Here is a 69,671-nt window from a genome sequence, read left to right as displayed (position 1 = left end):
AGATGTTATTTATACATACTGTGTAGAAGCCAACTGCAGGGCAGAGACCGTCCTGGAGAACAAAGTAAAGCCTATGGGGAAATTTCCATGAATAAATATAAAAATAAAGCAACTGTATCTGTAAAACTAACGTTTGCCCCAAGAGGAGAAAAGTAGCAAGAAAAGTTAGCTGGCCCGTACGGGGATCGAACCCGCGACCTTGGCGTTATTAGCACCACGCTCTAACCAACTGAGCTAACCGGCCGCAGCTGAAAGAGCCGCTTAGATTTTGCCCCTTGCATAAATTCAATGCTAGTGTGAAGTTTCGTTTTTTTCAAGATCAGACTACTTTACTGTATATGCAGCACTTTGAATTTCCCCTGATGCCCGCACTCTGAAAACACGCATATTTTTCTCATTGCCAAGGGAAATTGGGGCGGTCGCCTGCCCGATCTCATGCACAGGGAGCGGCGGAGAAAAGCAGAAACCCAGGGGAATGATCGCTGCTTGTTTTTCTGCAAAGAATGAATGGCGAGCTCCCTCCGCCTCTCGGCAGCTCACTGCCGCTTCTGCAAGCGAGGGGACCTTCAGCTGGAAGGATCAGAGGTGACAAGTGGAATGCACACGAAGAGGGAAGCGAGTTTTACAATTTTATCCTCTCCTCTTAGCTATATTATTCCTTCTGCAAGACCTGAAGCAAAATTAGGAGCCACCCGCTTATTCGGAAGGATCCCGGATTGGGTTCTGGGGTGTATTTTCCTTGAAATCTCCTAAATCTCATATTGTGGAAGAGGAAAATTGGGTTGCAATTCATCGAGCCTTACCTGGATCGACTCCTATATATGTTCCCCACAAAGGGGAGGGAGGGTCTAGCATATATCATGCTCATAGCTGTCAACTTTCCCCTTTTCTTGCGAGGAATCCTATTCGGAATAAGGGAATTTCCCTTAAAAAAAGGAAAAAGTTGACAGCTGTGAATTCATGCTAAATAAAGCAAGATGTTGTTGTTATTGATTTGGCTCGTTGTGGGGTATTTGTAAAATAAAAATAAAACAAAAAACCACATTTATTAAGCACATGTGTTTTTTTTACTAACGTCTGCTAAGTGACAGATAAGGCAGTCTCTGCCCACACACTCAGAATCTAATAGTCATCCTAGCATTTAGACATTCCTGCATTGTGAAATGCAGTAGTTGAATTATTCTTTAGGGGAGACCTCAATAAAGGTATGATGTAACAATAGGCGCCGTGGCTTAGCTGGTTAAAGCGCCTGTCTAGTAAACAGGAGATCCTGGGTTCGAATCCCAGCGGTGCCTTGAGAGTTCCTTTCATTCTTCTAGTTTAAGCTTTTCCCCCACCTAAAGAGCTATAGGGGCTGCATCATCTTATGATTATTCTATCTATGGTTTTTGCTCTGTGGCATCTCAGCTTGAGCAAAGCGTTCCTGTCCCGAGGAAAGGGAAAGCACAAAGCTCAAGCCGGCCGTTGATGTGCAACAAAGAAAGCAGCACGCTGTCAATCAATCAATCAATCAATCAAACAAGCGGGCTGCCCCGTCCAGCCTAAGTCAGCTCGTCCTGTCAGGGGTCGTTCCCAGCCCAAGGCCAGAACGTGCAGAAAGTGATGGTACAGCCCATCAACCTCATCTTCAGATACCTACAGAATAGGTCCAGAATTCAGGTGTGGCTGTATGAACAGGTGAGCATGAGGATAGAAGGCTGTATTATTGGATTTGATGAATATATGAACTTGGTTTTGGATGATGCTGAGGAGATTCACTCCAAGACAAAATCAAGGACACAGCTGGGTCGAATCATGTTAAAAGGAGACAATATTACTCTTCTACAGTATTTCTAACTAGAAATAGCTATTGAGTCTGTTTTGCTTATTATTTTAATTTTTAAACCTATAGAAGAAAACATGCGGTGGTTTAATGGTACCACTCCCAATTCTACCGTTGGTGTCTGAAGAGTGAAGAATGAAGCCAGTTACTTAATTTGTGCTTGAATAATTTTCAATAACTTTTCTAAAATTGGTGTTGAATGGTAGTTCTTCATAAATAAAACTTTTATTAGTAAACAAACAAACAAACAAGCTACTCCTCTCAACTGCCTCACTCAAAGCTCGCTTACTCACACCTAAGTGGCAGGGCTCAACACCAAGGGGGCGCTGCAAAGCTTGTGCATCTGAGCATGTGCAAAGTGCCTGCATTTCACCGGGGCCATCAAACATGCCTCCACCTCGTCCTCATATCAAACATGAGGGGGCATGGAAGCCTTGGTTTCCATGCAATGGGGGATGATCTGAAAGGGCTCGTGTTCCTTTAAGAAGAATCCCAGGCTCGTTTCGGCTGCAGACCGTCTCTCCAGATCGCTTTGCTTCTCACCTCTGCTAGCAGCTTCTGCAGCAACTAGGCATTGCTCCCGCAATCTCTTACTGAAATGGGGTGGGGGCACCTCTTTAGTCCCCGCTCTGTGCTTCTGACCCTCTGCCCGCCGCCTTGGCAATATATCGTTCAGAAAAGTTTAATAGAAATATTTATTTCCTCCAACCTCTGAACGCTACATTAAAGAATGGCAATACAGGAATAATGATACAGGAGGGCAACATTGTTTCGAATATGTAATATTTCTTTAGTCGCAAAACACATCGCAGATTTAAAAAGAAACTACGCGGGGAACTACAGTGCTGGCTGTTATTAGCACTGAAACAAAGAAAATGTGTTTGTCAGAAGTGGGATTCGAACCCACGCCTCCAGGGGAGACTGCGACCTGAACGCAGCGCCTTAGACCGCTCGGCCATCCTGACACCTACAAGATCAGCCTCTCAAACACGTCCTAGTAATCCAATATTATGGTGAGACTATTTTTCTATCCATAAATTTTAAACATGTATGGCATATAAAACAAAGGATTTGCTAACACTCAGTTTACTCTTTGACAAGCTATTCACGTGTCCTGGGCTTTCTTCTTACACATCTCCTTAGAATACACCCATCAGTCTAGTATTTTTGTTGAACCAGGTAGAGAATCTCTATGCAGAGGTTCCAAGACCATTGCGGGCTACAAAACTTGCTCTATATACACAAGGTTACTGAATAGTCTTTTTGCAGTATATAGCAAGTCCTATTTTCAATTATTGCAAGCTTGCAATTTATGCAGTGCAAGCTTAAAGGTCTGATCACCATATGAAACAAAAATTACAAGACAGCACTCTTTTGAGAATCAGATTAATAATTCTCTCACAGCTAATATACTTCCTTTTCCAGAGGAAGCATGATTTAGTGAAATACATTTACAGACACACAACCTGAAGGAAGCTTTGGTGTGTAAATTATTAGGAAACAGATTGAGATAACAAAATGCAGCAGCAAATTTAGGAATTCATTCTGATCTGAGGCTCCAGTATCCCTTTTGGAACCATTTAACATGAAGGCTGCTGGCCAGAGGTTTAAAGACTGTCTCAAGGCAAATCTTAAAAAATGTAGTATAAACACTGACAACTGGGAAACACTGTCCTGCGAGCGCTCCAGTCGGAGAACAGCCTTTACCAAAGGTGTCATGGGCTTTGAAGACACTTGAACTCAGGACGCAAGGGAGAAACGTGCTAGGAGGAAGGCACGCTTGGCAAATCCACACCATGATCAACTCCTGCCCGGAAACCAATGTCCCCACTGTGGAAGGACATGTGGATCCAGAATTGGCCTTCGTCACTTACGGACTCATTGTTAAAACCGTGTTTATAGAAGACAATCTTATTCAGCTACGAGTGATCGCCAAAGAAAAAAGCTCTGCCTCCAGTCAGAGGCAGTGTCCTCCTGAATACCAGTTGGCAGAAACCACAGGAGTGGGGTGGTATAAGAGTGCTTTTGTGCTTGAATCCTGCTCACTGCTTTCCCCCAGAGATCTGGCTAACCACTAGAAGGATCTGGCTCTCTTTGGGGATTTCCTGTTAGTGCTCCCAGTTGTACCATCTAACTCCTAACATGCTTGCCCATCCTTCTGCAGTATATGGCATGATCTGAACCAATCCAAACTGCAGTATTTGCTTGTTGTTTTAGATCTTGTTGGCAAGTTGTGACCTTCAATATTTCAACTGCTGTTTGAACCACTTTGTCTCTAAAGTTCTTGCAGATGAGCAGGGATGGCTTTGCATACCAGGTTTCTAAGTGGCCTCAGTTGGTGTTCATTGGGACAGCAGTTCAAAGGAAAGGATCCTGGACATTTCTGGCCATGTGATATGGAGAGAAGTATTTATCTTGCAATAGAGCATACTAGGTGGGTGGAAAAACACAAGACAATAGTCTGGCTAGCTAGCAATGATTCAATATCAGACATAGGCGGATCATTCTTCCCAAATTTCAAAGGATCACAAGTAGGGTATGTCCTCCTATATAAAGGTTTAATTATGAAGAATGGGGTAAGGCAACACTTAACCACTTTTATTCATTAATATAGTGAATTTTCAAAAGGTGCGCACACACGTGGCAACCACATATTTAAAACAGAAACAGAAACTGTGTTTAAATGCCAAAAAGGAGCTTGAGATCTGCCAGGGTGAGCTTTGTCGAAGAATCTACTCTTCCTGACAACACTTTCTGGGCCAGCTCTTTTTTCTTGCTTTGTAGCTCCGAGATCTTTTCTTCTACTGTCCCTTCACAGACAAACCTAAAATTAAGCACACAGCATTATGAGTACATCCTCATTGGTCAAGCTTTCAAAATAAATAAAGCACAGTGCAAAAGAACTGAATCAGGCCAGAGGGTTGGATCCTTACATCCTCCACCTTGTTGGCCAACTTTGACAGGGCGATGAGACAGTTCACCTAACAATCACTGTGTGTCAATATGATGTAAGGCGATGATTTCAAAGGGACTCCCTGCAGCACTCATCAGCTGATCAGTGCTGAAAGCAGACTCTTCAAAGGAGAAGGCTGTTGGTGCCAATCAGCTGACAAATTACTTTCTGAGCAGATTTTCTCAGCACCAATAATCTGTGGAGCACTGAATGTGAGCCCCTTTGAAGAAGCACCACCAACCGATTGGCACTGAGAGGAGCTCCTTTGATGACAGTGAAGCTTCAACAAGGAACGTCAGGTGTTGGCCAAGTGGGTGTAGTTTGGGGAAATGGGCTTCAAGGCCCTAATCAAGCTTGCATGCTAGAGGCTCCCCACTGCTGCTTTAGAAGAACTGAGCTGTGATCACTTACAAAGCTCATGAAAAGAGATCAGGAGAGCAGATCAGAATATCCCCCCCCCAAACTTCAGCCCCTTCCATATAGCACCTGAAGAAATCTCACGACCTCTAGAAATTATGCAAACAGAGATGGTGCAAAAAGCAAAGCAGGACCTGTGGATCGTGACATCGTTTTGCTGTCCCACGCGGTAAATGCGGTCACAGGCTTGGTCCTCCAGTGCTGGATTCCTGAAATTTAAAAAACTGTTCAGTCATTTCCCTCTTTATAACTATAGGTTAATCTAGCTGAAAGATATTTTAGCTCAGACAATTACATCTAGTACACAGGATTGCCAAAAACCAAGTCAGAGCTATCCCCTAACACTTTAAATCTATCTCAGCCTTGGAAGAAGTAGTGACAACATCTCCCTCAATTTCCTCCCAGCTTCTTGTCATCCTCCTCCCCCTGTTCTGTGGCACACCTGGAATCCTGTTCCTTGAACTGAAGGTGCTTGTGGGTAAAATGAGTCCCTGCTTCTTCATCTTCTCAAAGACCAACTAAGAACTAATCTGGAAGGCGATTTGCTAATGCAAGGTGATTTACTGACAACAGATTTAACAGTGAATATTTTTTATTTATTTAACAAAATTTATATGCCACTTCATTTTAGCAAAACCTCTTAGTAGTTCACAAGAAAACAAAACCCTCTTATGCGGTTTACAGAAATGTGCACTATATTTTCCAGTTGCAACGATCTGTAGGAACCAAATATATAATTTGGAGTCTTCCCGAATGATCCTATCCTTCTGGTCAACTCAGATCTGATTCTTGCAGCTGCAAACACACACACACACACACACAGAAGAAACACCACAAGAAGGTTTCTGTTAAGTGGCAAAAGCTGCCGCATCTTTACCAATGCATGTCAAGGAGAAAGAGATGGTTTCCTCCAACTAGATTGAGGCCAACACCTCCAGCCAGGAGAGAGATCATCATCACCTGTAACAAGAGAAAGCTGTGAGGTGTTGCACAATACATTTATACACCGTTTCTCCTCGGCACAACCTGCATACATTTTGCCAGTTACACTGCTTCTTGGTTTGTTTCCAGAATCAGTTAGAGTGCTGGATTTAGCCTATAAAACCCTAGACAGCTTGGACCCAGGTTATCTGAAGTATCACCTCCTCCCACAGACCCCTACCTAGACCTTTGCTGTTTTGGTATAGTTTCAAAATAAACCTTACGCTCCTTCTCTTGCAGCGCAATCCTAACCATGCCTACTTATAAGTAAGTCCTACTGAATTCACTGGGGCTTGTTCCCAGGTAAGTGAGGCTAGGGTTTTAGTCAAGAGTGTGGTTTTACAAGTTTTATTTTGTCTCTACTAGGGAAAGGTTTATGTTGTTGTTTTTGCTGACTTTTTGTTTTAATTGTATTTTATATATATATATATATATATATATATATATATATATATATATATATATAATCTCATCTATCTACTATATCTATCTATATATATATCATATCTATCTATATATCTTTTATATATAAAATTTGTAAGCTACCTAGAAAATGTTATGGGCCAGTGACTATATAACTATCAACATCATGAGCTAGAAACCTAGACTGGTGTTCTATAAAGCAGAAATTCTTAAATGCAGAATTGTGTGCCCTGCAATGCTTGTTTTTACAGTATATGGTATGTTAAACCTAGAATGTTTACTCAGAAGTAAATCCCATTGAGTGCAATAGGGCTTACTCCTAGGCAAATGGGTATAGGACTGTCACAGATTTTTGGCTAAAATGGCTACTGGTTAACCCTGCCTAGCAATTAAGGATCAGATCTTGCACCGATCTGACAACAAGCTACAAAACTCAGCAGCTTCTCTGATCTTTTCCCATACCTCAGGTCCTTCAGGATTATTGTTGAATTCCTCAACCACATCCATCCTCTGCTTAGGATTCACAGAGCCATCCACTGTGGCATATTTCATGCTCAGCTTCTCAAGGTGTACTGCCACAATCTTCAGCATACTAGTCCACTGAGAAACAATGACACTAGGAGGGGGGGAGAGAAACCAATCAATCAATCAATCAATCAAGTCCCTGGTGCAAAACTCACATTAACTACAAACCCACTAGAAGTGGCTTTAGACAAGTTATAGCTTCTCAGCCTTCACCTCACCCCTACTTTCTGTTATATGCAGGTTTATGGAGAAATGTTAAACATTTTGTTATGATCTTATGCCATGTTGGGAAAGCTTTATGTTTTGAAAAGGAGGCCTTGAAACTGTAAAAATAAAATTAAACAACAGCCCATCTTTTCTGGTTGGTGTAAAGTGTACTGAGATATGTGTATATGAAGTACTTAAAAACATTTGAGGTGGTACTATATAAAGTGATAAGTATTAATATTCTAAAATGGCTGGAATGCGATACATAAGCATACAAACGCCAAGCAAGTATCATTGTGAATGTTAAAATTACTGGAAACTATTCTTCTTGAATTGGATCTCGTACATTTTAATCTCTTTCCACCATTCATTTAATAAATCTACCAAGTCATTAGCGATGGCTTTCTCTCTGTGGTTAAGTATTGAAAACATAAAGACAAGCTACAAGCTTTATTCCAGGAATGAAGACCTGCAGCCCTCCAGATGTTGTTGGACGACAACTCCCATTACCCCTGACTATTAACTGGGCTGGTTGAGGCTGGTGTGAATTGGAGCCCCACGACGTGTCAACAGCAGAGTCCTCCCCATACCTGCTTTACCAGTTTACTTGGGGATCTACATTTCTCTTTCGCCCTCTTTGAATACTCCCAGATTTCAATGTATTTGGAATCCTGAGGTTGGCACTGCAAGAGTGTTCAGAAACTGCACCGGGAAATGGAAGCCCCTTCTTAATTTTTCTATTTGCGTGCAGTAGACCCTCTGGATACGAACTTAATTCATTCCAGGGGTCCGTTCGCACACCAAAAATTACGTAAATAGAGGTGCGCTTCTGTGCATGTGGTGAAACCCGGAAATATACACTTCCAGGTTTGCCATGGCTGTAACCCAAAGATTCAATATCCAGAGGGATACGTAAGTAGAGGTACGACTGTATTGTTCTTCCTCTAAGGTATACATCGTATACATCGTTATACATTGTATGAACTAAGATTTATGGAATAAACCTATTGAAACCAGCAGGCGTATCTTCACCATGTTCTTTAGTTCCAGTTGGTTTACTCTGAGTAAAACTCAGCTGAATAAAACCCTGTGTTTCTGAGTGATCACCTATCTAGATAGACAACTCTACCTGCCTTTGCTTCTGGAGAGGCAACTGCAGGTCCTTCTCACCATTACCTACACACCAACATTAAGTAGCATCCAAACCCACCCTTTGATGTTCCTCGAAAGTCATATGGTATGCCCGTACTTACGCTTTCTGGGAACGCCCTTTGATGGCCTTCAGCTCTTCCAAGAGATGCGACAGCTAGAAGGAGGGGGAGGAAAATGCACTTATAGCTCTAAGCAGGTTTACTCAGAAGTCCAACTGAGTTGAGTGGGGTTGACTTTCAAGTAACTCTGCTTGAGATTGAAGCCTCATTTATTTAAATCATTTTTATTCCACTCCAGCTGAAAAGGCTCTCAGAGTTGTTTGTGTAAGAGATCAATAACAAGCGAGTCATGCCTTTGGGCTTGCAATCTAAAATAGTGGTGGGCAAATACAAGGGTTGCCAGAACTTTGTTTTTCACTAGAACCCTAAGAGCTGCCCTCCAGAGCCAGGTGCAAAGGGCACAAAGCCAGACTTAAAGAATTAGAAGTCTGTGAGCTCATTCTAAGCCTAGGATTTTGTTTTCAGTACTAGAAATGACCTAAGCCCACGTTCCTTTCACACGAAAGTCCACACTTGGGTAGCTTTCTTCATTCCAGCAGTCTAATTTAGATGGAAAATACATTTTGTTGTTATCATTGTTCAACAATGGGAGTCAGAAACCCTTGCTGATCTACTGCAAATAATCCTGAGATCTGCCAAAGGATCCTGATCAAACTACTAGTAAGCCCTGATAAGACACAACACAAAAGGAAAAGTGGATGGGGAGGGAAGAGGAAAAAATAACCAACTCAGATACCACTTCTTAAAGCTACTGAACTGATCTCAGTTGAGGAGGGGCCAAATGGAGATGATTCCCATTTCTCTCTACACAACACGATAGGTTGACTCCAGATGTACTAATGCTAACGTTAGCCGTACAAATTTTAGGAACCCATATCTAAGATGGGATTTCCCATCTTGCTATATGAAATCACTACAAAGTTGAAACAGGTGGTTAGCCCACTTTGTATTGCGTAGGTACACAAATAAATCCCACAACAGAAGACTTGGTTCTTTGTCACTGTGTGTTTGACTGCACACTGTTAAGAAAGGAAATACATTTTGTACTGAGTTATAGCTTTTGTTTGTTAAAATGGTTACTTAGGCTGCGATCCTGCCCCTTACCTGGGAGTAAGCTCCGCTGAATTCAACAGGGCTTTCTTTTGAGTAGACATGGTTAGGATTGCATTGTTAAATCAGGGATGGGAAATGTGTGCCCTGCCAGAAGTTGTTCATGCCGGACTACTGACCATGGTGGTTGGGGAGAGTCATTGTCCTAGAGGGTCAAAGGTTCCCATTCCTGAGCTAAAGAAATTAACTGTACAGTGGTGCCTCGCAAGACGAAATTAATTCGTTCCACGAGTCTTTTCGTCTTGCGATGTTTTTCGTCTTGTGAAGCACGGTCTGTCGCAAGTGCGCCTCTTCAAGCGGCTTTAAGAAAAAAGTGAACAAACTCGCAAGACGTTTTCGTCTTGCGAAGCAAGTCCATAGGGAAAATCGTCTTGCGAAGCAACGCAAAAACCGAAAAACCCTTTCGTCTTGCGCGTTTTTCGTCTTGCGAGGCATTCGTCTTGCGAGGCACCACTGTATTGAGGTTCTTAAAAAAAATAAAAGTAGAGGGAAGGAAAACCCTGATCCTTAGAGCTTACTAGAAAAGATTGTCATAGCTCTGTTACCTTAAAGAGCGCCACACCTAATAGACATCAGGTGCCCTTTTAAATGTGTTGTGGAATGGGGGATTATTGGGTTGCTTCTGTTTCTGTTTTTATTACGTATTTTGTGGGGTTTTTTGTATTATGTACCACCCTGAGATCTACGGGTATAGGGCAGTGTACAAATTCAGTAAATAATAATAAAATAATAGATGGGCCCACCAAAATTGTCAGGAGCTGAGCTTTTTGGTGGTGCTTCATGCCCTAGAAATTAGTTCTCACTATACTCAGAAGAGAAAATTCAGCACAGTAGCCTCAGTGTTACAGAAAACCCTCCCAGGGGAGACACAGATGTCAACACTGTACAAATTGGGACATGCAGTGAAGACATATTTATTTCAGCAAGCATTTTAGGAATGCTAATGTTGTTCTTTGTGTTCTGTTTTATCTACAGATGTTTGATTCCTGCATTTCTTTTTGCTGCAAATCCATCACAAGATCTAGGATTCTAGGTGATTCATACGCATGCTAAATAAGTAATAACAACGATACCTTGGTGCTCTGTTTGGTTGCTTCGAAGAGATCCACGCTAAAAGCTGTACCAAAGAGGTACACCATAGGGTCACTGGTATCATTGGGTTCAGACAAGGTCAAAGCACTGAGCTGCTCCTCCAAGGAGAGGGAGATGCCTTCACTATTCAGGTTAGTCGGGTCCAGAGCCTTCAATGTAAAGAATACATATGGGGGATGGCAACTTTCTTACTGCAATTACATTTTTATCCCACCTTTCCTCCAAGGATCTCAAGGTGGCCTACACGGTTCCTCCCCCTCTCCATTTTATCCTCACAACAGCCAGGTGTGGTAGGCTAGGCTGAGAGATTGTGACTGGCCACCCAGGGAGCTTCAGGACCCAAACCCCCAACTCTCTAACCACTGCACACCACAGTTCTGAATCGGCTGCCTCCAAGCCTGTTCACATAGTTACCACTTTCAGCAAGGACAGGTGGCAGCAGCACTGGCGGAGCCTCAGAAGAAGGGACAAGATGTGAATGGTGGTGGAGACGGGAGGAGCATCCTGGCTATGCTTTTCCAGGGTGCCTTGTGGGTGGCATCTAAACTGCTGTGCTCCTGTCAGAAGATGAAATGGCACAGGTGTCAGAGCAACGGATTCCTGGAGCTACCATTCAGTTTCTTTAAGAAGAATCTGAAAACCAACCAGTGAATATTTTGAACAATTTTTTTTTGTATATAACTGTCAGGGAACTGCCATCGGAGGAGCAGGAGGTGAAAGGGCTCACAGAGGCTGAGAGAGAGTATTCAGCTGAGGAGGGAACCAGCAGGGGGAGAAGTGGAGTTCCAAGGGAAAGTGAGTCGGAGGGAGGGCTCAGAGACACTTCAAGCGAGAACAGTGGGGAGGTTTCAGGACCTCCCATAGGGACACCTACTCCTCGCCGGAAACTGTCACGCCGAGAGTCCAGAAGACGCGTTTCCGTTAAGGAGCTTTTATGCTGGAAGAAGTTCCGTAAACGCCCACTGTCCGATTCTACGAGCGACTGATGGAGCCATGCTTAAGGAGCTCCGTCACAGACAGAGGTTTGTGGACTTAGCCAAACTCTGAGGGACTAGGATTTTACGCACAAGCAGCTCACCATCCCATCACAATAACTGACAGATAGAAATGGGAAGTCCTTTTTATCTAGTTTTCTTTCTTTTTTTCTCTTCTGTTCCTCTCCCTCCCTCCCTCCTTCCTTCCTTCCTTCCTTCCTTTTTTGTTTTCTTTGGTGTCCTCTGCTCTTGGGTCTTTACTGGGATTATTCACATAAGAAGTTCAGGAAGGACCCTGACTGAGAAGCAGGGAAGGGAAGGTTTCTCAAGGTGAAAGGATGGGAGCAGAAAGGACATCTCCCAGGTGAGAGCTCCCACTTTGTGCGAGTCGAGGGTTAAGAGCTACCTTTGAGACAGGACTCTGCATTTTCTTTTCTTTTTCTGTTTTTATTGAGATTGGTTTGTTTTCAATAGTATTGTATTATGAAAAAACCTAAATATTACTATTCTTTTGGGGGGCAGAAAACCAACCAGGAAATGTAGGCCTGCAGATCTTTTGCAAATTTTTCAAGACGAAGTATAGCAGGTGGCACTAAAACAGGGATGGGGAACCGTTTTTAGACTGAGGGCCACACCCCAATCTGGGCAATCTTCCAGGGACCACAGGCTGGTAGTGGATGGGGCAACAAATGAAAATTTTCCTCATAGTGGGCTCGATTTTTACACCCCCCCCCACTCTCAATCCTCCATCTAGGAAAACAAGAGGCATTTTCAGAGTTCAAGGATACCTTTTAGTAGACAAAAACACTTGGGGAGGGTGCAAAGAAGAGCTGGCGAGGGGCACAGCTGGAAGAGGGGGATTTGTAGCTGTGGAGGGAGCGCAACTTGGAAAAAGCCTTGAGGGCCAGATTGGGGGAGCTGGAGGGCCTCACCCGGCCCCTGGAGTTCCCCACCCCTGCACTGTATTCTGGAGATTGCTGAAATATATACTGTAGAATAGCTACAGAACAGGGCAAAATGAGCTGCGGGGGTGAGGCCACCCTCATCACATCCCTCTCAACACTTTTTCTGCAGTTGCTAGGGGGAGGGGCAAAGAGATTAAATTCCAACCTTTGTCAAATGGGTTCTCCCCAGGCTGCTGTCCTGTAGACTGCATCTCCTGCCGTTTGATGTAGGACTGCAGGGTTGACCTGGTTGAAGAAACCACCGTTAAATTTAGGCAGTTTTGCAACCCGTTTCCAAGGTATAAGCACGATAAATGTAGATGGATGGGGACAACGTTGAACACAAAAGGAGAGAAAACTTGGGGGAAAAGAGGCAGCATAATTGACTCCTGCCCCCCAAAGAACAGTTCTGTTCTCTTTTCAAAAACGACTCTCTGCTGAGACAGAACACATTCTGTTCCTAGTATCATCTTGCTAACAACATGAAAATGGCAGCGGCATCAACATGCCAGAAAATAAAAGTCCTCATTTAAACTATCAGGAGACTAACAAGAATCTAGGTCAATGAGGAACAAAATGCTTAGCATGTGAAAGCACTAAAGGGGGTGAAAGAGTACTATTCTCCCTTATTTGGCAGGAGGTGAGGACACTGAAATACTTTGCAGAGATATTATTATTACTAGAACTGCTTCTAAATTAATTAAGATACTACACTAGTGATATTACTTTCATTAATAAATTCATTTATTGTGCTCTGCCTTTTTATAAACCACTTTGAAGTTTCTTCTAACATCAAAGTGGTATATAAAATGAATAACTAGTATGCCACCCTACTGCTAAATGAATTAATACACCGCACTACCACCACTAATGAACTAATCAATGTACCACTTCATGTCCAAATTGGCTTCTAAGTGGTATGTGACCAAGATGGTGATTCCTATTGCATAGAGCACTGAATTATCAGGACATCTAGGGAAGGGATGTGAGCAGAGCAGGTTTGCATCAGGAGGGCTTCAGAAAGTGAGGTCATTGTGTACACTGTCCTTTACAGGCTGAAATGTACTCATTCTTAATGCCTTCTCAGGTCTCTATCATACCTTGATCTTCTGAAAAGCACATCATACACCGATTGCTCATCTTCAGAGAGTTTTAGTCTGTGCAGTCGAGTGCAACGTTGAGGCAGCAATACCTAGAGAGAGAGAAAAGAAACAGACAGAAAAGTGTGTCAGTATAATTTGCACTAATATGGCTTTTCAAAGAGACATTTCTCCTATGAAGGGTCCAGGTGGCACATTTTGCTTTCTGGCCACCAGCAGGTCTAAGGATTCTATGCAGATTGAGCACTGGCTCCTTTTACACTTCTGTATTTTAATGAAATGAACTTCTGTGATAATACCTAAACTAATCATAAAATGAGCTTTTCAGGCAGCCAAAACACAGCCTCAGTAAGTCCAAAGAAGCAAATTTTGACAGATGCTTAAAATCCCACTGTTTAGAGTCCCTTTGTTAAGAAAAAAATAAGCAATGTACAGAACAGGGGTGGGTGGGTGGAAAACTAGTAGCTCACCAAGCCATTTTCAGTGGCCTGCCAGCCCCTGACCCAGTTTACTGATGGCATCAGGACTGAATGAAGTGCCTGTCGTCTAGCAGCTGCCAATGAGAGCAAATCAAGAGCCAGAAAGGGGAAGGAGCTCTCTAGTCCAATGTTTCCAGAGTGCTGATGATGAGCTCTGGAAACAACGGAGATCAGGGCACTCCTTCCTGTTTCTGGAGTGCTCTGATCTCTTTTCAGCATCAAGAGCCAGAACACTTCATTTGCTGGTAAATGAAACCTGCAGATGGAAGGAAAATGGCACATTTGGCTGCATGTGCAGAACTGCCCTAACTGGCCATCAGTGAAGAGAACATAAATCCCAGAGACAGACAAAAGGAGATGGGCCATCAATTACCAAAGGCTTGCCAGATGAGTCCAGCTGGTCCTTAGTCCTTCGCAATAAGAGGCTCCTGGTTAAGAGCGTCAACCTCTCTCCTCCTTTTCTTGTATTGTTATCCACCTGATTCTTCCACACCTTGAATTCATCGAAAGGAGAGCAGCGAAGGAATCTAGGAGGGCAAATGGCAGCAAGAGGAAGGCAGGAGTGACAGGTGAAGTAAAACCACTAGGCTCCATGGAATTGGGGTGGCCAGGAAATATTTTCCATCTAAAGGTGTTGGGACAAAAGTTAACCCCCCTTTTTAATGTGTGCACTTTTCCTAAGGTGTTTTTAAATGTGCACGTATTTTCTGAAGGTGTGCGTCTTATGAAAACAGGAATTTGCTTTCTTTGCAGCATGTGTGACAGACAGTGAGAGAAAAACTTGTAAGCTGAAGGCCGATTAAAGAAGAGACTTGCAAATCAGAGTTAATCTACAAGGTATGATCATGGGTGTGTTCAACTCACCTTAGCAGGGCGTACATATCCAAGAGGTTGTTCTGAATGGGTGTCCCAGTGACGGCCCACCTGGCGGTAGCTCGCAATTTACAGGCTGCTATTGAGGCCTGGACTTTGGGGTTTTTGATGTTATGGGCCTCATCCAGTACAATTCGAGCCCAGTGTATCCAGAGCAGGGGAGAGAAGGGAGCGGACTTATCCTAGAGCAGAAAGTAGACCTGGTTTTAAAATGCAAGACTTGGAAGGAAAGGGGGCAGAGTTTAGCTGAAAAATAGTTTAATTTGGTCAGGGTCCGAGTCTATGACATTAGATTACAACTACTACTCCTGTAATAAGGATTTAATATTTCAAACAAATAAAAACACTTAAATTTGAAAAAAAAACATATTTCAACTTGAGACTTAATTATTTTTATTTTTGGCTAAATTCTCCTCTTCTCTGCAATTACACAACTCAGATGTGATGCATGATATCCTTGTTGCTAACTTGGCACAAACCAATCTGATGGCAAGGCTACCCACCATACGCATTTTAAGACTAAAATGCAGCTTTTATCTCAGCATCTCCTAAAAGCAAGTCTGGCATGTTTTCAGTCACCTGCACAACGTGGTCGTCAGCAGCAACTTCTGCTTCTTCCTTCTGTGTAGGGATTTCCTTGGCAAGAATACTGTAAGTAGTGACAACAATGTCGTATTCAGAAAGCCTGTGAAGAAGAGGAGAGGGAGAGCTGGTAAGCAATATGACCACTTTAGGATTTTAATCTTGATGCAGAATCAGTGTGGCTGCTTCCAAAAGGTCACACTCAAGCTCACAAGCACCAATCGTACGTATGCTTGTTCAGAAGTAAAGTCCATTGTGACCAACGGGCTTACTCTCCAATAAGAGTGCTTGGAACCACAGCCTGTGAATAACTCAGCACGGAGTCTTCTTAGGAACAGAAAAGAAGGAACCAATGGCAAACTTGTCACCTGAGGTCCTTCTCCATGTCCCCACCCATTCCCCAGGAGGTCTGGAGGGTGGCAACTCAAGAGTGGGCCTTTTCTGTGGTGGCCCCGTCTATGGAATGCTCTCCCCAGAGAGGCTTGCCTGGCACCATTATTACAAGACATTCCTCTTTACCCAGGCTTTTGGCCATTATGTGTTCTATGGCCTGTTAATACTGGGGGGCGGGCTCTTAGTATTAGTTTATTAATTTGCTGTCTCTCATTATGCTTTTATTATAGTGCTCTGTGAAATGTGTTCTTAATGTTGTACACTGGCCAGGGATCTTTTGATAAAGGGAGGTATATAAATTGAATATTGTAACAATAAACTTGACTTCTATCAATTGTGTGTATATTTTCTTGGCAGAGATGGGGAAAGGAAGAGACAAAGTAGAACACGTGGTGCCACAGAACTTGTATGTCGACACCAGAAGAGAAAACACACCCTGTAGAATCACCTCAGCCCAATAACTGAGGAAGTACTTCTCATTTGCTTTGAAAGGACGTGCAGCAATGGCCTCCAGCAACAAGATACACAAAGCAGGACACAGCTGCAGTATGCCCATTGCCCACATCTTTTGCGCATTTAGCTTGCAGTTTCAAGTATACACATGGAAGGTGGGGGTGCTCTTGCGAGATCTCACAGGTCAGATTGTCCCGCGAGGTCTCGTGAGAGAATCCCTACCAGTTCCAGTGCTAGCAAGGCTGAGAGCTTAAAAGCAGTCTTTGCACCAGGGTTGCTTTTTCCACAAGTGTCAGAAAGATGGGAGGGTGGTTCTTGCTGAACCTCTACTGGTAGGGAGTTCCAAAGGGCAGTACCTGCCGCACTAAAGGCTCGGTGTCTACTGAAGGCCAGCTGAAGCATGGGAAACCATCAAGTGTCCCAAGAGAGGATCTCAGAGGTGGAGCATAAGGAATCGTATGGTCCTTAAGGCACTTTGGGAGCAAGTTGGGCTCAAACAACAAAAAAGGTGTTCTTTAGCTTAACTCAGGTGACTATGTTGCATCAGCTCTCTATCCCTGTGCTGCTGCAATTCAGGATACCTAAGCATTGGACCAGGCTAAGGCTCTTTAACTTCCAATGAGCTGGAAGCTGTGCACTTACACAGTCGTGTTCTTAACCCGGCTGGATCCATGGTACAGGCAGACTCTCAGCCTGCCGCTTCTGACGTGTCTTTCTACCTCTTTTTTCCAGTGATGGATCAAAGATGCGGGGCAGACAATCAGCGTGCCGTGGGAATTGATTACAGAGGTATCTTGAAATGCAAACATTAACAGGTAAAGATGTTTCATGGTAATGTCTCAGTGATGCAGAAAAGATAATAATACTGCAGGCAGTCTTTGCCACATTTGCTTTCCAACCAGTAAGTGAATCTCATTTTATTAAATGGTGAAAAACAAGTGCAGACAGTGCTGCTAAAATTGGCGGTATCTTGTTATTTCTGTACCTTGCCTTGACACTGAAAGCTCGAGTTTCTTCTCTTTCCCTTTGTCCTTCTGTAAACACTTCTGAACCAGAACAAGAGCAATCATTGTCAGAGTCTTCCCTAAGCCCATATCATCCGCTGGGAAGAGAAAGCAGCATAGAACAAAATAGAAATCAGGGAGTGATAGGCATGTTTGGTGCTGGATATCTTAACTTGCTGACTCAACTGTCTGGCAGGTAAAACTATTTGCTAAGTGTCTCGCTGTGGTGCCCCATCCTTCAGGGAACAGAAGGAATTGGATCTGACATGTAGAAAATGTTCCTTCATCCAAGCATGGGCAACTTGTGGTCATCCAAATGTTGTTGGACACCACCTCCCATCAGGTCTAAGGCAGCATGACCAATTGCCAGGGATTATGGGAGTTGTAGTCAAACAATACCTGGAGGTTCAGAAGCTAGTCAACAGGTTTATCCAAGAGAAGCTCTAGTTGAACATTAAGATGAAGTAAGGATTGCATTGTAAGGACCTGTCCATTCTCACTAACAGCCTTCCATCATCCAAGACAGGATGTTTGTAAATCCTTCAAGGGCCATAGGACAGATTTGTGATAAGCCTAAGGCCCTTTCCCAGAGCTCAGATTAATATTTTAGGGTGGAAGGGCCACACAACCTTCCTATTCACCCCCTTGTTCAACACAAAACCTAAAAGCAAAGCTACTTTCATTACAATCTATCTGACAGCAAACACCAGAATCACATAATGTCTAATAGTTCCTTACCCAAAATTCCTCCACACGGTTTCTGACTCTCCCTCCAGAGAAGCCAAGCAAGCGCCTGCTTCTGATGCAGGAGCAAGGAGACCTGAGAAAGCCAGCCATAAGGTGCAGAATTAATGGCTTTTTCATGTATTTACGGTACAGATCAATTGCGCAGAGTTTACAGCTAGGATGGGGAAACTGAAGCCTTCTAGATGTTGCAAGACTCGAACTTCCATCATCCTGAACCACTGGTCATGCTGGCTGGCACCGACAGGTACCACAGACTCCCTATCCCTGAACTCCAAGGTAACCAGAATGGCATACATGTCAGGTAATGAATTGCTTTTTGAAGAAAGGTACACTCAGACCTCTGTCTCAATAAAGTATAAAGTTTAGCTTAAAACAAGACACGTTGTTTATTTATAAAAATAATTTTATCCCATGCTTCCTTGAGCAGCTTACGTGGGATTCTTCATAGTCAGCCAGCTACCATCCAGATCCACAACCACTTTGTTTTAGCAATAATACAGCACTGGGCACTCCCAGGCCATTAAAACTGGGGTTATGCAATCAGCCTACAACTCTATGATCCCACAAACTAAGATGGTTGGGTGGGACTAATCTGCCCTTTATTAATCTTCATCACATTTTTCTTAAGCAGATGAGTAACACGGCAACTGTACAATTTAGTAAGATTCATTGCTCCCTATTGCTAGGCGGCAGCAAACATTTGTAGCTATTCGTTTCAAATGGAAGACGAGCCTCGAAGGGTTTTACTGAAAGCAGAAGATCACAGATGAAACTATTTCAACCCCTTTCCATGATCTCTTTCTTGCCTGCACAAAAATCGCTCAACATTTGTAGGCGCACTGCTAACACACTTTTTAACTTGGCGACATATTGGGGAGAAAAGATTATAGGGAAAGCAAGCTGCGCAATGCTTTTAATTTGTCCCAGCTCACCTTTAACCCAGGTGGATCTTCAGCCACTGCCTCCTCCTTCGGGCAGGACTTAAGGGAACTGTGAAGCTGGTTGATTGCATCACTGGTGGCATCATACACGGCTCGGAGGCGGTCTTCAGTCATTCGGCCTCCATAAAGGGCCTGCATACGGGAATCCTCTAAAATACAGTAGCAGGAAAATTAGAACAATGAGAAATCACAGTGCTGATTCTGAAGGATGTGTGATGTAGCAGTTAAGGCAGAACATAGTTAAGCGGTTAAGTGTCATCAAGCAAGATAGGTTAAACATTTGCATGGGGAAGTGTCTTCACTTAACAGCACAGCTAAATATGCATTAATTTATTATTTATTATTATTACTATTACTATTATTATTATTATTTGAATTTATATACCGCCCTACACCCAGGGGTCTCAGAGCAGTTCACAGAATAAAATCAAGATATAAAACCACAAAATACATAATCAAAATAAAAATACATTTTAAAAGGGCACAGGATGTAAATTGGATCAACCAAAGGCCTGGTTAAAAAGAAACGTTTTTGCCTGGCACCTAAAGGTGTATAATGAAGGTGCCAGGTGAACTTCCCTGGAGAGAGCATTCCACAGATGGGGAGTCACTGCTGAGAAGGCCCGTTTATGGAATCCTTCCCACTCGTAAATGAATGTGCTGGGGGCGGGGGGAGCCCAATCTTTATATGATACAGTGGTACCTCAGGTTAAGAACTTAATTCGTTCTGAAGGTCTGTTCTTAACCTGAAACTGTTCTTAACCTGAGGTACCACTTTAGCTAATGGGCCTCCCGCTGCCGCCGCACGATTTCTGTTCTCATCCTGAAGCAAAGTTCTTAACCCGAGATACTATTTCTGGGTTAGCAGAGTCTGTAAGCTGAAGCATCTGTAATCCAAGGTACCACTGTACTTGTAACAAAACCATACTGGATTTCATCATGGCTGCCCCCTCTCCCACTTACCTCTATAAGTGCTACTGGAACACTGACTAGATCCCAAAGGAGGGTGGAGCTCTAAGGAGCTGGCTACATGGGGCTCCCAGAATGGCTTTGGTCCTCGCCCTGTAACAGTATTTGGCTGTTCTATGGTGGTCTTGGAGAACGGATTGTGCAGTTTCTCTTCACGCTTACTGCTGTTCACGTCTACTGCTGTGTAAAAACCGATTGAAATATGCAGAAAATTGTAAGTGGTACAGTCTTTCCTGGACAGTACCAATTAAGGCTGCAAACGCTCCTCCGTATTTTGTTTTGATAAACCAGGGGTGGAGAACCTGCGGCCTTCCACTGACGGGAGAGGTAAACTCTTGGCGCTGACCTGCTGTGGGACGCAGGCAGCTTATCTGACTTCCCTGCCTGTCAGGGCTGACTCCAGGTTTGGGAGGACACTTCCGGACCTTCTCTGTGAGTCTATCTCCTTGCCACCATTAATCATCAGCTGCTCCTTTGTCCTTGCCACTTCTTGCTTGCCAGGCAGAGAGCCAATGAGCAAGCAGGCAGTGGCATCTACTGCCCCTCCTCTTCCTCACCACCACTGTCTGGGCCAGAGAGAGACAAGAGAGGGAAATGAGCAGGTTGCAGTGGTGAAAAGGAGGAGCAAGTCAGGATGGGGGGGTTATTATCAGTGAGCCCTTTGCTGGGGCTCTTGGCAGAGGCATGATGATACCAGTACTGCTGCTTCTGGAAGATCAAGAATGCAACTATGTACTCAATGATAAAGGAAAAGGTTTCTTCCTTAGGCATATGAAACGTGATGTTCCTAATTCTGAATGAATAAGCTTACCTTCCTTTACACTTTCTTCTGCCTCCAAGTTCAGAGAACTCAGTGCTGCTTCCAGGTCCTGCACCTGCTTTAGTAACCGCTCGCCTTTATCGGGTAGTGCCTGAACATTCACGATTTTCAAAGTGTTCTAGAGAGAAGAGGGGGGGGAAACAAGGGAGAGAAATGTGTTATTGACTACCTGAATGCTCAACTTCCCCACCTTTACCTTACGTTTTCTCCGCAACAGCTTTGAAATATTTAAGAGTTACATAGAAATCAACCAGCAAGCAGGAATTTGGATGACTCTCATATAATAAATGCCGCATGTACTCCATTGCATGCACAAGCCTACATATCCCCACTGACTTCCCTTTGCTATGAACAGGTCAGTCACTGAGAGAACAGTGCTTGGTCCAACCAAGCAGACTACTTATGCTCTTATCAGTGGAACACCGGATTAGGGAATTGTTTCCTGTGAACTTCCAAGAAGGAAGAGTGCCACATGTCAACGAGAATGAAGGAAGCACACATAACTGGAACCAGCAAATAACTGAGTATTGGGGAAGTTGAAGAGAAGTTACTGCTCTGTTCCACTTTGCTGCTGCCCCTATTCATCCTCCCTTTCTCTTTGACCCACCTTGTGCAATATTGCTGCCATCAATCAGCCCCAGATATTTGGCTGCCTAAAGCAGAAGAGCAAATGATGCCCCAAATACACTTAAATCAAGGTGTTTAGTACACAGGGTGGCCAAGTTATTGTGGCAGCTCAGGCAGAGAAGCCCGTAAGCTCCTCTCCCACACTGGCAGTAAAAGCATGATAAATCAAATAGCTAACAATTTGCTGCCCGTTAACATCACTCAAGCTTCACTGTGTCTAATGGGAGGGCTGGCTTCAGGTGGCATTTTATTTTATAGTCTTCAGAATAGTTTAAATGGTTAAAATTGCCCAAGAAGTAAATTTACTATAGTAACATTTTCACACAGGGATCTGTGATGTGGGGTAGAAAATTTTCAAGTGCTTTAGGTTTCCCTTTTCCATTTAATAAGTGCATTAGCAACAATGAATGGATGCCAATTGCAGATACAGTATTAGGCAATATTTTTTATCTTTGATAAATATGACTAAAATAAATCACTGTAGCATCAGAAAATTTTCCAACGCAACTGACAATTTCTGGATGCAAATTAGCCTAAGTAGCAATTCAAAAATTTCCAGAACACCCACATCACTGATTTGGATATATGTATTTAAATGCTTTATTATTAACTGCTTCTTTCAAATATTTCCTGGGGGGGAGGGATGACGACTATGTGTTGGCTAAACTGCATATTCATTACAAGCTTGTGGGCTTCAGACAAAATGTATGCAATACACTTCGTGTGACACTGGCCTAAGGCAAAGTCTGATTGCCTTCATTATAATTTTTATAGAACTAGCCCAGTTTTACCAAGGCTCAAGGAGTTGCTATTTTGATATGGGAAGCCTTTGGCGATCAGGTACAGAAAGAATAAGCAAGCAAGTGTATGATCAAAAGAGAGACCTTTTTCTGCTTCAGCTGAGCTGAAAGTTGGCTATGAAGAGCTTTGGAATCCAGACTTTCTGCCATTTGCAAAGAGGCCTTTTTGTGTGATGTGGAAGACAAATTCTTTTGACTGCGATCCTTCTGCTGTTGGGAATCCAATTCCTGCCCAACAGGCAATTTGGAAGATACAAATCTGTCACGTTCATCACTGCTGGCATTTTTACCAGAACTGCTTTTATCTTCTGGAGCAGTTTTCAATTGTAATAGTTTCTCTGGGTTTTCTTTAGGGTGCACCGCTGGCAAGCCTGTTAATTCCTGAACAGTCACAACTTGCCTGGGCATCAGTGTTGTCTCTTCAGTTCCCCAGTTGTTACTTGTCTTCATTTTTACTGCTTTGTCCCTGCAGGTTTCTGATCCTCTCCTTCCAAGTTGCGCCTCATTAATAGGCTTTACATCTAATGTTTGGCCACTGAACCTGGGCCATGACTGCTTTGGACCTTCCTCTTCTTGCAATCCATATTCAGCAGCTCTCAGAGCTGAATCCTGCCTTGTGTGTCCAGAAGTTGTCTCAAACTTTTTGCTTGAACTACATTTGTGTGTACCCAAAAATACTGGCTTTTTAATTTCAGTTGTGGACTCGCTTGCTTTTGTTTCTGTTTCTATTCCTTCCTTGGGTGATCCTTCACATTTTTCTCCCAACTTTTTGTTCTTGATCACCTCTGGTGCTGGATGTTCTTTCTTAACAGATTCAGATGGCAACTTCAGCTGATCCTTGTTATCCAGAACCTGTATTTTATCCTCATTTCTTGATAAGTTTTTGTCCTCACTGTAGTTTGTTTGTTTGAAAGATTCATGATTCTTGCTTGGTACTTTGAATGGATTTCTTTGATCTCTATGATTATGGAGCAGACTTGCTTCCGAGACTTGCTGAGATTGTGGCTTATTTGGAAATATGGTGGCTTTAGAATCCTATAAGACACACAGGTGGAATGTTAAGTTTACCATATAAATCAGACATCTTGGAAGCTAGAGCTAAGTGCTCTCTATGCTTCTGCAGAATAGTTGCACAGAAACTCATACATAGGATAAAAAAATGACATTCAGGGGATCTTTATTTTCATGTCTTTTTAAAAGTTATAATAATATTTTTTTTGAAGATTTGGAAACTACACAGGTATTGAGTTTAAAAGGCTGTCCCGTACAGTTCCCCATTCTTCATAACAAATGGTATGACTGCTAATGTTCATTACATCCAAACCCAATACACTTCCTCCAGTCTCTGTTCTTTCTACCTGCCATGGGATACTTCCACACCATCTCTTCCCTTCCAGTTTAGCTTTACTGCAGCGATAGAACAGCCTGTTAAAGGAAACAAAACATGGAGAATGAAGCTAGTTTTCAATACTAATGCCCCATATCCCTGCCATTAGAAATATCAAGGGTTCTTCAGAAAATATACTTGTATGTGTCTGTCTCCTGTTGCTGCATCAAAAACTGGAGGTCCACCACATGTTTCTCATGCACCAAGCAGTGAGAAGGGCAAAGCCTGTAGAAAGGAACAAGGGATATTCATATAAGCAGGAAAATTTAAGGAATCATAAAACAGCTTCAGCACAGGAGAATTTTCTGTTAGATTTTTGCCCAAGATGACCATCCAATCTAACACTCTAGCCACATGCCAGGGCCACATTCCCACCACCTCAACAGGCATATACACAATTAGCACCATAGCAGGTAAATTTGCATCACATAATGGGGCCACACTCAGTATTAATGCAATAAATAAGCCGAGCCATCTACTACAAAGGCAAGCAATCCCTTCCAAGGCTACTCACTCGCCAATCGAAACATTATCACCTGATCCCAAATTTGAAACCTATTCTAATCCCACAAATATGTTACTACAGAACAAATCTATTTTCCAATGACACCAAACAGCTCTCCTTTAAAGAGTAACCTGGACTAAATGTAAACCATCTTCCATGGTTTGTCTGGTGTGGTGTTTGTTTTTTAAAAAATTCCTTTGCAATTAAAAGTGGCAGAAACAGAAAGGTATTTAACCTACTTTGTGAGCAGCACAAATTCACATGGCTGCTGGCCTTGGACACCACACACATAAAAGCTTCTGCCTTTGTTTGGGCCATCCCGGATACCAGTCTTCAAAAGGCAGGGATGACCTAGACAGGAACAAAGTGAAAGATAAATATGAGGAAAATAGAAGCATGACAGAGGCTCTGTGTCATCAGTCAAAATTTCATCTCACTTCAAGAACCTGTATGTCTTTATTACATTTTCATCTCACTCTTTGCCTGCCCTCCCCAAGAAGCTTACAAGGTTCTTTATCTCTCTCAGCCATATTTTATCCTCAAAACAGGCCTGTGAGGTAGGCTAGGTTGAGACATATTGACTTGCTAAAGACTAGCCTTCCTAGTGCTGTAGTTAGCCACTTCTGTACCCTGTACAGACATTCACACCTGTGATTCCCTCACTCACACTGCATTTGGGTTCTACTGCTTAAGAAAAAGTTAAAATCCATATTTCAACCAGTAAGAATTCCTTTTGTCAGTATTGCAAACAATCTCATCAGGATTAGCTACTGAGCCTCTAGTCATTCCAAGAGGTCTGCAGCCTTGTGAGGAAAGGGACAGAGTGTGCAACTCTAGCCTATATAGGTGTACTCAAATGACCCACTGAGCTCAAGTGTGTATAGTCAAACCATGCCATTATTATATGAATCCAGTTCTTCCCCGGTCCTGCGTTTTAGCATAGGCCCATCAGTCAGAGCAACTGCCCGTTTTGGGTGGTAGGCAAAGGAAGCAAATTGTTAATGTATTATTGCTGCTGCTGTATTTTTACTGCCACGGAGGGAGAGAGAAGCTTATGGACTTTTTTTGCTTAAAGCCATAACTACTGAACTGGCTATGTACCTCGGCAGTAGCAGCCGACAGTCTACCCTGCAGAAGTTGCAGGATTCCAACTCCCACCAGCCAGTATGGCTAATGGTTAGAGATGGGAACTGTAGTCTCGCAGCAGCTGAAGGGCCAGAGACTGCTGTTCAGCCTCAGGCGGCAGAAGCTGTCGATCTGGCCCTGATTTGCAGCCAGGCACAGAAACCTGACATGCACCTGAGCGCAAAGCACTGCCAGGCTCTTTGCCAAAGTAAAGGTAAAGGTACCCCTGACCATTAGGTCCAGTCGTGGCCGACTCTGGAGTTGCGGCGCTCATCTCGCTTTATTGGCTGAGGGAGCCGGTGTACAGCTTCCTGGTCATGTGGCCAGCATGACTAAGCTGCTTCTGGCGAACCAGAGCAGCACACGGAAACGCCGTTTACCTTCCCGCCAGAGCGGTACCTATTTATCTACTTACACTTTGACGTGCTTTCAAACTGCTAGGTTGGCAGGAGCAGGGACGAAGCAACAGAAGCTCACCCTGTCACGGGGATTTGAACCGCCGACCTTCTGATCGGCAAGCCCTAGGCTCTGTGGTTTAACCCACAGTGCCATCCACATCCCTACTTTGCCAAAGTAGCTCTGGTTATTTTGCTGGTGTTGCTATTTCCCCTTCCTTAGCTCTCTGAAAGCAAAGGAGGCAGCCTGGTGCCTAGCAAGTAAAGACATGCCCGATCGCCCCAGCAAACTTCATTTTTTTAGTATTTTTTACTACTTTTTAGTGTTGTGAAATTACAATCAAAACAAAAAAGGAGACGAAAACGCCAAAGATGATGATGATGATGATAATAATAATAATAATAATAATAATAAAGCATCGACCGGTAACAAGGAATCCATTTGCAAATAACAAAGAGAGGTGCAAAAGTGAAAGCATGCTGGAGCAGCGAGCTCGGCTCGTATTGAAAGTTGCACAAAATCTCAAAAAGAGCCAGGCATCTGCACCCCACACGCAGGGATCCGAGCGCCCCGCCTGCGCCTCCCGGCTCCTCACCGTGCCCGCTGCACAGCACTATCTCCATAGCCGAGCCGCTAAGCAGACGCCTCGCCTTCCTGTCGCCTCAACCCGGCAAAATTCTGTACAGGGTGGGCGGGAGCGGAGAGAAAAGACCTGAGGTAACGCCCTCCCGCCCCCGTCAATCCCCCAAACTGCCAATCGCGTCGTCCTCCTTCGCCTGCGGAGCCAATCACGACGAAAAGTAGGCGGGCCTGAGGGAAATACGGACGGGCTGTTGAGCCTCCACAGAGCGCAGACGGAGCGCGAACGGCGTTTCCTCTGCCCGTACGGCTGCCCAATCACAGCAAGCGGAGGGGAAAGAAAGGGGCGCTGGTTGGTGGGGGAAGCAGCCAATGGATTCATACTTCGGAATTCCCCGGGTTGTTGCCAGCTGGGCGACTGGTTTCATGCTCTTTGCAGACACACAGCGCCCTGTGATGAACTGCAGTTGGACGAGCTCGCGCTCGCTTTCCCCAGTGTCATTTGCACCCCCAGAGATCCCGCCCTCTCCCAGTCCCTTTGGAGAACCACTGGTCTAAATTCTGGCTTCTGTAAGACGCTTTGAGAGCAATTTCCCGACTAAAGGGGCCAGCTAGAGGTGTGCCAAGTATACATACTTCAACACCGCTCAACATATTATTGAAATATTAACCAGTGTGGAAATGCTTTGAAATAAACACAGAGAGGTAAATAGGTGATCACTTGGGAAAGGAAAGGCCCATTGGTGCTTGACCGTGGCCTTTGGCTTGATGATAAGCACTAGCTGGACACCTACAAAGAAAAAGGAGCCAAATGAAGATTACAATACCTATCTGATGGCCACTAGTCCACCCCAGCTTCTTCAATCAACCAATATTCTTATCTTTAAAGTGCCACAGGGTGTTTTTGTTATGTACTGAAGTTCTCATCCTGAGCCAGCAGGGGGATACTGTAGATAGTTTTCACTCAGGTCCACATATGCAAATAAGGGATTGAAAGTGACATTCAGTGATTGGATAGTTAGAGAAAGTTGCTACTGTTGCGTTGTAGTGGAGCTCTATATAAGCAGGCTGGCTGAACCCTTCAGTTCAGGTCTGTGAATAAACAAGAGCTGTTTGAAGAATTGCTGTGTCGTCTGATATGTTCACCCACAACTTAACAGTTTTGCTGCAAGAGATTAACACTCGCATACACCTACTTCTCTGGAAATTGTTTTAGGCAGAAAACAGGTTGTGTGGTTGAAAACAGGTATATATTGAGGTTAATGTCACAAACATAAGTAAAGTTATGGAACCTTAAGACTTGCTATACTTCTAGACAACAGTGCAATACTTTGCATGTCAACTCAGAAGTGAGACCCTGTGAATGCAATGGCTCTTATCCCATGTTTAGCATTGCAACTTTAACTATATCTATAGGCACTGCTTAATATTCTGTTTTGATTAAAGAACTGTGTGGTGTAATGGTTATGATGCCAGACTAGGACTAAGGAAGCCTAGGTTCAAATCATTGCTCAGCCATGTTCAGTTGGTGACCTTTGGCCAGTCAGTTTCTTAGCCTAACATGCATCACAGGGTTGTGAGGATAAAGTGAGGAGAAGGAACCACGTACACGACCCTTGAGCTACTGTGAGGAAAGATGGGATATGCATGTAATTAATAATAGTAATAATAATAATAATCCAGAGAAAATATGTGCTGATAGGCTAAAGATTAAATTACCAGTTAATTGTGTTGTATAAGGCATAAAGGTTCTATAACATACAGGCATTACATAATCCTACTTATAACTTCTGTTATAATATTTTGAAACAAAAGCTTTGTAGAAAATTGTTAAATTTACTGTGGGTTTTTTTGTGCCACCTAATCAGACCTTGTTGAAAGAGTTGATCCTTGCAAATGTCTAATAAATCCCTTATTTTCCTGACAGTTTTCCTTGGGATAGAAAATCACTATCTTCATACATTTTTTTAATTTTTCAAAGAATTCATATAGAAAACCATATATCTTTTTTAACAATTGGGGGAGGGAATACAAAATGAGAATGCAACAATGACAAAAATCTGCATGAGAATATTATTTCATTAACTTACTTTTCTTCTCAGTAAGAGTACCATAAGGAAATTGAGAGACCTGCTATACCAAAGCAAAGGCCCATCTAATCCGGCATCCTGTTCTCACAGTGACCAACCAGATAGAGGCCTACAGGAAGCTCACAAGTAGGACATAAGTGCAACAGCACTCTCCCTGTCGTGAACCCCAGCAACAGGCACCAAGAGGCATGCTACCTCTGATGTGGGAAATAACATAGGCATCATGGATTAGTAAACATTTATAGTCTTATCCTCCATAAATTTATTTAATCACCATTTCAAAGTTCTTTGCAACGAAACAGCAAATGCTGACCATAGCTATCTGACTCCTCCATCTATTCCTCCACTATGGAAATAAGGCTCGTTTAATAGGCCCAATTACTACCAATAGGTTTTTTTCTTTGAAATACAGGCAAGAGAAAGCATATCAGTCTCTTGAAAATACTTTTGGCTTCTTGATTTGGGGCACAAGCTTCCATTGCCACTATGTGACTTGAGAATTACCTGGAGTCTGAGGGAGCTGGTAGCAGTGTCCTGAAGGCACATCAGATGTGACAATGACCTGAAGACATCGCAAGATGCCAGGGCTGGCCCAAGATATGCTGCTGCCTGAGGTGAAAGGCAGGATGGTTCCCTGCTCCAGCTCCACCCCAGTTCAAATACAGAGGCTGACTAGACCACCCAATCTCCAGGCAGCTTAGAGGGTACAGGTTGGTTTGTATGAAGCAGAGTCCCTACAACATCTTTGCTCTCCTTTATCCCAGCATCTGCCACCTTGCGCTGCTTAAAATTAGGGCCAGCCCTGCAAGATGCCAGTTCTTCAGCAGGTAAAGTTAGGATAATCTTCCCCCCAAAAAATTCACATTGTGTCTATGCTACTATTGCAGTATATCTACTTAGAAGTAAAGACTGTTAAGTTCAATGAGACTCCCAGAAGTGTACTTAGGACTGCAGCCTTAGATGTTAGCCACATTAGCCTCCATCTGGGATTCATCTAGAGTGGATTCCTTAATATTTGAAATATATAATTATTTTCCATTTGCAGTTAAGGAAAGGGAAAAGCAAGTATAAAAATGCCGCTGTTCTGTAGAAAGGTTATTAGCAGCAGGAGTGCTTGAACACATTTATCAAAGTTGTTAAGAGCTGCTCAGTATTGCAGAACAGGTGTTATACACAGAATATTAAAACATTTCAAAGCTCTTGGCACAGTTGTAACTGTTGTAAACATCATTTGGGTAGATGGTTTGAGAAAAGGTCTGTGCAAAATCTTGGACTCCTACCATCAAAATAATTGGTTACTCTAAAGATTCATTTGTTTAACCAAAGATTGGCAAGTGCTTTTTGTCACACAGTGATTTACATTACTGAGCAGAGTAATACAAATGGAAACATATCCTTATGAAATTTAAAAGCGCATCCAGAGGTTTTTCAAGCCTCACCTTATGGCATCCTCCACACCCCCGTAAAGGAAAGGGAGTATTTCAGGGCACCATTTTGCTGTGGTGCTAGGAGGAACACTTAGAAGGGAAAATTCAGCAACTCTTCCATGCACATAAAAGCATTGTTAGCATATTCACTAGGCTATTAGCAGGGATGGGGAACCAGTGGCCCTCCAGATATTGTTGGACTCCAGCACTTATCACCCCCAGCCTGCATGGCTGTGATCCCAACCATATTTACTTGGAAGCCGTTCCCACAGATGTAAGCAGAACTGAAGTGTAAATTAAAAGTGGTCTTCAGGAGACCATGCTACAGCACCACCACTAAAAAGAGTCTCATTTCTTCCTTCTAACGTTAAAGAATTAGTAGCTATGGACATACTTTATGTCTGGAGGTTTATTCATGGCACTTGAAATATGTTTTGACCACTGTATGATAATTATTTAAGTAATCCTATATGGCACAAGTAGGTAAATAGAACCTACTATTTCTGTATGTTATAGATGGCATAAAAGGAGAATTTAAAGGCAAGGTGCCTCGCAGTACACACTGTTGAATTCAAAGCTGCCCCTGCGAACCCAGCATTCTGAGCTAACCATTTGCTAATTTTTGTCAAAGCCTGATTAGTGATAGCTATGCTCTGGCATAGCAAAACTCCCAATTGTTTCAGCAGACTCAAGATTTCAGCCTTTCTGTGAAACCCAAAAAAGAAGTACGGGGGGGGGGGGAGAGAAGAAAAGCGGGACAGAGACTTTCAAGCAGGTGTCTGAAAAGGTTTCAGTTTGACTGAGTATGAGTTGCATTGTGTTGTGGATGACTTGATGAATTCCAGTTTTCAAACACTCACTTTATGCTGGTTTCACATCAGGAAAACCTGATTCACAGCTTACCTGGAAACACCGCCAATGGGATGTAAAAACTGGTTCAGCTGTTGTGCATTAGTTAAAACCACATACACGGCACTTCTCAAAAGTCATTAAGGTAAGACTAGACATACATTTCTGCATGTGTCCAACCATAAAACACCTCCTGCTTTACAGTGCCGTCCTAACTTATGTCTACTCAGAAGTACTGAATTTAGTGGGGCTCATTCCCAGAAAAATGGAGTTAGGATTGCAGCTATTCATCTCCTTTCCAATCTGGTAAGGAACCAATCCTTGATGCCTGAAAGTTTTCCTTTTCAGTTTCCTTGTCTTCCCCACATCATGCCATCTCTCAGCCATTGCCAAACACTAGACATGACAAAACTCCACTTTATCTATTAAGGCAACTGTTGTGTTTCTTTGTACTGTTCTCCAGGAGCATGTGGAGGAAATTGCATTTTATGAATTTGTTGCATTATGAAATGTTGCATTTATGAAAGCATAGGGTGGGTGGAGGAAAGGAGCTGTCTCAAATGGATAGTGTCAGTGGGTGGAATTAAAGAGAAAACAAGTAGGAAGAGGATCCTGTAAGGAATCCCGTATCACTTCAAGAAGCAGAGCTTATCATTCATGTTGTGAGTAGCCTCCCTTGTCTACTTCTAATTTCCTTTTCGTTTTGACCTGTTTCCTAACTGAGCAGTCAGTCAGGCACAAGGTGGCCTTAACCTTACCCTGAAGGGCAAAACACATATATTTGACATATGCACACAAATTCTAATACTGTTAAGACAAGACTTCAGGTTTTTTCTTTTTAAATGTCCTTGGACTAAAATGCTGAAGGCCATTTTGCTTTCCTTTCAAATGGCCCTGTATCGTCCCTAGTGGTTCCGTCTGTTCCTTGCTGGGAGAAATTTCAAGTGTTCCCTTCCTCAATGCTTTGTAGCTGCAGTCTTTGGCCAACGTGGGTCCTGCCCCCACGCCGGGCCGCACCACCGTTGCTGCCTGTCACAGTTCGCACTGGAAACAGAGAGCCAGGTAAAGCGTCTCCACCAAACAAGGTGATCCTCACGTCTGCCTCAATAGCTTTGGCCAGGCTGGATGCGTAACTGTCCAGAGACTTATGAACGTCAGCTTTTACCTGGAGAACAGAATTCTTTGCCGCTTCTGAACAGAGAAAACAGACAGTTTAGAAGAACGTATGGAAGCGTTGCCCACAAGGAACTATTTGTAGACTTCATACACAAAATAGCTCCTCAGTGGATCTATTAATACAGATAATTTCAGGATTCTACCATGAAATAACATAATAATTCTAAAACTAATCAAATGGAGAGTCAAAGCAAAGCAAATGCCTGATTTTAATAAAGACATCTATCTGTAAACTTAAACTACAGTGTATTGGCAGCAGATATTGAGGCTGCTTGCAAAAGTCATCTAAATGGAGAAAAAAATGGTTCTGAATTAAACACTGACTTCAGTAATAACAATAGGACGAATACTTGTATCATTGTTTTTTGCACCCAGCTCCATGAGCTAACAAAACATCTGCCCATGCCTGGTCTTACCAGTAGCACAGAAATTACAGGTTATTATTTTATTTAATACCTGCAGCACTAGTTCTGTAATTTGCCCTTGAACAATTTGCTTAACTCAGGTACCACTTTATTTTATTGTTTTCTGTGTCTTATCCACTTACAATCTATAGCTCCCCTGTATGGGTCCCCTGTTTTTAAAGTAGTTTTCATCCTTCTTTTCTGTATGTTTCACCCCCTGGCTTTTTGCATGTTATTCCTTAGCTTCCATTAGTGAAGAACAGCTGCCATGCTAAAGTATAGCTTAGCAAGATGTGAACAGTTTAGTGAAACCTGATCAAGCTTAGTTACCTCCTGAAGTCACACATTCCCTGCCAGCCTCCCCTGCTCCTTCACTACCTGGAGGAGTTTGGAAGCTTCCACCTTGAATTAACCTCAGTTTGTCATCTGGATCTGGAACAATGCCTAATCTTAAATATGGTTAGTTTTAAACAAACTGGTTTCAGTAACTAGAGTTTTGTTGGCGTGTTTGAAACTAGCCATAGTTAGTGTTAACCATAGTTCATTGGTCCAGATAACACACACCACAGGTGAACCAAAACCTTCAAAGTTGAATATAGTCAAGTACTGTACAGTGCTTTTCTTCTAGAAAAAAGGTGCCAGTACTGTGTACCGTTGATTACCCCCAGAAAAAAAGCACTGACTGTACACCTTATGTATTGGCTGAAAGGTAAAAGTAGTAAATAAATCGTGTTTTATCCAACATCTCTTTTCTTCCACCTTATGTCTCATAGCTGTAAGCTATTTTGACAGAGATCTGTCTGGTTTTTAACACTTGCATAGTACACAGTAATATTTTAAGTGTTTTCTGTATGCTTTGGACTAAAATACCCAGCCTCAGCACACCTTTAGTTTGTTCCACTTCATCTTCAAAAGTCACAGAACTCCTCCGTCGATGGGGATAAAGGCAATGTGGGTGATGAACTCCATCAGAACTATAGTCTTCAAGCAGCATGACATCTGTTCCTAAAACAAGACCATGGCTTGTACAGTTAACTTATGGAAGAATTACTATGATGAATACGTGCAAAAAAAATGGGAGGAGGCATTCTGTTGGGTACAGATGTCCCAAGCCATGGAGGGCTATATAGATCAAGACCAGCACCTTGAATTGCTAAACACTGTTACCAGCAAGTGCCACTTTTAATCCAGTTTCTTATAATAATAGTTTCTCACAACTTGGAAAATGCAAGTGAAATTTTAAAAAAGGAAGAGTTACCTGAATCCTGAGAGCAGCTGAAACCTGTATCGCCAGTGCTGCTGCTGTGTCCTAAAGTCCTCTCACCTGCCATGAGAGCTGTGAGATGTGGAGAGAGTCCCAAATCTGCAAAAAAAGACCTTCAGCATTAGCAAACTACATCCTGGAGAAGTGCTGGGAGATTTAACAAAAGCATGTTCCAAAGCTCCCATGACTTATTATCCAGCTGTTTGATTTAGCCAACAGCTAAACTGCAGCATCTGTACTGAGAGTTAATGAAAAGGCTGCTACAAGTATGTTTGCATAATCCAGAGTTAAACACCAAATGACAGGAATACCATCTCCAAAGGAGAAATCAAAGACGGGGAATTTATTCCTCTCCCTTTCAGTGGTAGTGGAATCTGAATGTTTCCCTGTCGACATGAGCAACTGATGTTTAAGTGACCTTAACTAACACATTTGAGAGACTACTAATATTTCTTCAACATCACCTGGCAAGCATAAAAATAATAAAAAGGCAACAAGCCTTTGGGTGAGAAAGTGGTATTTAGAGAAATCATACCATAAGCCATACCACCATGCTTTATTACCTGTGATCCTATTAGAAATACTAAATAATCTGGATGTCCTTTGCCGTTGAACAAATGATTCTCTGTAGTACCGGTCTCCAAAGCACATTCCCAGCAACTCCTTGCGTACCGTTTTATTCCAGAGTCCATAAATCAAAGGGTGGCAAATAGCACTTGTAAAAGACAACCAAGTTGCCAGTGTCTCCAAAGCAGGAGAAATGCTGTCTTTCCCCCAAAGTGCCTCGGATGTAATAACCACCATATAAGGCCCCCATGTGATTACGAAAGCACCAATCACAACCAAGATAGTTATCAAAGCTTTGCACTGATTGGCAGAATAAACGACTCCTTGGAAAGCGTTCCTTCGGCTGCCTGACGAGGACGTTGAAGTGCTGGAGTTTTTCCTCCCATTCCTTTGGGTGTCTTCCTCCGCGATGACCACGCTCCCACAGTGAATCTTCCGCGCTTTAATCCTGGCCACGCGGAATATGAATCCGTAGCAAATCATCATGACTAAGAAGGGCAGCAGCGCGCACCAGATCTGCCAAAAGGCAGTGTAGCCTGCTTCTTTATGCCACGCGGCCACACACATCCATTTGAACTGGTCAAACTCTAACGAAGACCAGCCAAAGAGTGGAGGAAGGCACCCGATGAGGGAATGCAGCCAGACGTACAGAAGGGCAACAACAGCTCTGTTACCTGTAATCTTCATTGGGTAAACCATCGGGTACAGGACAGCGTAGTACCTGAGGAAAAATAAAAGGAGGATTCAGCAACCTAACAAAGCATGCAGTAAGAAGGGGAAATGAGTCTTTTCTTTAAAAAACTTGCTCTTGGTTATTTGAAACTCGCCCCAGTAATCAACCAAATGGGCAACTTCTACAGATACAGCTATTGCATGGTTTGGAGCTCAAAGGACACACAAAGTGATGATGCTAAAATATAAATTGGTCAAATCTGTCATTATGGTGCAGTTTTTAATTAGGCATGCTGGAGCACCAGCTGACATTTATGATGTTACATGAATGTGCACACTAAATTTAGTGCACACTAAATTGATTTTTGAATTATGAATTTATTGTTATTCACGTTTTATACTGTATTTTATGCTGTTTTTTGTTGCATCAATTAAGTGTTTTAAATTTGTTGTTAGCTGCCCTGAGCCCGGTTTTCTGAACCGGGAAGGGCGGGGTATAAATAAAAAATTATTATTATTATTTTTTATTAGGTACAGGGGAGGGTGCTGTCCAACTCAGACGCTGCTTGCAGGCTTCCCATTGTAATCTGGCTGGCCGCTGAGAGAACAAGACGCTGGATTAGATGAGCCATTGGTCAACCCAACTGGATTCTTATGTTCTTATCCTGTTTCCTAGAGTGGCCAGCCAGATGTCTTCTGGGAGGCCCCATAGAGGAATGGTTCTGTCTGATCACTCTTTGATGCTTGTAAGGTAAAGGTAAAGGCACCCCTGACCATTAGGTCCAGTCGTGACCGACTCTGGGGTTGCGGCGCTCATCTCGCTTTATTGGCCGAAGAAGCCAGCGTACAGCTTCTGGGTCATGTGGCCAGCATGACTAAGCCGCTGCTGGCGAAACAGAGCAGCGCACGGAAATGCCGTTTACCTTCCTGCCAGAGCGGTACCTATTTATCTACTTGCACTTTGACATGCTTTCGAACTGCTAGGTTGGCAGGAGCAGGGACCGAGCAACGGGAGTTCACCCTGTCGCGGGGATTCGAACCACCGACCTTCTGATCGGCAAGTCCTAGGCTCTGTGGTTTAACCCACAGCGCCACCCGCGCTTGTAGACTCCCCCAAAAGTATTTTCTGTCAGGACAATCTTGTCCTGTATTACTTTAAGCCGGGTCTCCCTCCCTGCACAGGTGTATTCTGGCTTGTCTTTACTGCTCACCCACATCCCATCTGTAATGAAAGCAGCTGGATAGCTCAGTTGGTTACAGCCTGGTGCTGATAAGACCAAGGTTGCAGGTTTGATCCCCATAAGGGACAGCTGCATATTCCTGCATTGCAGGGGTTGGGCTTAGATGATCCTCAGGGTCCCTTCCAAGCTCTGTGATGCTATGATTCTATGACAACATACCGGTCGATTGCAATGAGTCCAAGAGTGAGCATACTGGCCGAGCTGATCAGCATGTAGAGCAGGGCAGAGAAATTGCACCAAACGACTCCGAAGATCCATTCCCGCCGGATGGAGCTGGTCACGACAAAAGGAAGAACCAGCACGGAGAGGAGGAAATTGGACAGGGTCAGGCTGAAAACAAACTTGTTGCTCAGCGTGAGGAGGTACGACTTCTTGTAAAGAGTGAGGACGATCACCAGGTTTCCTAAACAAATGAAAATGGTGATGACAATAATAGCAATGGACTCTGTAACTCGGCCAGCTCCGTCTTCCAGCACCGTAAGGTTCCCTGAGGCGTTCTCGTTGCTGAGAGGCGAGTTGATGCTCATTGTCGGAGCGTCCTGTGTTGGAGCAGCCAGGACATGCTGGACACCTGAAAAAGAAGAGATACTATATATATTCTCTGCCAATGCAGTTGGAGACTTACTGGCAGATTTTTCACACTCAGTGTCTGTCCTATTCTCTTGAGGAATGCTGCATATATACCATATTGGCCCAAAGTCACACTTTTTTCCCAAATTCCGACTGCGAAAAGTTAAAGTGTGGCTGATATTTGTGACCTTACGATATCGCTGCTGAAACAGCTGCCCACGAGGGCCGTCAGGGGTGCGGGACAAGGGTGCCCGTCCCAACCGTGGCTCCCAAGCTTTGCCCGAACCACCAGAAAGAAGGAGGAAGGGGGGGAAGGCCACCAGCAAAGCGGAGTGGCTCCCCCACCAGGAAGCAGCCCAGGAGCGCAAGGGAATGGTGCGCAGCCCACCTTCCGCTCCCAAGCCTCCCCTGAGCTGTGGTAAGGAAAGGGGAAGGCCGCCAGCAAAGCAGTCACTGTATTAGGCAGCTGACGACCGTATGGGCTTCGGTGGTGAGAGTGTGCTTGTTCGGGACGGGTGCTTTTTGACCCCCCCTTTTGATTCCCAACCACCCTCCTTGGGCAAGCCTTGTGTGTGCTCCTCTTGTGTGATTGCACTTCATTGGGCAGATGCCTTTCGGAATCCCCCTACCCCTCCAATTTTAAGGGTGCGGCTTATATTTGGGTATTTTTTTTCCTCCCCTCCCCCCACAATCAATTTTCAAGGTGTGGTTTATATTTGAGTTGTGGCTTATATTCGGGCCAATACAGTAGGTAGTGGGGGATGTCTCAATTGGAAGGCACAACTCAGTGTAAACAAACAGCCGCCTTGCCCTGAGGTGAAGGAGAAGAAGCAGAAACAGCTTGATGAGCTGCCACCACCCAGTTCCAAGGGGTGTAACTGCCCTCCTGCAATTGAAAAAAGCTTCTTCAAGATTAGCCTCTTCTGTTTTATTATAAAGTTTTATTGATCATTATTGTTTTAATAATCTGCTGAAAAGTGGCACCCATCACCATTTGGATCCAGAGTAAATTCGTTGAGCACACTTCATATTGAAATTTATGGGACTTCAATTCTAACCCTACTTACCTGGGAGTAAGCTCCATTGAATGCAACGGTACTTACTTCCAAGCAGACATGGTTAGGCTTGCACTGTTAGCCTTCAATGTTTTTTCAGTATTTCCCTGACATTTCAAGAATTTCAACCAGCTATAGTAGCAGTAGCAAAATTGAGGCGGCAATGAGTTAAGAGTTCATTGTATGGGTAACAGATCTGTCTCACAGTGACTATTGTGTATCTAATTGCTTGGTACACAGATAATTCTCTATTTCCCTTTACACCAATTAAATCTGTCCTTTGAGTAACAATAATAATCAACAACAGGGTTAAGTACATAACATTTATTGCATTCCACACAAGCAGATGGCTAGTGATAGGAATATCTCCCTGTTCTAGCTTTTAAATGGAAGCAGGGATTTCTGCCCACAATCTGCAGTACCTTTCTCTGTTGAATGAGCAATAGTGTGCTCAAGAATTCCGAAAGATTTTACACATGTAGGGCAGTAGCAATTCTTACTCATCAGGAATCTCAAAGCATTTTCATACATTTAGAAAGGACCAGCCTACTCCCTCCATTGGGTACCACTGGTACCCTGAGCAAGCTGCCCAAAGGTCTGTCAATCAGAGGTATGATTCAAATCATACCTGCATAAATGCAAGCACTTTCTAAGATCCGGTGACATCAACTGGGGGAAATGAATCACTTGCTTAATTTTCACATTGAAATCAATGGGACTTTAAGTGCTCAACATTAGTTTTGCATGTACACCACAGCAGTTTTTCATGCAGGGACACAAATGCAACCTTTGCCCTTTTGATCTGGATCTATTAATTAATGCATAACATGTAATACCACAGTTCAAAAAGGGGCCTACTAATACAGATCAGAAATCCTACACTGTATATCAGCTCTTTTCATCCACAAAAAAACAGAACAATTGGTTCCCTCTTTCTTGTGGTGCAGTCCTGTTCGTGTGCAGAAATGTAATACAGTACTGTACTATAAAATGGGTAACTAGCTGATGTGGTGCTCTCCAGATGTTGTAGCCAATGGTCAGGGATGATGGAAGTTGTAGTCTGGAACAGCTGGAGGGCACCATATTGGCTGCCCTTGCTATGAACCATATGGGCAAGACCAATCATGTGAGCCTTATCTTCAAATATCTAAAAGGCTGTCACATGGAAGATGGAGCAAGCTTGTTTTCTCCTGCTCTGGAGGGCAGGACCTGAACCAATGGATTCAAGTTACAAGAAAAGAGACTCTGAGTAAACATCAGGAATAACTTTCTGAAAGTAAGAACTGTTGGGCAGTGGAACAGACTCCCATGGGACGTGGTGAACTCTCCTTCTTTGGAGGTTTTAAAGCAGAGGTTGGATGGCCATCTGCCATGGATGCTTTAGTTGTGATTCCTGCATTACAGGAGGTTGATGCTCCTCAGAGCCCCTCCCAACTCTACCAGTCTAGGATTCTTTCCCCAAGTGCATTGCTTCATTCACACATTTGCTAGCGACACGGGGTTCCACCAAGAGGCAGCAACTCCTTCCTGCACAATTGTATGTGTGTGAATCAATGGAAGCCGTCTGTGATCTTAAGCAGGCCTAGAGTTGCATGCACCAAAAGACGGATTCGGGCAACGAAGCTTCCCCATCTCATTCGCTTTTGGGTGTGAGATCTGGGGATCCCTGCCAGCCCAAGATCTCGTCACCCGTCGAAAGCAACCCAAACGCAGAGGAGGCCGTCGGTTCCGAGTCCCTCACTCCCTGGATACTCTCGACACGCCACCCTGAGAAGTGGACGAAGCCCTCCGCTTCTCCCCGGCGGTCTTTGCGCCTTGTATTCCCCCAGTCCCCGGAGCTGCCCGCAATCAGCCGGGCTTTTTCTTTTTTTGCTCCGTGCAAGCGTCTTTGGAGCCCAGCCCTTTCCCTCTGGAGCTGCCACCCGTGGAGGCGTGGAAGGGGCCGTGGCGGCGGCGGCGGCGGGGCTCTCCGCGCGCCTCCCTCCCTCCCTCGTCCGCCTTGCCCGCCGCGGGGAGAGACAAAGCCGGTTCTGTCCCGCAGCCGCGGAGGCCCCGCCAGTTCGGGGGCCGCCCAGAGCCCGCCCGGGGGCCGGAGGGTCCCCCGCCGAAGAGGCGGCCAGCCGGGACCTCCTCTCGTACACAATGGCCCCTCCATTGCGCGCGCGCTCTCGCCCTTGCGCGCACCTTCCCTTCATCCCGGGCTGGGGCGCGGGGAAGAGAGACCCACTCACCGTCAGACCCGGCCGACCTCCTCCTGCTCGACCGTCGAGGGCCAGCGGAGTCAGGTTACCGCGCCCAGGACCCCCCACAGCCGCCGCCGCCAGACTCCCAGAAAATGCGCCCGACCCCCTTTCCTCCCCGTCCATCCTCCCAGCTACTCTTCCCCATCCCGCCAGTCCCCGTTTCGCTCCTCCCATTCCCCCACCCGCTCCTCCCCTCCTTTGTCCTTCCCCAGTTTGCTGCCCCTCTTTTCATATCGCCTCTTGATCTGTCGCGCTCGCGAGGCGAAAGAGAGCCACGGCTCCGCGCTTGCCTGCGAGTCAGCGCCGTGCAACGTGAGGAAACGACGCCGAGGCTCGCCCTGGGCAAAAGTGCTGCCTTGCCTTTTAGAGACCAGGCGGTTTACTCGAAAACCAGCAGCTGCGAGATGTTCCTAAGCAGTACTCTGGTTCACCGCCAGTATTAAACAGTTTATATTATATAGCTGTTCTCCCCTCCACCCTCAGGATTCCTGTCTTTCACACTCCATAAACTTTCTCTCTCCCCTCCATTTTGCTGTGCACCAGACTCAAAACTCAACACGGCGAGAGATAGGGAGAGAAAGGAGTATTTGTGGGAAAGGGGTGGAATCCACAGTATTTTAGGGCAAGATCAGAACAGCACACAAAGCTAATTTTGCAAAAAGGGCTTTCCTTCAATGAAACGAAGCACCTTCAATGAAGTTACAGAATTCAGCGGGTTTTCCAACAGTTTGCGTCCTAATCCATCAAACTAAAGCAGAGTTAAGGAACCTGCTTAATTTCATGCAACCCTTGGAGTAATTTCAGAATGTCGGTGGCAAAGAGAGGAAAGGAGAAGCCGGTGGAAGAAAAGAAGTTGTTCCACCCAGTTTTGGTTCCAGGCCTGCCCACCTCTGGAATGCAGCCCTGGAAGATGACTCCTGAGGGATTAAAGTTGCCCACACCTGGGCTAAATTCTTCTGACTGATCCAAAATGAATTAAGCTGAGAGCCAGTGTGGAGTAGTGGCAACACTGGCTTCCCCCAAAGAATCCTGGGAACTGTAATTTACTCTTCACAATTCCCAGTGCCATTAACAAACTACAGTTCCCAGGATACTTTATGGGAAGCCACGGCAGCGGTGTAAATACAGTGGTTCCTCGGGTTACATACGCTTCAGGTTACATACGCTTCAGGTTACAGACTCCGCTAACCCAGAAATAGTACCTCGGGTTAAGAACTTTGTTTCAGGATAAGAACAGAAATCGTGTTCTGGTGGCGTGGCAGCAACAGGAGGCCCCATTAGCTAAAGTGGTGCTTCAGGTTAAGAACAGTTTCAGGTTAAGTATGGACCTCCGGAACGAATGAAGTACTTAACCTGAGGTACCACTGTATGTCTGGTATGGATGTCTGGTATGGATGTGTCAGCTCGGGCATGAAGCTCACTGGGCAAAATCTCTTCCTTTACCTATTTCACAAAGTTGTGGGTTTTTTGAGCGAGAGAGAGAAACTTTATTAATTTTTAAAATAAAGACAAAATAAAAACAACAAGGGGAAAATAAGGAAAACTACAGTGGATAAGAGAAAGGGATAAGAGAAAACTACAGTGGATAAGAGAAAGGGAAAATAATACCCTCCATTAATCCATGCGATGCATCTTTTATAATCACAATACAAGGGACTGATAAATCACTTAATCCTATTCTTCTAGAACATAGTCTCTCTACAAACTTACCGTAATTGGACCATTGTCTATGTTCCATCTCTATTGTATTGATGTATATATATAAAAATTGACCAAATAGCATAAAAATGATCCGATTTAGATTCTCCCCTAGTTACTTTTCTTTGATATGTAAGATACTCAGAGAGAGCTATATCCCAGACTATACCAAACCAATAATCAATGGAGAGAGGTGAACAAGTTTTCCATTTGCTGGCCATTGACATTCTTGCCACCACTAGTAATAGAAAGATGAGTGTTTCCTGTTGCACAAAGTTTTAAGGATGAAAAGGCAGTAAGAACTGTGTATATCATCCTGAACTCCTTGGCGGAAGATTTTATAGATTGTGTTTCAGTTGAGTTACAAATTCTACACACTTCTTTGGGGTTGTGTATAGCATGGATTAGCAGCTAGGCTTGTGAGCTTTTGAAAGACGACTGGATCTGGCAGCTTCTGAGTACATATGGGTTACTTTTGTATAGCTGAGTAACAGCAACATGTAAAAATGAGTTTCAGCTATTCTGCAATAAGAAGAACCATATTATTTGTGAGATTAAATATTCTTAAATTGTTAGAAAAAAGGAAAAAAGAAAACTTATGATGTACAGTAAATGGAGCAGAGTCCTGTGTAACATCTATAAATATGTATCTGGACTCAGCCAGTCCTGGCTGTAAGAATAAGGGTACTGCGAACACTCAAGAGCTGGCCTAATTTCATCTCTGAAATGTGAAAGAGTAAGATAAACATGCTTTCTAGCCAAAAGAAAAATCCTTTTGCTCACTGGGTGAGCTTGCTATATCACTGGGTGTTGGAACATAAAACTGTGTGGGTGTTTCCTAAATGCAGTTAAGCTGCTGGCAAGTGTTAGAAGACACAGAAAAGTTAAAAGCAAGCATTTCGTGTATGTAACATTTGATTGGTTTTGTTAATAAATGAAGAGTTATGATGAAGTAAGTGTTTTGTTTATTCAGTGTCTTTTCTTGCTCTTCTCTACCCACGTAGCTCTATCCAACTGGCAGAATTTAAAGTACCACTTCATTCCCTATTTAGATTAAATGATTTAGAGAGTAAATAAAAACTGTTAATTGGGCAGTTGAAGGAACAAAGGAAAAGTATGTGCTTGGCCAGAAAATGAAAAGATAACAGATTTTTGATGAATGTTTGACACAGAGCTCTTATGGAACAGAGGGATATGGAATATGAGGGTGGAGTGTCCACTGGAGGATTTTGCCACACCCTGGGCAGGGCACCTTCAACTGGCCATCCCTTAGCCTGGACAACAGTTGCTGCTCCTTGTTCTCAGAGGAAGGGAAGTCCAGTGTGCTGAAGTGAAAATGGAAGAAGGAAGAGAAGAAGCTGTTGCCTCCCCCCATCCCCAGAGGAACATAAGAAATTGCCATATACCAAGTCATTAAACACTGATTTATAAGTCGTCCACAACTCACTTCCATAAAGCAGCATGGTTAACAGGAAAGCCTGGTTGACCTTGATCTTGGTTGTTAGCATCACATTCTCCCACAGCCTTTTGGAGAGGTGAACCAATACCATAGCTGCCTTGCCAAGAAGCTTGTCCCCTCAGTGACGTCTACGCTGGTTTGGTCACATCTGCAGAATGGAAGATGGCAGGATCCCCAAGGACGTGCTCCACAGGGAGCTGGCTTCAGGCACTAGGCCGGTTAGCAGATCAGCTCTGTTACAAAGATGTCTGCAAATGTGACATGACGGGTGGCAACATTAACCATGCCCTGTGTGAATTCCCTGCAGACAACCACAGTGCCTAGAGAAAGACAGTCAGTTTGTGTATCTACAGCAGTGGCAGCTGTTCTCAACCTGTGGGTCCCCAGATGTTGTTGGACTACAACTCCCATCATCCCTGAGCTCTGGCCTTGCTAGATAGGGGTTGTATGGGATGGGAGTTGTAGTCGAACAACATCTGGGGACCCACAGTTTGAGAAAGGCTGGACTAGAGGGAGAGTAACTACTGGGAGGAGCACAAAGAGAAGAAACACAATGGTGCGCCTATAGCAGCATAACCAGAAGCCTTCATACCCCACTTGCAACAAAACATATCTGTCCCGTATCAGTCTCTACAGCCACAGGAGGCACTGTGACTCTGCAACTGTTTGACTTTACCCACGAAGGCGCCCTCTTCCACTGTCTCCTGAGACAGACAGATGCCAACAACAACATGATTAATACAATGTAAAAATAAGAACCTAGTGCATTCATTGGCCAGACTGCTGAATAGTGAGAGCAAATTTAGTTCTTAGTGCTCATTCTGACTGCATTTATATCTTGCAAGAGCTAGAGGTTTATTTTTAAATGAAAACTAAAAATTCAGACAAGGTGCCTTGAATATCCTTGAGGGAGTCAGGTCCTCCTTTGGCTAAAGGGCTGCATAAAAAGCAGATACAGTGATACCTCGTCTTAAGAACTTAATTCGTTCTGGAAGTCTGTTCTTAACCTGAAACTGTTCTTAACCTGAAGCACCACTTTAGCTAATGGGGCCTCCTGCTGCTGCCGCGCCGCCGGAGCACGATTTCTGTTCTCATCCTGAAGCAAAGTTCTTAACCCGAGGTACTATTTCTGGGTTAGTGGAGTCTGTAACCTGAAGCGTATGTAACACGAGGTACCACAGTACTCAACAGATGCAACCCCCACGTCTCCATATGGAGAGGACTGCACCAACTGAAGTTGTGCCTGCAGCACAGCCGTTAAAGGCATGGGAGCCTGTCTACCACTTTTTTAAAAAAATAAAACCCTGTGCATCTTTTGGGTAGACAAGACGATTCTGTGGAAAACATTGCACCTATGGGTTACATACACTCCCGCGCTATTTCAAAACTACATAGCAGGTAGAAAACGGACGGTCATCACTCTAAGCATGTCACTTTCTGTTTAATTTCTGCTTTCTCTAAGGCTTTGGAGAGGGCAGAAACTCCGCACCCACCAACCCGGTGTAACCCCTGCGAAAAAAACCAAACGAGGCTCTCATCCTTGTTTAGTCTCTTTTTCCCTTTGCATGGGGTTTGGGGAAAAGGGGGCGCAACTATTTCAAGCGCCTCATCGAGAAAAGGCCTCCCTGCTTGAGTTTCCCCACTGATTCATATGCATTTGCCCCGCACATGGGAGACGGCACCGACTTCCACCAAGAACCGGAAATGTTACTAGCGAAAGACCGCAGCCTATTTGCAACGCACATATGATGAACCCGGAAGCGGAAACAGGGTTCTTTCTGTTTCCGGAGGCGGCTGTTTGGGGGAGGGGAAAAAAAGCAACAACAGACCCCGCTATTAATTCCCCCGACTGCTCCTTTTCGGGGTTTTCTTCTTGGAAGGACTTGGAAGAAAGTCGCTCTCTCTGCCGCTTCTCCCTCTCTATGCTACTTCAGTCGCCGCCAACATGATGCCCGTATTCAAAAGCAGCCGGAGAGACTTCACTTTCGGGCCGTGGAAGCTGACGGCCGCTCGGACCCACATCATCAAGTCGTCGGAGGCCGAGAGGTGCGAGGCGGGGGGCGGGGATGCCAGGGAACACTGTCGCCAGAGCCTCCGCTTCTAGGTCGGCCGAGCCCTTCAGGTTGCAGCGGGCCAATTCGGATGGCCGGCGGGTTTTATTGATAGGATTTCAATGAAAATAAGCCCGGAAACCTCCCTGGGCGGCTGAAACGTAAAGTGACAACCCCCCTCCCCTACCGACAGCATTTTCCATTTTCCTAAAAATCCCACCTGATCCCAAGTGTGCAGAAAGCAAATGCTTTGCAGGAGGGCGGGGATGCTTTTAAGGTTTCTGAACTGACATGCTGTTTTAAGTAATCAAGTTACAAGTGGTACCTCGGGTTACATACGCTTCAGGTTACAGATGCTTCAGGTTACCGACTCCGCTAACCCAGAAATAGTGCTTCAGGTTAAGAACTTTGCTTCAGGATGAGAACAGAAATCATGCTCTGGCGGCGCAGCAGCAGGAGCCCCCATTAGCTAAAGTGGTGCTTCAGGTTAAGAACGGACCTCTGGAACGAATTAAGTATTTAACCCGAGGTACCACTGTATAAGGTTTCTGCCAGACGACTAAGTCCTCTGATCAATCAGATCATGTACACTTCACCAGTTACTTATAAGTGATATGTTTGTAGTTTACTTTCTTGCTTTCTATGGGCCACTTTGCGTGCTGCTACATTTGTGGCAAATCCTCTTGTTAAATGCTAACGTTGATCTGTCAAGTGTATTTGTGGTGCCCATGTGCTGTGAAGGTATTGTGGTAAATTGCAACCTTCAGTGAATTAACCTCTTGCGGTCTAGCTGGGGACTTATGAGACAGACCAAAAATGAAAGGAACGTACATGTTTGGGGAAGGTTAGACTCTCCAGAGCTAATTTCATCTTAAATAAGCACAGCTGATTCAGTGTTACTATATTTGGAATTAGATGTGGCATATTGTAATATTCTTCAGAACAAATTATGTCTCTGTTTTAAATTATGTGGTTAGTGTGAAATAGTTCCAAAGTGACATACCTTTTTTGTTTCCATGCAGATTAGCTGAAGAACTACACATGCCTTGTGTTCCAGAAATGATGTTTGGAGACAATGTCTTAAGAATTCAACATGAATCTCTCTTTGGAATAGAGTTCAATGCAACTGATGCCTTAAGATGTGTAAATAACACTCAAGGCATGGTTAAAGTTGCCTGTGCAGAGGAGTGGCAAGAAAGCAGGTAATAAGATATAAGATTAATCTAATATGACAAATTAATACGTTCAGCTACTTTGGAGCAATAGCTTAGATTTTTACTTTTTATGTCACCCACTTGAGATGTAACCTGGATAAATGCTTAATGCTTGTCACTTTCTCCCTTAACATAAATAACATATTATTGTACATTTTCTCTTTCCCTCGAGTCACAGTTTTTGAGATCGTGATGTAAGGGAACCACCCACTAACAGTGCCTCATATGCTTATCACTTCTTGAGTCCACAGCTTTAGTTATGATGAAATAGGTTTCTGACATTTCTGCTTGGTAATACAGATGCGCCAGCCAACAACTCTGAGCAAAAAACTTGAGCAAAAAATATTATATGATTTCTGATCTAGAATAAACAAAACTGATACTGTACAGCTGATAATGTTATGTCATTCTGTTATGTCATTCTTCAACATCTCTAGGAATTTGCAAATATACAGGCAACATTTCCATAGCCTCTGTAAAAAACTGGGTCTATCTATAGAGATCCTTTGGTTCTGAAACTGACATGCTACATAGTTGTGTATCTTTTCCCTTGAGGTCTGAGCCTGAGCACACAAAGGAAGTTGTTAAACCATATGACTGGACCTATACAACAGATTACAAAGGAACTCTTCTAGGTGATACATTAAAGTTAAAGGTACGTTCTTAAATGTGCTATTAACGGCTGCGTACTTTGTAGTACTAAGCAGTTAAACAATGTCTGAAGAGCACTCTTATAAAAAAAAAACCTTTTAAATTATTTTGCCTCTTCCAGGTTTCTCCCACAACAGAACATATAGATACAGAGAAACTAAAAGCCAGGGAACAGATTATGTTCTTTGAGGAAATACTTCTGTTTGAAGATGAACTTCACGATCATGGAGTTTCAAGCCTGAGTGTAAAAATAGTGAGTTTGGTCACTTTGTACATGTTATATCTTACAGTAGGAAATGTCTTTAGAGTTTGACTGAAGGAAAAAACGAAAAGGTGTAGTGCCCAAACTTACATTTCTTTCTCTGTGTTAAAGATATTCCTTTAAGATGTCAGCTAGTTCTTTCTCTTCCCCCCAAAGGCCAATAGAAGCTCAGTATTATATTGGTTTGTGTACAGTACTTGTAAATTGCTTTAAAGCCTATTTTGATATTAAGCATTATAATAAAAAAAACCCAGTAATGATGGGCTGGATGCAGTTTCCACCCCAACTTTTGCTTTGCTTAAGACTTTGAGACAGGAAGTATCTAGCTCATGAGGTTCCATTAAAAGGACAAGATAATTATCTTGTAAAGGCTATTCAGATTCAATTGAAGTTCTGTACTGATATTAACTTGATACTAACTTGTAGTTGGCACTTTATTATTTTTGTGCAATCTGAGATGCTGTCTGAAGATTTAAATCTGAGTTTCTGATAACAATTACTTTGTAACAATGTATATTCTGTAATACTAAAGTTGTGATTGGTATGCATGTTGTTGTTGTTTTTGTAAGACTTTGTATTAAAACTGAGTACAGGTCAAACATTTTAGTTGCATAATATTATACTCTTGCATAATATTTACATTTTAAAGGATAAATATCTACAAGAAAGTATTTTAGTTGAACAGTGGAAAAAGAGCTACACACTGAAGTTTTTATTAGGACAAACGCCGACTCTCTCGGCCTATAGAATGAGATGAGCGCCGCAACCCCAGAGTCGTCCGCGACTGGACCTAACGGTCAGGGGTACCTTTACCTTTTAAGAGCAAAATATTGTAGATGTGTGCAATTGCAAATTATTTTTCCTGTTTTTCACAGAGGGTAATGCCTTCAAGCTTCTTTGTGCTCTTGAGGTTTTTCCTGCGAGTTGATGGTGTGCTTATCAGAATGAATGATACAAGGATTTATCATGAAGTAAGGAAATCCTAATATGCTTATTTTGTTCTGAAGACCATAAAATGGTTAATATTTAGAAATGAAATGCCATATGCTGTGATTTGTACGTTTATTATTATTATTATTTATATTGTCTAGCCATTACAAAAGATATATATATAGAGAGAGAGAGAGAGCGCTCGTTAGCGATATCGTGATAGGTACAGGAAGATGGCTTCCTATTTCTTAGGAATCGTTAATCAAGTTTGATTAGAGTTCTGAAGACTCCTGGAGTCTTAAGAAAACTAAGTACAGACTTCTCTGCACATGATACTTATCCCCTTAGAACTGTGTGAACCCTTAGTAGATTTATGCAAGGGCATTTCGGGGTAGTTGCTCTGGAGTAACCATAATCTCTGGTTTCCCAACTTTCTTTTTTTAAAAAAGAGTAAGTTCCTAGCATTTGTAAAACCTGTGATACAAAGCAAAATGTGCAGTCCCTTTTTTTGGGGGGGGGGAGACGACTAGCTTGCTCTCTCCCCCTTCAGTGTTTCCCCCCTCCCCCAAAATCCTGCAGGTGCCTATGGATTCATAGTCATAAGTACTGATGTGGAATCTTGTAGAAGAAATGCCTTTAAACTAAACGATTCAGATTCATTTTTAAACACATATTGCTTTCTATACCCATCCTAAGGCAGCTGACAAAAGCTTAAAAGACAATCCAGTGAACAGAAATTCAAAATGAATAAACTAAAAGACACATTACAATAAATATAAATTAATATACAAATTTAAGAAATTCAGTAACCAGAACATTTGTCAAGTCTAGATGTCAAGTTCAGCTGTCAAGTTTCATTCATGCAATGGAACAGTATCTGTTAAACTAGACAAAAGAATTCTGTCACTCACAAATGATATGGAAAGATTGCTTAAGTATTATTTCAAATTAGTCTTGCTAGATTTAGTTGGTTCCACACAACCTGGGTAATATTCATTACTTCAATGATATTGTTGGTGAAAAACACAATTGGTACATTACTTGTTCAGATTTGTAGATTAGAGGATGTCAGAAACTCATCTTCATTGAAAACGATAGCAATTTAAGGTCTGATGCAAGAGATTTCTATTTTAGTTTCGTCTAAATGGTAATGGGAAAAGCATGTTCTCACATCCAGCCGTCTGCATTGTCAACTTACATTTAATTTCTGTGTATTAAATTCACATTTATTGAAAGTAAATCTGGGAATCTGATGTGAGATGTGGTAGTGTCTGCGGTTCCAGTCACCACACAGAGGCAACTTAAGCTCCAAAATAGTTTACTGCTACGGAAGATAAAGCTTCAGTAATACAGTTTTGGACGTTGATATATACATACAGCTTGCAGGCTTTGCAGATACAGATCTATACAAATACAAAATACATCTGTTGTTCCAGCAATACAAGATGCAATACAGACTCTGAGTCAAGTACAGACTCACTGACTGACAAATAAACTGATATACCTTAAGCACCTATATAGTTGGCACTGGGCAGTTGCCATAGCAACTGGTTTGGCTGACACTGCACCTGTTGGCTTATCTCATACAAGGAGTGATTTGTGCCCATGACGGGTTAATTAACCTCTTCCCCATGACCAGTCCTTCCAATATGTCTGTCTGTAGAATCTTATATTATTTTATGCAGTTACATTTCAGCTGTTTTCTTTCTTACTAGGCTGATAAACACTACATGTTACGGGAATACACCTCTAGGGAAAGCAAAATATCAAGCTTAAAGGTATTAACATTTTAAGCATGAGCGTCTTTCTCTTGTCAGTGTTGGTAACTTCTTGATGCAAATTACTTTTTGATAGGGCACTGGCAGATGCTACCTTTCATGAGCATCTACAAGGTTTTATTACCAGGGAAATGAAAATTTTAAATTATTTCGTGTAGTAAGACCTTTTTTATTAATAGTTGTTTTTTACTGAGCTTTAGTCTCCAGGGTAATGCATGTTTTCACTACTTGGTCATGTTTCTCAAGCTGCCCATTTATGGGAGAGAGACTCGCTTTGAAGCAGAAATTTGGTAGTGTTAATATGTGTAAAGGTTATAGAAACAATATGAATAACTAATTCTAATTTAAGTTTAACAGTGCCCCTTTTAAGTCTGTATAGATATGTTTTCTCTTTGGCTGGGCTCTGCATAATTCTTTCTCTTTTGGTTTTAAGCATGTTCCTCCACCCCTTTTCACGGAACCTAATGAGGTTGCTCAGTATTTACCTGTCAAGGAGAACATATGTGAGAAGTTGGAGTTTCCCGAGAATTTGCATCCTGAATCTGAAGCAGCGCCAGAAGGCACTTAAGTGGGATCTCCGTAATTTTGTGGACTTGAAACAGACCTTGTTCTGGAGACCATGTAATGCCTCGGTCGTTGTCACTGAAGATTTATCTACTTGCTAGATACAGATCTATTTGGATGTCTGACTAAAATTTCTGTAGCTGTGGATGGGCAGGAGCAGGGAGCTAATTTCAAACTTTTGCTAATGTTTTCGTTGTGTCTATTTCAAATGTGCCCTGAAACTGGTTCTGGACTGTAGTTACCTGACATTGGAGAATAAGCCCACAAATCACCAGTAATTCTTTTGAAGCATACAGCATTTCAAGAAAGTTTAGTGGGTTTAGGAAAAATCAAGACTCATACATAAGCTCGAACAGCTACTAAGAACTTTGTTTTAACATAGTCTTTGTTATACAAGGGCCTTGTTTCATAAGATTCCTAGGACTAAGCACATTGATCACTGATGCTTGGTAAGTTTTTGGATCTCAGTGGATGGTATTACTCTTTTAATCAGTTGCATGGTGTCTGTCTTTAAATAAGAAATACATGAGAAACACTATTTGGCCTTGTTCACATGCAACATTAAACCGTAGTTTAAAATAAACTGGTTTTGCATAAATGAGCTCTCCCTGGCTTCTGTCTGTGGCACACAGAGGAGGAAACAAGCCTGGGTTGGACATGCTGGAACATGTGACCCTCTGCTTGTTATTTGATTCTTGCCAAACCATGAGTGGTAAACGAAGAAGAAAACTTGGCTTCCACTTACGGTTGGTGTAGCTTAGTCAGAAGTGGTGGGTGATTTCATGGGTGAAATAACGACGTGTAAAGTATGGTTTAATTTGGTATGCGAACTAGGCTGATGCCTTCTACATGAAACTAAGGGCAGCACTGAGTGTTGTATACTGCTCATGGAGCAAGATTTTACTTTCCTACCCAAGCATACCTCCAAAATCTCACCCTCTGGAGCAAACTGAGGATGCTAGAGGGGCTACAACAAGGAGGAGGAGAAGAAGGGGAATGTGAAGTCCTGTTGTGTGAGCAAAAGTTTGTTCCACTCACAGACATCATTAAGTACAACACAATGACCATTTCATAGATCTTGGAAAAGCAATTTAACAAAAGTTTGGAGGCAAAGTGGAACTTGGTTTTCAAATTGGGGCTTTCTTTGCTCCTCGCCCTACATTCCGCCAAAAGCAGCTCCCGAGGACTGAGGGTCCCTCAAAATGCAGTGGAACAGAGGAATTGGAAAAAATGGACAGGGCTTCCAATGTGCATGCAGAAGTCCCTTTTCCATTTGTGAAAGATATCTTTGGATCCAAGCCAAAGAGTTGCATAATCAGTTTGGTCCAGTAGTGTTTCACGGTAGGTTGCTTTCTAACAGTTTTGATGGAGTTGGTTCTTAAGCAAGCTAGGCATTTATAATAGGTAGTAATCGTTGAAATGGATTGCACAGTACCATATTCTTGGTGAATGTTACCTCCCATTAAAAAAATAATAATCCTGGGAGTTAATATTGATTACATTGCCAGAATATGTAAATTCATGAGATTCCTTTATATGGTGTCAGTAATTTACTTTGTAGTAGTCTACTTCAAATATGTTTAACTTGTAATTTTAAGTTATCGATATTTTAACTTAAAACAATTACAAAGATATTCATATTTGTGTTCTGAGAGTACTCTGCTACCAAGCCCTTTTCCTGCCTTTCTAATGAGCTATATATTTTGGATGAAAACCTGTGTTTCATGTGTTTTGTTCTGGTCCTGTTGTTTTTTTCTAATAAGAGAAGAGATTAATTGTACTGCTTGCAGGAGATGGGGGAAGTGTGTTGTGTGTTTTCCCACCCCTCCAAAGGAAAACTTAAGTTGGGATTCCCACCCCTCCAATGGCAGTGGAAGTTTAGAAATATCCTGCTAATAGCATATGTATTTCTGCTGCCATGACAGTATTTCTTCGGTTTCACATGACGGTGAAGAGTCTGAGCAACTGTTTCAGGCTTGCTTGTTTTTCTGTGCCACCAATTCATTTTTCAGTGGTGAGTAAGAATTTTTTTTCTATTCTACATTTCCCCACTTCTAAAACCTATCTGCTTTGGAGTTTCAAAGCAGTCAAATGCTATGCATGTTTAATAGGAGTTCCCTTGCACATTGTAGGACTTATTTCTGAGTAAACACGCATAGGATCGGATTGATGAGTTTTAAAGGTGGATACCAAAGGATCAATGGTAAAAAGGTCACCACTGAACATACCTGTATATGGAAGACCTTGACTTCATGCAAATCGCTCAGTGATGCAGTTTCCACCGCAAAGCGATTCTTCTAAAGAATTGAGTATGTATAACCTGTACATAACATGCATGTGTCGACACCACAATTTATGCAGATGGTCAGCTGATTCTGTAATTCTTAGGAATCTCTCAGTTGCTCATACTAACCATTAATTTTGTTGTGGCTACCTTTGTCTTCTTTCATTATTACCAGTCATATAATAAACAGAACAAAGATGATGATTGCTTGACCTGGGGAAGGAACCCAGGTGAAAATAGATACAGAAAGATGAAGGACAAAGGAAGGACAAGCAAGTCTCTTGTGCTGAAGATACCCTCAGTATCTTTAGCACAAGTCCTATTGAAATGGAGGGAAATTGCCCTTTCATTTCAGTGGGATTTGTGCAGAAGCAGTTTTAAGATTTTCACACACAAAGGCCTCTCATATTGTCCTTTAGTCAGCCAAATAAGTGATGGTTTGTACTATAATCAGCTGTTGCTAAATAAAAATGTATGCCACATTTTAATCTCTCAACTTCCAGTTGTCTTTACTGTGAGAAAGAAATATTTTCCTTAAGTAGCCTGGTAATAACATTAGATTGATCTAAAGTTCTGTTGTAGGAAGGGGGAACTGGTTCAGCTGTTCAATTGGACTCCAGTTCCCATCAGCCCTAGCCAGTGTGGCCCAGGATCAGGGCTGGTGGGAGTCCTGGTAACAACATCTTTAGGGTCACAGGTTCACTACCACCTCCCTTATAGTGTCCATAAATTCTACAAGTGGGATTGTATTCTGTTAACTGCCTCGATGGCCAGTGTGGACGCTATTACAAGATCACATGTCGAAGGGAATGTATTGACCATTTATATGCCTGAGTTAAAACTGGGATACCACTTAAACACCCTGTTTTCTCCCCCCATGTGTTATTTTGCATACTGTACCCTAGTGCTGTACATCTAGAAGACAGAAGATGGCACTGTCAACCTTCAGTGAAAGGAGCAGCTGTGGATTTTTACATTTAGTCACATCTCATTTAGCATTAGGAAATGCATATTGGCATCTAACATGAACATTTTAAAATGAATAACTGCACAATTAGGTTTGCGGCCAGTGTGGTGTTGCCATTTCACCCTTCAGTCCCATGCTGTGGTCCAGACAAAAATCATGAGAAGTGTTATTTACGTATGTTAAGATAGCTTTCAGTGGGGCAACAGTTAAAACACTTTAATGATGGGTAGCGTGTATATGCTACAACCACATTTACACACTGGCCTAAACTATTGACACTTTTTAGTAATTGGGTTTTGATTTTAAGTAACAAAAATCTGTCTGGGGAAAATACTCTGAAAAAGATCTAACCCATAGATTTAAATTTCATTTTTATTTTTTTAAAAAAAGCAATGCTAGGATTGCACCTGATCACCATGAGTTGTGAATCTGGGTTCCATCTTCCCCTTAGCCTGCTTAGTCAGCCCTGATTAAGCTGCTATTTCCCAGTCAGTATGCAAAACAGGAATACTAATCAATGTGCCCTGCCAGTTATTTAGGAAGACACAACATCTTCAAACCAGGAGAGGTCTGGAGGGTGACAACACAAGAACTGGCCTTTTCTGCTGTGGCTCTCGTTTTATGGGATGCTATCCTCAGGAAGGTGCCTTCATTACATATCTTTATGCACCAGTCAAAAGCATTTTGACATATCTTTGGCTGATGAACATTCTAAGGCCTTTTAAATGTGTTTGTGGGAAGGGAGGTCACTGGTTTTTGTTTCACGTATTTCGTGTTCTCATCTTGTATTTTTATTTTGTGAACCGCCCTGAGATCTTCGTGTGAGGGTCGGTATACAAATTTAGCAAATAACAGCCATCAGTATAGAGAAGGAAAGTGGGGCGGGGAAAAGCTTGCTACTCTCCGGGGGGAAAACACCGGCGCAACCCGCCTACTACTGGACATAAACCCGGTTGCCACAAAGAGGATCGGAGGCGTAGTCGAAAGAGCGCTGCAACGCGCAGGTGCGAGGAAACACCCCCCCCCCCGACTACATATCCCAGAATGCACTGCTCCAGGCGCTGAGGGAAAGCTTGGCGAGCCCCGGCCTTCTCGATTGCTGGGAGTTGTAGTCTCCGAAGGGCTTGGGCGGCGAAGTGGAGGCAGCCGCGTCGGGAAGTGGAGCTCGCGAGGGGCGACAAGTGTCATGGACAAGCTGAAGCGGGTTCTCAACGGGAAGGACGCCGAGGAGCCGGGGCCACTGGCGGAGGTAAACCCCGGGGGAGGGGGAAAGTGTGGGGTGAAGGAGGCTCTTTCCATGGCTTTGTCGCCCGGTCTGCCTCAGGCAGCTCCTTTCGCCGCCCCGGTTCCTTCTCCGCACCCCTAAGGCGCTTAGCCCCCCTCACCAATTTCAGGGGAGCAGCTGAGGCCGTCGTTGTTGACTGGCCCTTTTTGGCCCCTTTCATTCCTCTCCTTTCCTCAACTACCTGCTATTTCCCTCCCCCACCCCATAAAGGAAGGTCGCCTATAACCTTCCCCCGTGCCAGGTGGGCTTTCTGAGCCTTCAACTGCGCCGTGAGAGACCCTTCCTAGCGCCCAGCTCTCTCTCCCCTCTCTTGGCCAAAGTGCGTGTTGATGCTTCTCGTTTAATTGCTGCCTTCCTGCCCGCCCAGGTGTTTGGGATCTGACGTCACAAACTCCAGGAAAAAAAACCCACGAGCCAAGCTCTAATCCTGTGTACAGTGTACACGCTCAGTACTGCTCAAAGCTCTCTTCGCCCCACCAAGGAAAGAAAAAAAAGCTGCCTCCCCTTTTGGTACTTAACTGTTGCTGAACTGGACTCGAACCCACACCTTGCTTGTAATTCAGCAGCCGCTGAATAGGTGCGCAGAGTTCACCCAGGTTAGGGCGGTTCTAGAGAAATTAATTTGGGGTTTATGCATCCGACCAAAGAGTCGTAAATTGGTTTCACTGGTTTGTCTTTCAACAGATCACTTGGCGTATTACGAAAAGCTTAAATGCATTTCTTTTGACTTATTGAAGGAAGTGTGAAAAATACAGGACAGACTGAATGGCTGCTTATCATGACAGCTATATATTTACTCTAGTATCACACCCAGGATGCCTCTGAATACCAGTTGCTAGAGAGCAGGAGCTGAAGAGTGCTAGTGTGTTAATATTGCACATCTGATTGGCCACTGTGAGAACATGATCCTAGGCTACAGAAGGGCACTTCTTGTACTGTATTCTTTTTGCTCAAGGGACGAAGGCCAAAGGGAAGCTGTGTCATAATTGTTTACTACTAACAGCACCCTGGGTAGAACTTGCAAAACGTAAGGAGATGGAAAGCGAAACACCACTGTCTCAAGGTGTATCTTTGTGATTGTTTGGTATGTTCTAAAACTTAGCCTGCAAGCTTTAGTTGACCAATTAATGCAGATTAAATTAATACTGATTGGTGAAGTCCATAAGTAAAACCTGTTTTGGTTTTGCTGTGTAACTGTGATAGGGGGTTAGAAAGAAAATACTACGGACAGCATTTTCTTCCAACAAAGGTGCCGTTTCTTGCATAAATGGAAGTCCATTCTGCTAGTACAAAGTCAGCTCTGAATGCAACCCTTGGCATCAGCTGGTTCCCCAAAGTAATTCAACACAATAAATGTAGGCTTAGTTGGGTGTGTGTGTGTGGGGGCTTTTAGAATGGTGGGATGAGCGGTGAAAAATTATTGGATCCTCTCTGGTTCTTATCCTTGCCGCTACTTGTGCTGTTTACTCTAGCTTGGCAGATGTAGCATGATATTCTATTCCCAGTTTAACAGGACTAACCTTGCTGTAGGGAGATAGGCCTGCTCCTTGTGTGCTCTGTTTGTTTGGTAAACAGCTTGATGAATACTTAATTACCATTTTTTTTTTTTGCCGGTGTTAGAGCATATCAAGAGTAAGAGAATCTTTTAAAATTCAAAGTGACTTTAAAAGTAATGTAAATGGTTAGAAAAGTGGGATAGTTGTACTGCATTTTATTTTATTTTTAAAGGGCATTGCATAAGTGCTTCAGGAGACCAGTAATACAAAGTTCACAAGATGAGGCTTATCATGTTTGTTTGTGGAGAGAGTTGTCATTATCACTAGTGATATACCTATGACACTTGCACAACCACAGTGCTATGCTGTAGTTTCAACAGCAAGGAATTCACCTCTGAAAGGGGATTCTGAATGCCCTTGTTAATAAACACATTTGGCCTGGGAAAACACAACATCCCTGCAGGAAACCAGCAACCTTGAAGTTTGCATTTGGAAGTATCTAAGTTAACATTGATGTAGTCTGGCTGCTAAGAGACTTTGCTCCAAATCAGGTAGCCCTGGGTTTTCATCTCTGCTCTGCCATGAACTCACCAAGTGGCCTTAGGCAAGCCAGTCGCTCAGCCTCAGTCCTCATCTCGGTTTGCAACCTGATGGATAAGAACACTCATGTAACTTACAGGGTTTTTGTAAGGATTGCAACTAGATAATTGAAGCTCTTTGAGCACTTGAAAATGCTCTAGACATGTTGGGTATGATAATCTTTATTTATGTTCCAGGATGATCTTTGTTTAAATTTAGTTTGCTTTTTCCATCAATTTATTATCAAAATACAAGAATTTTGAACAAAATAATTTGTTGCAAAATATACAAATAAATTCAAATACAACAAAATATTTTGGAAACATAGGATCAGTTCCATTCTACTTTTTTTTGTTTCCATGTTTTTGTTTCCATGTTTTAGCTGCTTGGATTTCAGGCAACTGCATATTAATTGACTGATGTTATATAGATAAAAAAACTAAATGGTTTTGCTATTCTTGGATTTTATAACAATGACTAAAATGATCCAAATCTGCTTTTATTACAGGAATGCCCTTGCTTACAAAATATTTATACTCCGATAGCTGATAGAAACTTTATAGTATTTTCAAAACTATATTATGTCATAAGAAGGAATTAGAGTAGAATCAGACATAATACAACTATCTGAATACATTTGTTATAAAAGTTGGATTTTTTTCTAGTATTTTTTTTTTAACGGAATCCTCTTTGGAGAAACTTGGCACGAAACTTTGACTATGCGAAACAGTTGAAATGGATTCAATACACTCTTTGTTTTTAATATTAGAATAGAAATAATGCTAATGGCCAGGGAAATGTAGCTGCTTTCTGTGAACATGTGAAAGGAATATGCTCAAAGTTGCCTTGAGTAATGATTAATAGAAGCTGTTGTCGAAGAAGAAAATTGAATATTGCCTTATATTAACATTGAGGAAGTGATATCTGTTCATAGAACAGATAAGACGAGGCACTTTTCACAAAGATGTTAGAAGCATGTTTGTGAAGTTTCCTCGTGTAGTGAAGCTGCTGGAAGGAAATGAAAGCACCTGGCTGTATATTGATGCATGCCTTTTTAAAACCTTGACACTACAATTTTAATAAGACTCTCTTTTTTAAAAAAAAAATTCCAGGTGATTGATGCATCTTCCTTAAGCTGGAGTACGAGACTGAAAGGCTTTATAGCTTGTTTTGCTATTGGCGTTCTGTGTTCCATTCTGGTAAGAGCTTTCCTTCCCCACCTCATCAGCTTTTGTTGGATAAAGTTTGGATTTCTTGAATAATATCTCCCACAGTGCAAGGCAACCATTTCCCCCCACCCCAGCTGCTCAGTATTGCACTCAGCTCCATCATTCCTGAAGTAATATAAAAGTTTTGACTCCATGAAGAGTAATCACGGTGGCTGATCTATCCCCTTTTATTTTCACATCAGTTGAGATAGTGCAATCTTTTACATGCTTGCTGTGGGAAAAGTCCTACTGTAGATTCGTAGGGTTTACTCCAATGTAAATGTTCACTGGCGACACCAATTTTGTGCGGGCATACTTCCTCTTCTTTCTCCTGCAGCCCCTATGAGTTGTCCAAATTTTCTCTGGAGGGTTGAAGGACCTTCTGAGGAGGATTTTAGGGGTGCAAAAGAGGGAGAAATGCAAAGGGAAGTCCTACAAGTTGTACAAGCAGAAATCCATTTCACATCATTAGATGCCACCTTGTAAATTTTGCAACCTAAATGTAATTTGATGTGGAATATTGGTTGCAAGTTTTCTGCACTGTCATGAGAAGCCTGTTGTTCAGAGAGAAAATACAACCCAAACCATCATAAATTCTAAGACTGGAAAGACTAATAACAATAATCTCTCTAATATCCTTTGTGTAAATTTGACTGGTGTTTGATACTTTAGGGATACTTTCAAGCAACCAACAATAAGCCAGTGATTTGTTCTTTTTCATTCATAGTTGGGATATCAAATCCTTCTCCATAGGCAAGTCATAAACTTGTATTCAGTCATTGCCTTGTCTAACACACCTAACCTTCATGAGACTGGGTACATGCAGCCAGCAGTTGTTGTTTTCCCAGTGTGGTGAGCCTGGCTTATTTATGTGTTCAGAATGCCAAGGACAGACTGATTGGATGCTGATTCAGTTGATTGTCTTGCTCCCCACTATTGCAGGATACTAAAAACATACACAAAACAGTTACACATATATATATAGATGTGCATATATAAGTGTGTATGCGCAGTTTAAAACAACAGCACATACATCTGATCAATACGAAGCCACTACAGAAAGCAACTTGGGATCATGTTGCATGACTCCCAGCTTGATGAAATCTAAATTTGAAATATTATTGCTTTTAGATGAAATATTAAGAGGATTTTTCATGAAAGTAAAATAATAGTAACATATGCTATTTTTAAAATAGGCTTTGACAAAATAAAACTTAAGGCAACACATTTTATGTGATAATGGATGAGAGCAACCAAAATACTTATCTTCTCTACAGATAATTGTTTTCACAGACTTCTTTTCCTTACAGTGATGGTGTATGTTCCTTCTCTTGTCTGTCTTTCCAGGGTACTTGTCTGCTATGGGTTCCCAGGAAAGGGCTAATCTTGTTTGCAGTATTTTACACACTGGGGAATATCGCGTCTCTTGGAAGGTAATCTTCTTTTCCTTGAATTAGTAGGTTTGCTCAGAATATCAAATAGGTGAATGAACTAAACAGTTCATGCTTGAAATATATTATCTTTCTCCTTTTTCCATTTTACCATCAAAATATTTTACAAACGAAATGTTTTGATTGTATCCCTCTCAACTCTTATTCCCTGTCTCATGTTTATGATTGGGGTTCAGCGAAACAGTTTAACTCTGTTGGCATGGCTTCCATATTGTTTTTAATACTATATGATTTTACTACTTGTTTTCCAATAGTGTTCCCTAATTTTCTCTTATGAGTTATACTATGTGATTATAGTATCTTTGAGGCTAAAGTATGGTCTGTTTATGATTCCTGCAATACAGTAATGGTAGCAGTTTACGCTTGTATAATGTGCATTTGTGTGTTTTGCTCTTAGCAGATGGGTTAAATAATTTTTTCTTATAGCACTGTCTTTCTTATGGGACCGATGAATCAGTTGAAAAGAATGTTTGAACCCACTCGTTTGATAGCTACAGCTGTTATGCTTGTAAGTAACAAAACTTTTCTGTTTTAACTTGTATTTGAATTGATAAGGCTATCGGTGTTAATGCTTTTTTTAAGGGAATTTGCTTAATTTTAAAATACAAGCAAATGTAGCATATAAAAGTACCTTGTGGTAAAATATCAGTAGTCAGAAAACAAGTCAGAATACATAGTCAGAAAACAAGTGATGCAAAACAAAGGGGCAGAATTTCCAGCATGTGTTTCTTGTAAAATAATAATTAAAAATTGTAAGTTCAAGTCTCATGAACTGAAGGAGCAGTTAAGGGAGGTGTGGGGAACCTCAAGCCCTCTCTACCTGGCCCTCACAAGTCTCCCTAGGCCACCCCCCCCCCCAAAATTTGCATTCCAAATGTTTCTGTCTTGAACTCTGGTAATGTCTCATGGTCACCTGGCTGGATGATGGTGTGTGACTGTGTGTGGAAACTAGCCTACTGTAGAAAGCTAACATTTACATTCAGCATTCCATTCATTTTTGCCTCTGGCCTCACACACCACAGCTACATGGCCTTGGATTGAAGAAGGTTCCCCATGGTTTGTTAACTGTGCTAGGATTATTCTGTTGGTTCTTCTTAATATAGCTTATGTTGTAATGGGCATGTGGGCCTTTTCTAGCGCTTAATTATGTGCATTTATTTATAGGAAGGGTAATAAACTAATAAATGATTTGTATTCCCGTATGTCCCCAGCACCTTGTACCTGGAGGGCTATTGTGTCTGTGTATATAATGATCCCATTTAGCTGTCATGGCAAATGTGTATCTTTAGACTGCTCCTTCGGAACTGGACTGATGTTTCTTAGTTACGACTGCTACTATGTTTGAGATGGGGGCTTTGTCTTTTTTTTTATTTGTGCTGGGATAAGATACTGGAAATAGTTTGACAAATATATTGGACATATTCTTAGGGCTTTTATTGACCTCTGATTCATTGCAACTATATAGTGTGGGGGTGTCCTTATCGGTACATAACCTCCTAATTAAGTGGAGTATGAGTATTTAATTAGGAAGTTCTGTACCAATAAGGACACCCCAACTTGATACACTTGGGGTGTCCTTATTGGTATATTGCTGAAACCAGGTCCTTTTGTCATGAGGTAGGGGCAAAAGTGTTGCCACAATTCCCTGGAAAATCCAAAATGCATAGGTCACTCATCTATTGCTGATCCTTGGGTTACTTTAAATTAGCTATAGTATACTTCAGTACTATTGGGTCAGATGTGCAGACTGACAGTGCAATTCTATTCATGTCTGCTCAAAAGTAAGTTTCACTTCAGTTCAGTAGGACTTACTGTTGCTAATAATTAACTCAGTATAAGGCCTTCCAATAATTGTGTTCTCCAGGTGACTGATAAACATAAAAGATAAAATACAGTATGATAAAATAACAATAGCATAAAACATGCAGTCTGACAATTTCTAGCATAGAGATGAATTAAACCAGATGATTAAAAAGAAGAAAAATATTAGGATTGCAGCCTGGCACTGTACTCCAGTGCTGAAAAAAACAAAAAAAACCCTGTTCATCTTCAGTTACAGTTTTAATGTCTTGCTTATTTTAAGATTGTCTCTCCTCTCTTTTAGTTATGCCTCATATTAACTCTTTGTGCAGCTTTTTGGGTAAGTACTTGAATCTCCGATGCAACTATGCATATAAATTTAATGACATTTTCTTTGCTTGATTTATGATTATTCCTTCCTCTTTCAGTGGCACAATAAGGGACTTGCCCTCATCTTCTGCATTTTGCAGTTCTTCGCCTTAGCATGGTAAGTAATGCGCCCCCCCCCTTTTATGTCTTTTGGATTGTGAGCCTGCAGGCAAGGACTGTCTTCATTTTAAAAATATATATATAATATTTTAAATTTATACTGGTCTATCACCCCAAGATTGTGAAGGCAGCCTGAGGTCTTGGTGAGCACACTGACTGAATGGAGATTTGAAAACTGGCCCTTGCAGGAATCCACCTCAGAGCCTGGATGGGTCACCTGAGTGGGCGGAGGAGAACAGCAGAGGAAGGCTCCACCTTCCTGCTGGGGGTGGGGGGTGGCTTCTTCTCTCTCCTTGTCTTTCTCCCTGGCACTGTGGGAAGCTTTTTTGGCAGGTCTAATGAAACTGAGGCATGGTGAGGTTGTCCTAAGCAGAAATTGAGGCAGGCAGGGGGAAATGTGGTCCTGGGGAGGGAAAAACTGAAATAAAGAGGGGTGGGGGGATGCTGAGCACACTGGGTAGAACTGGCTATCCCCTAGTTTTAATATATGTACAGTGGTTTGAAAATTTTAGGTGCTTTAGAGATTATTATTACTATTATTTCATATTATTATTTATTAATAGCAATAGGTTTGTGTACATGTATAATAGGAGAGGTTTATTTCCTCATCCTCTCTGTCACATATCTTTATAAAAAGACTGCAATAATGGAGCCCAACGTCCATAATAAATACATCACCTCCTAAATTTCCCTCAACCAATTGCTGTTTGGGATTCCATTTGGACAGGAAGTTTCTTACGAAAATCTAGCTACCTTTTTTTTAAAAAAATAATTTTTATTAACTGGCCAATCACATCAAATTAAATCACATCATATAAATTCCAAATTACAAAGCCAAATTTTTAAACGTTGTTGGGGGAACCCATACTTCAAGATCCAAAGGGGGATTCAGATCATCTTCTTATTACTGCGTTAATGTCCAAATCAGTCCCAATCAGTCCAGACAAAGTTCATAATTCTATCCAGTCTTATCTTGGTGTTTCCACATCATATCTTGTTCATATAATTTCACTTTTTCCTGTACGATCTCTTCTGTTAGTCTCCTTAAGGCGATAGCAAGTATAATAATCCTGTGTGGATTTCCCGTTCCTCCACTAAGTCCAGATGGTTTCCATATATCTCCTTCGTAGATAACATCACTCTTTCCATCGTAAATTTTGGCATTTGTTGCTCTTAAGTCCCACCGAGGAGTTGATCCACGATATGTAAACAACTCTATTTCTCTCTTTCTCCTCCCAGACCCAAGAGCTCCAACAATGCCTCCCAAAATGGCGAAGGCATTTTTAACTGCGTCATTCCAAAACTCTTAGCTTTCCAGCTTCATCTTGAAACATTGCTTTGGATCGAAAGTTTATCTCCACACAGCCTTAAATCCACAGCTTAAGTCCTTAATTTCTGACTCATTAGGGGAGGGGATTCTTGTTAAATCACATGAAAAAAGGGAAGGCAGGTTTTTTTCCCCCTCCCCCCTCAGTCATGTCATACCGTATCTTGACGTATCTTCTCATATTTTATTCTTGTCTTGTTATCAGAGATCTCTTCTGTCAGCAGTCTTTACTCCCCTTTTTCCTTGAAGCATGTGCAATTAATTTCGTCCAAATTGTTTCTTTTAAAGATCCTTGCAACCAGCGGCGCGAATCAGGGACGGCGTCCAGGAGTGCTGGAATCCTACAGGAGGGCTTTGTGCCTAGTGCCCCCACCCCCACAAATTCGGGGGTGGTATAGGGCACAGCAGGCAAGGGCCGTCCCCCCCCACAAACCTGGGGGTTAATTACCCCCATCATAGCCTCCAAATTACCTCGTGTGGGTCGGAGAGATGTTATTGTCAGCCATCTTCCGATGCGCCACCTAGTGGCCCCCGAAAATCTAGCTACCTTAAAGTAAGAGTCACCAAGGCCTGGCTGAACTATTGTCAACTTCTGTTGATCTTCCACATTTGGCCACTTTCCTTGTTCACAAGTGGTCTCCATGTGCGCAGATGTTGCTAACAATGAGAAAATGAGCTCATATTCTACCTTTCTCCCGGAAGGAGACTCTACTTCATGTGGAAATGATGGGAGAGGTGATGGAAATTGATCCTGACATGGATAGTTGGAAAACTAAACTGGAAAGCAAATGCTAGTTTTAATTTGTCAGTCACTTATCAAGCCACAATATGTGGTAGACTACCCTTGGCTTGGGCCATGTGTTATGCAGACTTGCCATTGACACTCTGTGGGAGAGAGTGTGTGTGTATTCGCCTGTTCTTCCTAATACATGTGTTTGTCTTCTCTCTCTTCTAGGTACAGCATTTCCTTCATACCATATGCAAGGTAATCTTGACCTCCATTTGCTTCAGGAGCTACCCAGGTCATAAAACATAAAAGGGGAATTTCTTCTGTGATAGGGATGGCTGGAAAAATCAATCTCCCTTTAATGCATTCTTCTCTGTATTCTCGAGATTACTTGCTATGTGGAATGATTGAATAGAGGAAGTGAAATAGCACTGCGTGATTGAAAATATAGAAAGCTCAGCACTCTTGTGAAATGTGTTTTATGATTAATAAATCACAAACAAATGTTTATCATTTAGATTGTTTATATAGTGCCATTACTGTACTTGAGAAAGTACAAGAGGCTAGGCTCCTGAGGGCTTAAAATATATAATTTGATAAAAAGAGACAACAGAGGAAGTGGAGGAAGGAGCAAATAAGGAAAGAATGTGAGGTTATTTCAGATACATAGTTCACTTTGGTTACAGTAAAGCTTAGGAGCTAAGGAGTGGAACCAAGTTTTCATGGAAAATGTTGGTTTTGTGGGAACAGAGAGTAGCAGCATTATATATTTTTGTTTGTGGCAAAACTACCCATAGATCTATGTTGAAAGTCTTTGTAACAATTTGCAGACAGGTAGCTATGTTAGTTTATTGCAAGAAAAAACAAAGTCTGGTGGTGCTTTAAAGATTTAAGGTTTTTTATTATGGCATATGCTTCATCAGATGAAATGTGATCCTCACTTGTACATAGGCTTGGATGCCACAGAATTGTTGCTGAGTCCCTGCAGGCCACCCAAAACCTGTATACAGTGGTACCTTGGTTCTCAAACTTAATCCGTTCTGGGAGTCCGTTCGACTCCCAAAACTGTTTGAAAACCAAGGTGCGGCTTCCGATTGGCTGCAGGACCTTCTTGCAGCCAATCGGAAGCTGCGTCAGACATTCAGCTTCCGAAAAACATTTGCAAACTGGAACACTTGCTTCCAGGTTTGCGACGTTCAGGAGCTGATTTGTTTGACAACTAAGCCGTTTGGGAACCAAGGTACCACTGTATTGGCAGATAGTGCCATATACAGTCAGTAGGTTAACCACCACTGCTGAAAAGGGAAAAGATTAATGTAGAAGGTAGGGTTAAATAGCAGTGGAATGTAAAAGGTAAAAATGCATTATGAGACAGTTGAATTAGAGCTTGTGTATGTAAATTGACCCTTCACAGCAGCAGTGATTGGTGATAACAAAAAACACCTTAGCATTGTTGAGTGAAGTGGCCATATAATTAGAGCAGAACATTTGCAAAATGAGCATGGTGACCCTTCATACCTATAGTGGGACAGGAAACCATTGTCTCTATTCAGACTCAGATTAATGGAATTGAACTGCTTGAGAAGTTGCAATTCGGTAGAAAGGATGGCTTCTGTCCCACTACAGGTGTTAATTTACCCAGCAGTGCTAAGATGATTCTGTTTGTCAAAAATCACTGCTGCTGTGAAGGATCATTGCTTATACATTTTAAATATTTGTGCGGCTTATTCAAATACTTAAGGGGACAGTGTATTTGTTTTTATTTTTTCAGGGATGCTGTGAAGAAGTGTGTCACCGTGTGTATCACATAACAGAGACAAAAACTTGGTAAGTATTGGGGGGGGGGGAAATATTGTGGTCAAATAGTTATATCCCCAGCTCCTTCTGACTATACTCTTAAGTAGCATACCTAAACATTGCTAGCTTTCTATTTTATTTTATTTGAAAATGTGTATTTAAATCTAGATTTTCAATATATCTTACAAAAGAAAGCCATAAAACAAATATAAACTGTCCTGTACACTGAGGACTCAGCTACATTTGTGAAGTGTTTTATACGCGTTATAACACCATGACACCAGATGGCGCTGTGGAGGCCCATTTTTTGCCAACGGGATTTCCCTGTATGAAGTTTACAACGCATTTAACTGAATCTCTCCTTTGATATGTCTAGATTCAGCCTGTTAGTACTTGACCTCCAGTCTTAAACAGTCTAACTCCCTGGAGCTTGTTTCTGGATAAAGTGAGGCAGCTTAATGATTACCGTATTTTTCGTCCCATAGGACGCTCTGTCCCATAGGACGCACCTAATTTTTTTTTGTTGGGGGGGGAAATAAAGGGGGGGAAATTCCTTCGTTTCCCCCCCCAAAAAAACCAGGTTGTGGAACAGCGGGATGGCGGTGCTGCGCCTCCCCGCTGTCCCCCGAGCTTGTGGGGCTGGCCGATGTCTGCCCAGCGCGCGGGGTGCTCTGCTTCAGGGCATCCTGCGCGCCGGGCGGCAGGCTGCTATCCGCAGCCTAGGGAGCCCTGCGGGAACTGCCGCGGACTCCCCAGGCTTGCTGATAGCTTCCTGAAGCCTGGAGAGCGAGAGGGGTCGGTGCGCACCGACCCCTCTCACTCTCCAAGCTTCAGCGACAGCCTGTATTTGCCCCATAGGACGCACACAGATTTCCCCTTCATTTTTGGAGGGGAAAAAGTGCGTCCTATAGGGCGAAAAATACGGTACCTATATTTGCTGAGATGTTCCAAATTTTTGCTCTTTGCTGATATCACACTGTAGAAAGAGAAATTAATTGCGAGATGGTCTTTTAGGTGCCCACATTGGGTTGTATCCTATGCTGCTGTTCCACTTGTACAACTTGAGCAATGGAACTTCCCCCTTCTCTCTTCTGCAGCCCACTGTACACCTTCAAAATCTGCTGGTAGAGTGGGGTGTGTGTGTCTTATTACCCATTGTTATGAGTAGGCATATATTTTGTCAATTTTAAAAGGCTTTCTACACATTCGCTCCAGTCTGGAGATATGCATAAACAGAACCCACCGTTTTGCTGGGACTGCAGATAAAGACTGGTCTGTGATGTAGAGGAGGCATAAGCACTTCTCTGTGTGTGCAGAAGCCTCTGTATACCTATAAAGCAGGGGTCAGCAAACTTTTTCAGCAGGGAGCCGGTCCACTGTCCCTCAGACCTTGTGGGGGGGCCAGACTATATTTTGGGGGGGGGGGAAATGAACAAATTCCTATGCCCCACAAATAACCCAGAGATGCGTTTTAAATAAAAGCACACATTCTGCTCATGTAAAAACACCAGGCAGGCCCCACAAATAACCCAGAGATACATTTTAAATAAAAAGACATATTCTACTCATGTAAAAACACGCTCATTCCCGGACCATCCACGGGCTGGATTTAGAAGGCAATTGGGCCAGATCCAGCCCCCAGGCCTTAGTTTGCCTACCCATGCTATAAAGTGTCTTACTATAATTTAACTTGTGCTTTGGGAAAGGAAAACAATATACAACCTGACCGATGTAAAGCTGTAAATGTTGTAAAGGCTTTTGACTGAGAGCTGTCATCATTATTTCAAAATATAATTCATTGCTTTTGTGCAGGCCAGCAAGATAAGCACCATCTCCTTACACTGAAATGTGACCTTGAGGACTAGAAGGTTTGCACAGTCATATGGCATTTGCATCTGAACACACCTTCCTAGGGGCAAGGCTATTAATCTTGCTAAGTGAACCTGTGAATCACTGGACAAAGCTACAAAGTATTCTCCCAAGGGTAATGAGTTTTGTGATAAGTCCAAAGAGCAACAAAACATTCCTTTCACTCGCTTAGCTAAGCCGTTGTGTGCATTTGGTGCAATATTGTCAACTTCAGATTTTGCTGTTTTGCTGGTGAAAATGATATTATGGTAATTGCAAAGTAGGTGGGATTTAAATTTACTAGTCACACATTCTTAATTTACAGGGTCCAAAGAACAGCTTACACATTGGCTACTGTGGCCTTATAGCAAAGAGATTGATTTTCAGAGTTCATTTCTTGGGTCCCAAAGTACTTTTTGTCTCCTATCATCGTATAAGGGAACTTAAGAGGAGCTGCCTTCTAATTGAACAGCAAGCATGATTCCTTATTGTAATATAACCGAGACATTGATTCATTGTCCAACCAGCAACAGAAGCAGCATGAGCAAATATACTAGTGGGAATCATGAAAGCAAGCAAGTGCCCTTCCATTTCTGCAAGCAGTTTACTGCCTACTTTTTATGGTCTCTGAAGTAACATCAAGACCTCTGCCTTAGTGCTAACATTGCCTCATGAATTATTTGCCACTCTTGCTGCTTCGGTTTTGCTAGATTCCCACCCACATCCATCTAAAATATGACTGTACAGCTCTCCCAACTGTGGAGAGGAGGAACATCTCGTGTTTTTCAACTTCCCTTTCCCCTATTTAATCTTGCTGTTTTGATTTCTGTTTACATTGTCTGCCTAGCTGATGATTGCTTTCAGTTGGAGGGGCTTGTGTCATGACATTCTGGCTTCCTAATAGGACATTATCATGTAATGATTGGAGCAAACACCTAGACATCGGGAATCTTTGCGGCATTACACTTTTTGAACTGGTGTCATTAGATTTTTTTGTCTCCATTTAAGAAGGAATGAAGGGTATTCTCCCCTCCAAAGAAATACTGTACAGTTATTCGAGAGTAATTTGTCCTTTTTTAATGCTATCCTAAAGCTTGTGTCTTAGAATTCGTCAATAGAGCATTTTGGGAAACCTTGAAGCTGCAGGTGTTTGTTTGCAAAAGAAAAGAGCCACTGAACAAATTCTTTGCTGTAGTGGCTTTTGGGACTGACCGTCTTAATCTAGTATACCTCCTATTCTGCTTTCTCCCATCATTGGGCAGAGACTAGCACTTGTGTATCTGAGCACAGAAATTTCCTTGAACAACTCTGGAGTACCAGAATTCACCCTAATCTTGTCTAAAACTTTCTCTATAGCTTTTTCATAGGATATTATTGACTATTTATAACCTGGGTTTTTAGGAAGCTTAGTTGTACTGTGCAGCTTTGCCAAGCAAGCACATTTAGAGATTTGCAAAATTAGGTATTTATGAGGATTTTATATATTTTTTTAGATTCTAGAACTGCAGCTCTGATGTCAGTAAGCTATAAAAATGAAAGTCTGTGAATTTTCTTGGTTTGAGTAGTCTACCAATTTACAGTGCGCAAGTGGAAAATTGCAGCCTTGATTTATTAGTCATATAGGCATAGGGCGAAAAGGCACAGGGTTGCCAGTCATACCCTAAGACAGCTATTGTTGCACAGAAGGCAGAATTTCATCTGGTGTGGCTTTTCTCATCACATCATTGCAGTAAGCTAAGAGCCAAGTAGAATTTTCTTAAAAGGGCCAGGGATCCTTCAGCATCTGGGCTTGGTAGCTCAGTACTGGAG

The 69,671-nt window shown here is 42.6% G+C and overlaps 4 protein-coding genes and 3 non-coding genes across 9 annotated transcripts; 3 read left to right on the top strand and 4 right to left on the bottom strand.

Moving 5' to 3' along the window:
- Positions 1 to 170: 170 nt before the first annotated feature.
- On the bottom strand, positions 171 to 244 carry TRNAI-AAU (transfer RNA isoleucine (anticodon AAU)). The gene has a single exon. It is a non-coding gene; the product is annotated as a tRNA-Ile (tRNA).
- Positions 245 to 1,221: 977 nt separating this feature from the next.
- TRNAT-AGU (transfer RNA threonine (anticodon AGU)) lies at positions 1,222 to 1,295 on the top strand. The gene has a single exon. It is a non-coding gene; the product is annotated as a tRNA-Thr (tRNA).
- Positions 1,296 to 2,704: 1,409 nt separating this feature from the next.
- TRNAL-CAG (transfer RNA leucine (anticodon CAG)) lies at positions 2,705 to 2,787 on the bottom strand. The gene has a single exon. It is a non-coding gene; the product is annotated as a tRNA-Leu (tRNA).
- A 1,612-nt stretch (positions 2,788 to 4,399) lies between these two features.
- Positions 4,400 to 26,566, bottom strand: TTF2 (transcription termination factor 2). 3 transcript variants are annotated; one of them, XM_053386160.1, is made up of 23 exons: positions 26,456 to 26,566; positions 24,579 to 24,690; positions 23,973 to 24,059; positions 23,806 to 23,872; positions 22,532 to 23,482; positions 21,012 to 21,138; positions 20,195 to 20,380; positions 19,223 to 19,380; positions 18,282 to 18,363; positions 17,525 to 17,641; positions 17,182 to 17,332; positions 15,691 to 15,796; positions 15,103 to 15,293; positions 14,612 to 14,765; positions 13,760 to 13,851; positions 12,826 to 12,905; positions 11,156 to 11,298; positions 10,723 to 10,890; positions 8,582 to 8,634; positions 7,059 to 7,212; positions 6,070 to 6,152; positions 5,327 to 5,401; positions 4,400 to 4,646 (listed from the first exon to the last, which is right to left on the bottom strand). In XM_053386160.1, exons 1-23 carry the CDS (start codon positions 26,481 to 26,483, stop codon positions 4,502 to 4,504), a joined length of 3,510 nt encoding a protein of 1,169 aa, XP_053242135.1. In that variant the 5' UTR covers positions 26,484 to 26,566; the 3' UTR covers positions 4,400 to 4,501. The 3 variants fall into 3 exon arrangements, with proteins under 3 accessions (XP_053242135.1, XP_053242137.1, XP_053242138.1); XM_053386162.1 differs by having other exon boundaries at positions 20,195 to 20,377; XM_053386163.1 differs by lacking the exon at positions 17,525 to 17,641.
- A 4,752-nt stretch (positions 26,567 to 31,318) lies between these two features.
- Positions 31,319 to 40,124, bottom strand: GPR161 (G protein-coupled receptor 161). Its single transcript, XM_053386159.1, has 6 exons — positions 39,986 to 40,124; positions 36,289 to 36,700; positions 34,213 to 34,937; positions 33,644 to 33,748; positions 33,271 to 33,390; positions 31,319 to 31,996 (listed from the first exon to the last, which is right to left on the bottom strand). The coding sequence occupies exons 2-6, from the start codon at positions 36,654 to 36,656 to the stop codon at positions 31,746 to 31,748; spliced, it is 1,569 nt and encodes a 522-aa protein (XP_053242134.1). The 5' UTR covers positions 36,657 to 36,700; positions 39,986 to 40,124; the 3' UTR covers positions 31,319 to 31,745.
- A 4,924-nt stretch (positions 40,125 to 45,048) lies between these two features.
- Positions 45,049 to 50,882, top strand: TIPRL (TOR signaling pathway regulator). The gene is made up of 7 exons (XM_053386158.1): positions 45,049 to 45,200; positions 46,228 to 46,407; positions 46,975 to 47,074; positions 47,192 to 47,323; positions 48,208 to 48,303; positions 49,978 to 50,040; positions 50,474 to 50,882. The coding sequence occupies exons 1-7, from the start codon at positions 45,100 to 45,102 to the stop codon at positions 50,606 to 50,608; spliced, it is 807 nt and encodes a 268-aa protein (XP_053242133.1). The 5' UTR covers positions 45,049 to 45,099; the 3' UTR covers positions 50,609 to 50,882.
- Positions 50,883 to 54,878: 3,996 nt separating this feature from the next.
- Positions 54,879 to 66,055, top strand: SFT2D2 (SFT2 domain containing 2). The gene is made up of 8 exons (XM_053386157.1): positions 54,879 to 55,104; positions 58,328 to 58,414; positions 59,771 to 59,856; positions 60,301 to 60,382; positions 61,979 to 62,014; positions 62,103 to 62,161; positions 64,446 to 64,475; positions 65,989 to 66,055. Exons 1-8 carry the CDS (start codon positions 55,042 to 55,044, stop codon positions 66,026 to 66,028), a joined length of 483 nt encoding a protein of 160 aa, XP_053242132.1. The 5' UTR covers positions 54,879 to 55,041; the 3' UTR covers positions 66,029 to 66,055.
- The last annotated feature ends 3,616 nt before the right edge of the window (positions 66,056 to 69,671 follow it).

The sequence above is a fragment of the Podarcis raffonei genome, chromosome 4 (assembly GCF_027172205.1).
Source record: "Podarcis raffonei isolate rPodRaf1 chromosome 4, rPodRaf1.pri, whole genome shotgun sequence".
NCBI classification, from domain to species: domain Eukaryota; kingdom Metazoa; phylum Chordata; class Lepidosauria; order Squamata; family Lacertidae; genus Podarcis; species Podarcis raffonei.
This window is presented reverse-complemented; position numbering and strand designations above follow the sequence as displayed.

Excerpts from the sequence above, each read along its gene's own strand:
- SFT2D2 (XM_053386157.1), top strand. The coding sequence starts at position 55,042 with ATGGACAAGCTGAAGCGGGTTCTCAACGGGAAGGACGCCGAGGAGCCG. Across the intron at positions 55,105-58,327 it reads AGCCGGGGCCACTGGCGGAG|GTGATTGATGCATCTTCCTT; the intron begins GTAAACCCCGGG and ends AAAAAATTCCAG. Across the intron at positions 60,383-61,978 it reads TAGCTACAGCTGTTATGCTT|TTATGCCTCATATTAACTCT; the intron begins GTAAGTAACAAA and ends CCTCTCTTTTAG.
- GPR161 (XM_053386159.1), bottom strand. The coding sequence starts at position 36,656 with ATGAGCATCAACTCGCCTCTCAGCAACGAGAACGCCTCAGGGAACCTT. Across the intron at positions 34,938-36,288 it reads GGACTCATTGCAATCGACCG|GTACTACGCTGTCCTGTACC; the intron begins GTATGTTGTCAT and ends ATTTTTCCTCAG. Across the intron at positions 33,391-33,643 it reads CAGCTGCTCTCAGGATTCAG|GAACAGATGTCATGCTGCTT; the intron begins GTAACTCTTCCT and ends GTCTTGTTTTAG.
- TTF2 (XM_053386160.1), bottom strand. The coding sequence starts at position 26,483 with ATGGAGATAGTGCTGTGCAGCGGGCACG. Across the intron at positions 23,873-23,972 it reads CAGGAGACAGACACATACAA|GCTGTTCTATCGCTGCAGTA; the intron begins GTATATTTTCTG and ends TTCCTTTAACAG. Across the intron at positions 12,906-13,759 it reads GTGCTTTTCAGAAGATCAAG|GTCAACCCTGCAGTCCTACA; the intron begins GTATGATAGAGA and ends TTCTTCAACCAG.
- TIPRL (XM_053386158.1), top strand. The coding sequence starts at position 45,100 with ATGATGCCCGTATTCAAAAGCAGCCGGAGAGACTTCACTTTCGGGCCG. Across the intron at positions 47,075-47,191 it reads GTGATACATTAAAGTTAAAG|GTTTCTCCCACAACAGAACA; the intron begins GTACGTTCTTAA and ends TGCCTCTTCCAG. Across the intron at positions 47,324-48,207 it reads CAAGCCTGAGTGTAAAAATA|AGGGTAATGCCTTCAAGCTT; the intron begins GTGAGTTTGGTC and ends TGTTTTTCACAG.